At 38.9% G+C, this 72,089-nt stretch overlaps 1 long non-coding RNA gene across 1 annotated transcript; it reads left to right on the forward strand.

Annotated features, from left to right (window-relative positions):
- The first annotated feature begins 2,150 nt into the window (after window positions 1-2,150).
- Window positions 2,151-29,718, forward strand: LOC103279460 (uncharacterized). The gene is made up of 5 exons (XR_010006145.1): window positions 2,151-2,864; window positions 6,151-6,310; window positions 25,805-26,001; window positions 26,854-26,938; window positions 29,513-29,718. It is a non-coding gene; the product is annotated as an uncharacterized LOC103279460 (long non-coding RNA).
- Window positions 29,719-72,089: the final 42,371 nt, after the last annotated feature.

Here is a 72,089-nt window from a genome sequence, read left to right on the forward strand (position 1 = left end):
ATCAAGAATAGGTCTCTTCAGCTACCTACGGACACACCCCCAAGACACCAGAAACAGAGTACCATCATCCTTGGCCTACGAGGGATCGCCTAAGAAGAAGTAGTAGGTGGGGCTTCTAATAATGGGTATGAGCCATAGGTCAAGTTCTTGTAACACTTTGAACAAAAAAAGATAAATCATGTGTAAGATCGACTGTATTGCTGGTATCATCTGTTCTTCAACCTTTATTATGCAGAGCCATCTGAATGAAGTTGACAAACCACAGTGAAAGAACTTACTGTCTATATTTTTGCTCAATCTATTCCTTGATGGAACTAATTTTGCAGGCTCTCTTTCATTCATGTGTAAAAACAATACAACTGGTCTGACAGTTCACCTAGCCAAATTCAGATTGCTACCCAAAAGACCATGTGAGACTGAGTTACGGTACAATGTGATGAGAATGGGGGATCCCTGGAAAAAAAGTGAACACAACTTCTGTGACCAATGTTTTTCACCCCCAGAAGGCAGATTATGAACCTAATCCATATACAAGTAATTACTCCCATCTCTTTTTCAAACTTGAATTTGGGAAGCAAGATAAAATGAATAAACATACCACTCAAGTTTAATTGAATTCAATGTAGCAAGCAGTGTGCGTCTGATCAAGCTTTAGCTTCCGTGGCGTTATCCAGTGGTATGCTAAGATTAGTAGTTTGGCGAGAGATTTAGAATTCCCTTCCAAATTGCTATCATCCTTTATTTAGTTCACAGAAATACATTAGAGAATTTTGTCCTTCATCAAAGTACAAATTCTAGGGTTCTAAAGGATGTAGTCACAGCAGTTAAAATGGAATTAGACTGTTAAAATTTTGCAGTGTAGATACAGCAATGAATGCTGAATTTGAAATTGTTTTACTTACACCATCATTTTTCATCCAAATTTTGGGTTCTTAGATAGCAAATAAACTAAAAAAATACCTAAAGAATAAAAACTATCTTTCTACCAGGGAACAAATGATATATTTAGCATAGAATTCTAAATCTCTCACCCTGAGTCCCCTTCGGGGTGAGAAGGGCGGAATATAAATGCTGTAAGTAAGTAAATAAATAAATAAATAAATAAATAGAAGCCCAGCTTCCTATAGTAGTGCACTACAGAATATTTCAGTACTATTCGCTGCTGAAATTGACTGGATGATCTCCTACTGTTAATTGTTAGCATCTTATCCAAAAAACAGTGGGTGGATCCCTGCCGAACACAGATACTCACTTTGTTTGACTTTGTAGCTTTATTTTATGGGAGGCAGGGGGCAACTGCTTGATAAAGAGTTGAACAGATGGATTTCTCCAGATGAAAGATAATACAATAAAATACATAAATCACTTGGAATTTCAATAAGTAACTAGTCTATGAGAGAGGCACAGATTTGATTGTATGTTTCAATATCATAAAAGGGAGGAAGGAAAAATACTTTTAAATCTTTTGGTTTTGATGGAATTGATGGTTATTGCTTTTATAGGTTCTATGCAGTATTATTTGGGAGGATGTTGCACGATACAGTAATTTGTTGGCTTTTAACTATAATTCCTCCTAAGGTTTTTTTTTTAAACTACAGGCATTATTTGATGAAGCTGAATTGTATTAACTACAGGTATGATTTCCTAAAGTTAAGGCTTGAAAGGAATTTTTCTTTCTTTTTAAAAAATATATATTTTAAAGCGATAGTGTTAATTATAAATCAGATTTCATTAAGGCAGTGATGTGGTGAGCTATTATTACTCTTTTTAAAAATAAAGAAGAAAAAGAAGAGGAAAAGAAGAATTTCAACAAGGAGAAATGTAGAATACTTCATTTCAGCAAAAAATTTAAATGCACAAATATAAGATGAATGACACCTGGCTTGACAACAGTCCATGTGAAAGAAATCTTGGAGTCTGAGTAGACAAAAAGTTGAACATGAGCCAACAATGTGATGCAGTAGTTTAAAAAGCCAATAGGATTTTGGGTGGAATCAAAAGAAATATAGTGTCTAGATCAAGGGAAGTAATGATGCCCCTCTATCCAGCTTTGGTTGAACCTCACCTGGAATGTCCAATTCTGGACACCACAATTTAAGAGAGATATTGACAAACTGAAACATATCTAGAGGAGGCTGACTGAAATGTTTAAATATTGCTTTGTTATAAAGATGACTGCAGTGACAGGGCAGGAAGGGCATGGGCATGGGATGCAATTTCCTGCTTCTTAGCGGGGGGTTGGACTGGATGGCTCATGAGGTCTCTTCCAACCCTACTATTCTATGGTAAGTGTTAGATAGGGCTTTCTATTTTCCACTAAGCAACTTTCCTGTCTTCTTTGCTTCAGTACACTTTTCTGCTCTTCTGTTTTAGATTAGAAATGTTTTCCCTCTTTTTTAACATCATAGAAACCTTTTTTGCATTAGATGACTATAAAAGAAGATGATAATATAAGATGTTAAAAAGTCCTTATCTTACACCCATTCTTGGACCTTCCCACTCCCCATACTTTATTAATAAAATTATATTGCATAACAACAACAACAACAATAATAAAAAGTCTGGGGACCGTACCATATGAAGTGCGGCTGGGTTTGTTTGGTCTGCAGAAAAGAACGTTGAGAGGAGTTATTATCGCTAATTTTACATATTTCAGATGATGTCATAAAGAAGAGGGAGCAGGCTTGTTTTCTGCTTCCCTGGAGACTAGCTACCTCATCACAATGGAGTTTTTGACCTTTTTGCTCCTCTTTGGCCGCAAGGGCTGTCTAGTGCCATCACAAGATGCAGGCCATAGCCCTGCCCCATTCATTGCCAAAGTGGTGAGAAAGCACTGCAAAATGCTTCCTCACCATCAACGGAAGGTAAGGTGTCTTTTGGGTAGTTGCGACAGAGCTACCCACAGTTTTGGTCCTTCCCCCTGTCTGATGAGAGAAACAGCAGTGCTCATTGCCACCATTTCCCCTGTCTGATGGGGGCAGGGACAAAGTGCCAACACACCTTTTCCCGATGAGTTCAAATGCAAGAAAGGAGATTCCATCTGAACATTAGGAAGAACTTCCTGACCATGTGATATTCTCAACAGCAGAACTCTCTGCCTCCTTCTTTGGATGCTTTTAAACAGAGGCTGGTTGGCTATCTGTCAGGGGTACTTTGATTGTGCTTTTCCTGCAAGGCAGGGGGTTGGATTGGATGGCCCATGGGGTGTCTTTGAGTCTAGGATTCAAAGATTCCCTTTTCTTTATCATTATTCATCCTAGAATGGAAGTAGCAGATAAGGAAGTGGAAATTCAGCTGGATTGCAAACTGCACCAAAAAGAAAATCAGTATGGTCCACAACTATTGATGTGTGTTTATGCAGGCCCAATGGACCTTTCTTGTCTTTTAATTAATTAATTAATTTTTAAAACGTCAAAGTGGTGCTTTATGTTTGTTAACCTGCCCAGAGTAGGCTTCTTGTGACACTCAGTTCAAAATTCCAAGTTAGGAAGTGGAGGAATCTATAAAATATTTACCTTAACTTCTGCTTTATCGGCAGAGCATGAAATAAAGCAATGTTTTCACTTGTTGGATTGAATCCAGCAGTCAGTGCTCTGTGCATGTCCACTGAAAATTTCTATTAAAAATCTATACACAAAAACTATTTAAACAATTTCCAAATGTAACTACCACTCACAGAACCAAACCAAACATTTACAGCATTTAATTCGGCCACACCAACACCAAGACTATGGAATGACTTCCTGGAAGAACTCTGACAACTAGATCAGCTGTCACAATTTGAGACATAAGTGAAGACTTATCTCTTCCAGCAGGCCTACCAGACAGTTTTAATAACAAATTTTAAACTTGTATCTTATGTCTAATCTTATTTTTGTATATTTTAGTATGCATTTTGTGGGAATATATTTAAAAATTTGTATTTTAAAGAATAATTTTAGGTGAATATGTGTTTGCTGTAACCTGCATCAAGCCGTAGGAGAGGTGGACAAGAAATAATATATATAATAATAATAATAATAATCATCATCATCATCATCATCATTAATCAGTAGGTAGAGGAAGAACCATTATCTGCTTCATATCAGTCATGTTTTCATGCAACTGTCCAGTGCTTGCTTTGAAATGTTGGTATTGGTCTCCCAAGAATTCTTTGTGGCTTAAAAAGTTAAAGGCCTTTTAATAGCCTCGGTGGCGAAGTGTATTAAAGCACTGAGCTGCTGAACTTGCAGACTGAAAGGTCCCAGGTTCAAATCCCGGGAGCGGAATGAGCGCCTACTGTTGCTCCAGCTTCTGCCAACCTAGCAGTTCGAAAACATGCCAATGTGAGTAGATCAATAGGTACCGGTCCAGCAGGAAGATAACGGCACTCCATGCAGTCATGCCGGCCACATGACCTTGGAGGTGTCTACGGACAACGCCGGCTCTTCAGCTTAGAAATGGAGATGAGCACCAACCCTCAGAGTCAGACATGACTGGACTTAATGTCAGGGTAAACCTTTACCTTTACATATGTACATTTTCTCATTCTGTCAAGGTTTTTCTATGGCATTATTTTACCACGATGAAAATGCTTTTCAAGAATTATTACTTATATATGTGCAAATGCATGGGCAATTGATTATTTGTTGCTTAATTTTCACACACAAAAAGAAAAAGAAATGAATAGATTTGACTTGGTTCTATCTTTGGTATTTAACTAACATCTTATACCAATCAATCATTCTTCAGCTAGAAAAATCACTTCTTCCTTTCTCTAGCTTCTTTTTTTTTCAAAGAAGTCTAGCAATTATTTTTCAGGAAGAGAATCCTACATTGCTTCTCAAGGTTGCTGCTGGAGGTGGGCTGTATGACTTCAAGGTCTTGTTCTTTGGAAGAGACTTGATTTGCTTAATGTCAGTTAAGCTAAACCTGGCAGCACTCTTTTTATGAAACGAAATATGACAGCTGATGCATCCTGCTACTTAAAAAGAAAACTGTGTGTTAGAGGGTTTTTTCCCCCTTAAAAAATATCTTGCCATAGAAAATTCAGAAAAAGAGATAATGAAAAAAAATATCATTTGGCTGAAGAATATGGAATTTGTGACACTGAACAGGGAGCAAGTTAATAAAAGGTTTGTATTCATATAAAATGATATGGAGTCATTCTTGCACATCTCAGGAAACTTTCTGGGTTGGAAATTGGTGAGCAAACATCTTGAGATCTTCTCAGAATGTTTTTCTCCTAGTTTAAAAAGTATTGGGACATGTACGAGTAGATGGTTTCTAAGCTGAAAATAGAAACATTTCCTTCCTATAACATTTATATCAGCACCCAAGTTTGATAAACCGAGCTAGGGTAGATATACTTGCTTTGCTTAGTGAAGGGGATACCTTCTGAAGCATAGGAACATTGAATGGGGTGGGACATATGCACAGAATATCAAGAATGGTGACAGTGTTCTAATCCAAAAAGTGGAATTAGATTGTCTCTTTAAAACAAAAACAACAATCTGAATTAGCAACGGGTATCTTTATTACTAATGATCCATTACTTTCAAGTAGTGGATCTTTGTATTTAATCAAAAACATACTTGAAATTTAAACCAGGAATTGAGGAGGAATCTCTATATGATAACATGACATAATTGTAGATTTTTGTAATTATTTGCATCCCTTCAATATCTAGAATAACCAGATAAATTATACTGCTGATTGCCTCTAGCGCTTAAAAAAACCTCTTGTATTATTAATGTTTGCAAAAGCAGCACTGAAGAAAATAAGAAGGAATATATTCTTAATCATTGTTAGCTCAGGAAGCAAAATCAATTACAATAAAAAGTTGTACTTTTTAGACATCCCATGGTTTTATTCAATGGGAAGTAGATGTTGTTTGTAAAATAATTGACTCAACTGATTTTTTTTTTAAAAAAAAATGTGATTTATAAAATAGATATTTTTTTAGTTTGCTTTTGGATTCCTCACAAGTGTTTCTGCTATTAATATTCTTGAATATGGGTGATATGTAATGATTCAACCAGAAATAATTGAATCCTGATTAGCATGCATGATAAAATCCTGATGATTGATTAGTGTGCTATTTTCACAAATAACATGATTGCATTAAATATTATATATACTTATAGAAAATATATTTCCGTTTTGTTTCAGTTATAAAATCATTGGAACGTGCTACATGGGTCCTGAAGTCCAACTCTCTCCTTAATGTAGGATCTCCAGATAAACATCCCCAGCAGATTGTTTTACAGCCTTTTTCTGAAGATGTTCAGAGAAGATCCCACCACCTCTCTAGTTAATTGTTTCTTCAATGGTCAGTGCAGATGTGTCCCAATATTTTTCAATCTGAAATTGGTATATTAGGGGGAAAATAGAGTTAATGATCCAACATTATGGAGACCTATTAGATAATGTTGACTATAGTGCCAGAGATCTGTCCTGAATTGTATGTAAGGATACTTTTGATATGTATGCCTTTGTTATAAAAAATAATGTAGCCTTCTGTGTTTTATAAGTGTTCTCCTGTCTCTTTTAAAAATATCTATAATGGATTTGTATTTATGTTCTGTTTTTAGCCCTTTCTTTATATAGACCAAACCATGTTGGGCTTTTAGACGAATAAACTATTAACAATGAATTAATTCAGCTATTTTGCTTAATGTTGGACCAACTTGTCTCTTATGTATTGGTTGATTGACTGAGTAAGTTTGCATATACCTTCAAGTTATGTGTCAACCTATAGAGATCCCATACATTTCTTAGGGCTTTTAGGTTAGAGTTACTCAAGCTGGATCTACACTGCCTTATAATCCAGATAATCAAATCAGATAATCCACATTATCTGATTTGAACTGTATTATACAAGTGTACGAGCCCCCAGTGGTGCAGTGGGTTAAACTGCTGAGATGCTGAACTTGCTGATCAAAAGGTTCATGGTTTGAATCCAGGGAGAAAGGTGAGCTCCCACTGTTAGCCTCAGCTTCTGCCAACCTACAGTTTGAAAACATGCAAATATGACTAGATCAATAGGTACCGCTTCTGCAGGATGGTAATGATGCTCCATGCAGTCATGCTGATCACATGACCTTGGAGGCGTCTATGGATAATGCCGGCTTTTCAGCTTAGAAATGGAGATGAGCACCACCACCCAGAGTTGGACATGTCTAGACTTAATGTCAAGGAGAAATCTTTACCTTTATTTATACAAGTCTCGATTGCCATATAATCAATTTCAAAGCAGACAATCTAAAGGACCATTTTATATGGCAGTGCAGAAAGGGCCTCAGGCCTTCTCCAGCTCCTTCATCAAAATTATAGCTTACAGAACTTGGTATTGATTGAGAGTTCTCATTCATTTACTAACCAGACCTGACACTTCTCAGATCTGGTGCCTTTAGGCTATTGCCTACATGTTCATTTCACAAAATATTGAATTAGGTTTTACTTAAACATTATGGAATATTTAGAAAAAAAATTATGTTGGTTCACATTAAAAGTATAACCACCATGTGATTTTTCTAATAATGGTTAGTGACCAATGTACAATGGGGGAGGGGGAGCTGTAATACATCACGCTCCTTTATTTGAGGTTTTGTTCAATATATAACCATCAATAACTTACAACTATCTTACACTAATTTAATTTTATAGCAAAAAAATCTGATAGCACTATCTGTTATAGAAATGTTGTAACTATAGATTTTTAAAATCTGGGAAAAGTTCTGTAAGGTATGCATATGTGTGTGTGTGTAGTTTTTAGAATAGATGGAATTCTACCTGAAGTCTGAGTAATACTTTTGACCACATTTAGATTTCTAAAGGACCATTATCAAGTTAGACAAGCATATGGAAAACAATACTGTGTATGTATTAAGTGTTCCTTTTTCCATTAGTCACCATAAGTTGTATCAAATACGTTAAATTCATACTTACAAAACAATATCTGATGCATGGGGATAACCCACACCAAAAACTTAAGAATTGAAACTTTTTCCCCTTTCCCTTCCCCAGTTATCTTCACAGTTTCCCCTATGTTACCCTCTCCTGTTGTTTTTTAAACTTTGTATGTCAGCATCACCCAGATAAAATTCAATAAAAATTAATAAAAAAAAAAGAATTGAAACTTACCCAGTCCTTTCTCATTTGAGTTTTGTAAATCTTGGAAGCTTCCTAAGTCAGTTTTATTTTCAGTGCAAGGAAGAAAAGCAAAGCCAAAAATGCTACCTTTCCTCTTTAAATTAATGGCCTCTTGCCATTAGGAGAGAGAAACGGCAGGGAGAAAGCAGAGTTAGCTGGGAAAGAGATTTAGAAAGCACAGAATTCTGGGAAATATAGTTTGGGAAGGCAAGGAGCCCTATGGCAGAGAATTCAAAAGCTCCTGCCCTAAACTCCATTTCCCAGAATTCTGCTCAGCATCAGAAAGCCCCAATTAAGATAGGGGAGAAATTTCTCTCTCTGCAGCAGCAGTCAGTAAAAGTTTCAATAAAGTGTTGAATCTGCAAAGAGGAGGACTGACTGATACTTCCAGTAAGTAAATCTCTGTGCTGGGCTGGGAAGAAATCCCTACATGGAAGTTCTATTGATGAATATGGGAGACATTCAATGAGATATTCAGTGCTGGCGCTTCTTAAGTTTGTAATGAGTTTTGAAACTTTTTTTATCAACCACACAATTCTAGTATGTATGTGTGTGCATGAGTGTATCATGTTCTTTAATATTCACTATCTGCAGATAAATGAAAATACCCCCACCCACCCCCAAAGCACTACATATAAGGTCCAATTATGGTTTTTCAGAGTTGATGTCATTAATGATGTCTCCCTCCCTCATCTTCAGGAATACCTTACCGTCATCAGATAATACAATATTAAACATTAAAATAAAATAAAAATAAAATAAAATAAAATTCTAGTCAGAATGAACTTGACATGTAGGAATACATGATATATTTTTGTTTGAAGAGTGGTGGAGTTTTCTTCCCAACAAACCCTCTAGTTTCAAATATAATTTGATTTACTCTTGTGTAAACACTGCAATTCCATGCATTCCTATTTGAAAACAAGCCCCAATGAACTCAAAATCTCTGTAAATGAACACAATTTAGCCAGTGTGACAAAGTAGTCTTGAGTATTGGGGAAAAAACGTCTGGGAAATCAGTATTTGAATTCCCAGTAGGAAACCTTGGGTAAGAAACGTATTTAAGGGTAGACATGTTGCTCATTCAGAAAAATCTAGAATCCACAAAAAGATTTGTATCTTTTTTGGATCATCAAAATTCAGAAAACATACATAATGTAAGCTTTAAAAGATTCACTGTCCGCCTTATCAGGCAAAGATGTTAAATAAATCTTACAAAATAAGAATCACAACCCTACATTTTATCTCAGATGTTATTCCTGTTCTCAGTAAAGATTATCTAGATGGATGTCTGTCGATATAGTCAGAAGTCATGCCCTTTCTTCACTAGAGGAAAAAAAGAAGTTACAAAAGACAAGACAAATTATAAAAGATAAGTTATAAACATTCTATTAGCAACAGAAAAACATCTTCTCTTAAGATCTAGGCTGCCTTTCTCCTGCGTCAAGCTAATTGCTCCTTTCTTAGGCAAAATTTGACAATTTTAAAGTTTTAAGATCTACTCTTTTGGCTTAAAATGGAGACAATGGCAAACTTGTTCAGAATAAATAATGCCCAGAAACATCTATGAACCTCATTAGATGCACGGTCCCCTTCATTTCCACACACTTTAAAAACAGTTTAAAGACAGAGTCCTGTAAAGCCCATCATATGATGCAAAACTACTTCCACACATTTCTTATGGGGCTCCATCTTAAAATGTTGTTTAAAGTGTGAAGAAACCGAGGTTTTAGGAGGAGGGTAGCGAACATCTTCCAAGCTCCCAATTCACCCAAAAATGGGTAAAGGTGCTTTTTTAAACATGTTGGATGGGAACTGTCAGATCCCCGTGTTTGCCTGTTTCAGTGACATTAAGAAGTGGGTGTTCCTGTGGGTGGTATCAAAATGAGCCTCGGTGCTCCTTTTTTCACATGAATACATTTAGGTAATTCTTTAAAAATAATTCATTCTTCAAGAATTGTGCAATTTCAATACAGACCTTGTCATCAGAATTGCCGCAGATCACCCCGTGCCACGCATCATCCCAGCTTCCCTGGGTTTTCCAAACTCTGGGGCAACCACCATAGTTTTTTAAATTGACTACCATAAAAACACAATTTCCAGTGGAAGAATGATCATCTTCACAGACAGATCCTTTCGAGAACAGCTTTCACATTTTTTCACATCATCTCAGATAAAACAGTTTTTACCAATGGAGTAAGAACAGCTTCATTTTCATGTCACATGTAGAATAAGCAAGGCAGAACAGCCAATTTTTATATTTGAAAAGATATCACATTGAGGAGAGGGAAAACTCATTTTCTGTTACTCTGGAGCCTAGGACACGGAACTATGGCTTTCAGTTACGGGGGAAAAGATTCCACCTATACATTAGAAAAAAATCACAATGGTAATAACTGTTTGGCAGTGAAATGTGTTCCCCTTGGAGTGTGGCAGTCTCCTTTCCTTTTTAAGCAGAGGCTGGAGGGCCATCTGTTGGGGGTGATTTGTTCCTGCATGACAGGTGTTGGATTGACTATTCCTTGTGGTGTATACCCTCATAACTCATAGTTAGGCATTTTAGGCACTAAGTTAGATGGGGTGATGAGCCGACTCTTTGGAAGGCAAATAAATGTATTCTTTTTTTTAAAAAAAAAAAAAAAGATTGTTTATTGGGCTTTTGATCTTATAGAATAAATTAAGATTACAACGAAAGAGTGAGAACATTTTTGTTGTATAGAAAGTAGGAATACAAAAGAAAAGAGAGACTAAAAAAAGAGAAAAAAGGGGGGGAAAGGAGAAAAAAGATATATACAAGTATATATTTAAAATGGAGATTCTCTCTAACAATAGTGAATTCTAAAAGGGGGGGAAAAGGTTTGTTGACTTCCTTCTTACTTTGATGGTCCTATATTTTAAATCCAGACCATATATTCTTGTTTCAGTTCTGCTTCCCCACTGTCTTCTTCTATTTACTTGAGATTGCATCCTTTCAACAAATGAGGTCTATCTTCATCTGTTTCAGATAATCTTTTACAAGGTCCCAGTTAGTTTCTTTCTTGGGTAAGCCGTGGTTGGACGTTAACCAATATGTAAGATGGTCCATATTCATAATCTCTAGCACTTTGTGTAACCAATCTTCTTTTTTCGGTATTTCTTTTTGTCTCCAGTACCTGGCATAAACTATTCTAGCTGCAGGAGCCAGGAAATTGAATAGAATCTCCTTGTTTTTGTCTTTTTCTATTTCTAGCATCCCTAGTAAGAAATATTCCGGTTCTCTCCGAATTTTCAGTTTGAGTATTTTCTGGATACCTTCATTTATTTCTTTCCAATATTGTTGTGCTTTTGGGCAAGACCACCAAATGTGGAAAAAGGTGCCTGTCAGTTGGCCGCATTTCCAACATTTGTATTCTTAAAGGTAAAGGTTTTCCCTGACATTAAGTCCAGTCGTGCCTGACTCTGGGAGTTGGTCTCATCTCCACTTCTAAGCAGAAGAGCCGACATTGTCAATAGACACCTCCAAGGTCATGTAGCTAGCATGACTGCATGGATGTATCCTTATATGTTGATAAAATAATTATGACCTCAATTTCAATTAATTCAGGCTGTAATATGAACTACTATGAAATGTGTTGAATCTTATCCCCATAGGTTCTTTATCTTGAATATCTCCTTTAAAATTTCGAGTAAAACTCAAGAGTTCATTCCCCATCACAATGATGTGAAAGCCACGGTCTACCAGTGGCTATCCATGCCTATGTGAAAAATCTTTAAAGACAACAATTGTGCCAGTCTTCATATGTTATAAAGAATGAAAGCTGAATCCCTTTTTCAAAATGTTTCAGCACATTAAGAGGTGGCAATCCAATTGCTTCTAGTACTAAGGCAACAAAAGTTTTACAATTGACTTTGTTGTAACTATTGCATTTACTATTTAAACCTTTCTTTTTCCCTATAGGGGGGAAAACACAAATGCAATTTTGAATAAATCATAAGGGAACAGCAAAGCTCCATTAAACACATCTATAGTTTATTTTTATATCAGAATAACATAGGGTCGATTAAACATCACATGAATCTTCTTATTGATTTGTTTCAGACATTGTTTGCTAGCTATCAGCTGTTTTTGGTTGTTTTGATTTGTTTTTCACTATTGAGGTAAAACTCCTTTCTTCAAAAATGTTTTCATTCCGCACAAGTCAAGAAGGTATTTGAACAGTTTTAATAGTTGCACCAGTCAACTGTAATTTTAATTCATTTTGAGTTTCAGTCACAAGAAAGATGAAATGATGCTACACTGCCAAGAACAAAAGGCCTGTGAAGGGGGCAAACAAAAAGTTCCTTTACTTTTTTTTACAATTCAAGGTCTGTAGTTAAGATATCTGCATTGATTTTTTAAAAACATTTGGATGGAAATCTAAGGCTAACTGCATAGTTCTAAAATAGCTGAATATTGTTTTTGGGAAAAAAAATTCCATATATTACTTATAAGATCAAGGATAGAATGATTTGAGCTGAGAAACCTCTCTAATTAAACAAAACAAAACAAAACAAAAGCATTTAAATACTCAGGTGAATAACTCTGAACTATTTGATTTCAAAAGGTAGCAAAATGTCTATTTTGACATAAATGCCATAGTCTGATTAATGGGGTTATTTACATGGACCACAGGCCTATTATATATATTATATATTCGATGTGTCCCCAACTCATTGAAATGCACTTACCATGAGCATTGATTGGACCATTTGTGTGTAATGTGAGCAATGAGCATACCAGCAACTTGCTCTCTGGTGCCATGAAGTAATTATATACGTTGTTGCCTGGAGACAAGCCAATGATAGAAATGGTTTATCCTATATTAAGTCTGAGAATAGTGATGTACAATTCAAACATGATCCAACCAATATATGTGGAAGTATGTAAGATGCTATTATTCATCTTTATCATTCATGCAATGCACTTTTGGAATATATTTTTTTTTTACTAGCAGATTTTTGGTGGAAAATAATGTGCAAAACAATTCATATTTTCCTATAAGATAATCTAATATGAAACCACTTGAACACATTTATTACACAAAAAATACCATGCACATTAGATTCATGTAATATGAAGATCTTAGTACTGAGCCAAAGCAAAAGGGGAAACTACTTAAGGAGCACCTGGAGCTCCTATTTGAGGAACGCCATCTCTAATTTAATGGCCATGGTTTAATGCTATGCGATGCTGGGATTTGTAGTTTGGTGCTGCATCATAATTCTTTGGCAGCCCTGATGATCCCAAATTACAGCCCCCATAACCCCATAGCATTGAGCCAGGGCAGGTAAAGTGGATTCATTCTACAGCATAGATGCACCCCAAGATTTTTTTCCTATATCTGAAAGCTTTGGTACTCAAACACTTTTGTTTTTAAAGAAGGAATCATAAAGCATGCACTGTAATGTATGCTTTTTAAAGCCAAATTACAAAGAGTGCACTTTTTACAGCTGCACATTACATTTGCCAGCAAATATTTTTTTGGTTTCAGGGTTTTGAAAACTGAGGTGCACATTAGTTTTGGATGGTGCATTAGATACTAGTAAATGCAGTTGAGTTTCACTTATCCAACATAAACGGGCCGGCAGAACGTTGGATAAGCGAATATGTTGGATAATAAGGAGGGATTAAGAAAAAGCCTATTAAACATCCAATTAGGTTATGATTTTACAAATTAAGCACCAAAGCATCATGTTATACAACAAATTTGACAGAAAAAGTAGTTTAATATGCAGTAATGCTATGTAATAATTACTGTATTTACGAATTTAGCACTAAAATATCACAATGTATTGAAAACATTGACTACAAAAATGCGTTGGATAATCCAGAACGTTGGATAAGTGAGTGTTGGATAAGTGAGACTCTACTGTATGGATATGTTTGTTCTTCATTTTATTTGTATCTCTCTCCAAAATTACACAAGGTTTTCTGAATATGTTTGTATTTCTAAGACCAATGGTTTCTTCCACCTTGTCACAACATTCATTGGGGCAAAGCATTCTGGGATTATAGTGTCATGTTTCAAAGAGGGGACATTTCATACCAGCCAAAATTTCAATGGCATCCCTAAATGGTAAAGTAGCTGTACAATGCAGGAGATGGAAGCTTAATTTATTATTTCATATGACATTATGAGAGCAATGGGAATGAGATGTGAAATGGTATAGAAGAATTGCCTTGCTATTTCCTTCTGCTAGTTCACCACAATAAATTCATAAAAGTCCAAGACATCTACTTTCCCTTTATCTTTTTTCTTTTTTCCTTTAGGAATGATGATCTGCCCAATAGGAATTGTTCCGTCCCCCAGGACGATGGTTTGCCTTACCTATTGGTCGTTTGTTTGTTTTCCCTCCTTTACATTTTGTTTGAGCCTCTGGCTGCAAAAGCCTAGGAAAAGTGGCTTGGAATCTGCAAGAGCTGGCTGCAGTTTTCTTTGCAGTGATTGGTCAAAGAATGCAACATCTTAGGACCGCCCTTTTTACCAGGGTCTAGTCTCCATTTTGGAGCTTCATTCTGGCTATAGTCTTCCAACGTGCTGGAGCTGTGCAAGGCTAACTGGGACAAATCATCCTCAAAACCAGGCCAATCTAAGCCTATCCAAATTAGATAAGTATTGAATTATATTGATCTGGAATAGGAAATCTAGTTAGAGGAGCAGGGTTATTCTGTCGCTTCTAGAACTAATCTTTGCTGTAAAGATAGGGAAGGAAAGAGTTTCTCCTTCTAATATAGGCAGCGTGATTAGGGTATAGTGGTTTTATAATCACCTTTGCTTTCTGGAACCAGGGATAATTCTGTACCTAAAACCTATAGAAATTTGTTTCATTTTCTGCAACTTTAAGATCTGTGCCAGGTTTACAACCTTGTATGAATAAACATCCTTTTTGAAGTTATCCAGACTCAGTCGTTCAATATCTATAGGACAGCTTATAGGGATTTGCAGTTCGCCCGGATAAAGGACAGCACGTTTCAGTTTTATAGTTTTTTATTGTCCGGCGGACGGCACAGTTTTGAGGACGATCAGCGGTTTTTCCGCTTCAGCTAGCTTGCACGGCCATAGAGACTTTGATTTTGTGGTCTGTTGCAGTGAAAGCTTGCTGCCAGGCCGAAAGGCAAGTGAGAGAGTGGGGCTCCATTTCTTCAGCCTCTGCAGTATCCTGCTCTTCAGCTTGCGTGTGTGCGCGTAGCCCTGCGGCTGTTTCTGCAATTGCACGGCTGTGCAAAACCCAGCAATCTACCCCGAGCTCCTTCGGTGGCAGGCATCGAGCCGCGGAGCTCCAGCAGTAGGTCCTGGGCTTACACGGAGGTGGTGAGTCCAGAAGCGCTCGGCCGGGACGGTCGCCTGGCGGTGGTGACCTGCCTCATCGTCCTGCGGTGGTGACCTGCCTCATCGTCCTGCGGTGGTGACCTGCGTCATCGTCCTGCGGTGGTGACCTGCCTCATCGTCCTGCGGTGGTGACCTGCCTCATCGTCCTGCGGTGGTGACCTGCCTCATCGTCCTGCGGTGGTGACCTGCATCATCGTCCTGCGGTGGTGACCTGCCTCATCGTCCTGCGGTGGTGACCTGCCTCATCGTCCTGCGGTGGTGACCTGCCTCATCGTCCTGCGGTGGTGACCTGCTTCATCGTCCTGCGGTGGTGACCTGCTTCATCGTCCTGCGGTGGTGACCTCCCTTCACAGCGGGGAGGAGGCGTCTTTTCTCTCCTCCTTTCCAAAGCCAGCCTCGGTGCTCCTTCGGCGGCAGGCCTCGAGCCGCAGAGCACGAGGTGCTTGAAAATTTGGCGAAGTCGCCATTTTGGCAGTTTACGTCACTCGGGCAAGGGAGGTATCAAGTGGCAAGTTGCTGTCAGTTGGCATTTTGCAGCTTGCCCACTAAAATCTGGCGCCAAAGGTCACAATCTTTGTAAAGTATAGTTACTTAGTGATATATATTGCTATGGTTAAGTGTTGTGCATTGTATTATATATTGCATTTGCTTTTATTGTAAATTTACTTACTGGTATGTTGTATTTGCTTTTGTTGTAAATTTACTTGCTATTAAGAATACATAATGTCTATGCAATTTCAAGATGATACAGATGGTATACCTCCTTCTGAGGCTGAAAGTAGGAATGAAAGGCCCCAAAGGATAAAGCACCCTTCAGCCAAGATGCTAGCCCATCTAATAGATGAAAAGGAGCTCCTCCATGTGAGGTTAGGTTCGGCATGGGAGCGAATTGTAACATTGATGGACAGAATTGAGAGCTTGGGTATTACAAGGGTGCCATCCATATTACAGACCGACCTTGAAGAGACCTTCGGTCTCTGGAGGGGTTTGGTGTCTAAGATAGTCCAGGTCCTCGAGCGCATTAACGCCAAGGATTCAGAGTTAGAAATAGTGAGTGTCTTAGCTGACACTAATGAGAAAGAAAATAAGGTGAGGGCAATTCTAGATGCCTTGGAATTTAGTTCTCCACCTGTTAATCTAAGGTCTGAGCCAAAAGGAAATCAGTCTTCCTTATGCAGCCATGAGACCAATCTTTTAAAATCACCTGCTGTGGCACTTAGTCTTAAGTCCAACCGCTCTAGCCAGGTATCTAAACTAAGGGAGTGTGCATCATCTAAACATAGCCACTCTAGCAAGTCTGCTGCTGCTGGGAGTGCCATCTCTTCCCTAGCTGCCTTGCACATTAAGGAGGCTGCACGTCTGGAGCTAAAGAGCAAGGTAGCGGGGGCGGAGGCTGATGCTAAGGCAGCTGATCTCACCCTTCCCTTTAAAGAAGAAGAGCAACGACTGCAAAGCAAAATGCAAATAGAACAGGCCCAAAGGCAATGTGAAATAGAAATGCTTAGAATAAAGATGGATGCCGCAGCCAAAAGGGTAAGGGCTGAGACTTTGGCCAAGGCCCTAATTGAGCCACTCACAGAAGAAAATGTAAGCCAGTTACCAATACAGGATCCTTCTGCCAAAGTGTTTGCGCACCTTGGCAGCATGAACAGCCAGTTTTCGGATGAGGAACAGGGAGACTTCTCTCCTTACCCAGAGCAGGGCCCCAAAGTCACTTTTGAGTTTCCTGCAGAGCAGAGCGTCATAGCGGGGAGCTCACCCTTGCTCGAGCTACCTGTGCCTCCTGCTAAAACCCTAGGTCAGTCAATCAGGGCCTCAAGGCCGAGTGCTAGTTGGCCCCTACAGACAGCTGCACAGGGAACCATCGATTCGTCAGTGGTCGATGTCATCCCTCCAAGAGGCCAAAGGTTGACGCAAGGTACACGGTGGGAGTCCACTCCACAACAGCAAACTCCTCAATTGTTCCCTTCGACGCCAGAGTCCCAGCTTGTCTCCATCATCAGAAGCCCCAGAAGAGATCTTAAGGACAAGGGTGTCGAAAAGTTTTCGGACAAGCCTGAGGAATTTCTTCTCTGGAAGGCCACCTTCCAGAGAGCAATCAGAGACTTAAAGTTATTGCCTGAGGAAGAACTGACTCTTCTGGCTGCATGGTTGGGCCCAGCCTCATCCTCACAAGTTAAGAAGATCTACGCAGCCCACGTAGCCGATCCCGACAAAGCCCTGGAAAAGGCCTGGGCCAGGTTGCAGCAGAGGTATGGGGCCAGCACAGAGATTGAAGCATCTCTTATGGACAAGCTCCAAAGGTTCCCAGCTTTAAAACTCAAAGACTTCAAACTCTTGTGGGACCTTAGCGATCTCCTTACGGAATTAGAGTCGGCCAAGGAGAATCCAGAACTGCCCGGTTTGAAGTGCCTCGATCAGCACCTGTCCCAGAGGCAGATCTTGACCAAGCTGCCCTTCACTTTGCAAGAACGCTGGGGACAGGAGGTCTTCAACTACAAGGAGGCCCACTCCCAGGCATACCCTCCATTTTCTCATTTGGTCCAGTTCATCACCAGGGCGGCCAGAGAAAGGAATGATCCGCAGACGGGCCTCCCCACCTTATACCAAGGGACCCATCCAGGGAAGGCATCTGAAGTGGACAAGAAACCACCTAGAGAGGCCAATAGACCTGTCAGCGTAAAGGCAGTCGAAACTCAACACAAGACTGATGAACCCAGGTCGGAGGTAAAAGAGGTGCTCTGCCCCATTCACCAAAAGCCTCACAGTTTGGCCAACTGCCGGGAATTTGGCAAGAAGCCTTATAAAGAAAGACAACAGATTGTACAGAAGCTGGGCATATGTTTTAGGTGCTGTGGAGCAACTCTTCACTTTGCATCCAACTGCAAAGAGGACGTCAAATGCGCAAGGTGTAACAGCCTTAAGCATTGCACCGCGATGCACAACTCTGACGCTGTCTCCCGCGCCAAAGGGGACACGTTTTCCAAAGAAGGATCATCTACTGAAGCCACCAACATGCAGGCCGCGTCACGGATGCAGGAGGATGCTCCATCGGTCGCCTGCACTGAACTATGCTCTGACGTGCACCAGTTCAGAGTCTGCCATCCCATCTGCCTAGCAGATGTATATCCAGCCAGAAGACCTTGGCTTAAAAAGAGACTTTACGTGGCTTTGGATTCACAAAGCGACGCCTCCCTGGCGACTCCAGAGTTTTTCCAACTGTTTGACATAAAAACCCAGACGGTCGACTACACCATGTCCACCTGTGTAGGGAAGAAGAAGTTGCAGGGTCGCATAGCATCCGGCTTTGTTGTTTCCTCTTGCGACCAGAAGAGGCAGTTCAAGTTGCCAGACCTGATTGAGTGTTCCTCCATCCCTCGGAACAAAAAACAAATTGTAACTAGAGAAGTTGTGGAGGCTCATCCACATTTGCGACGATTAAAGAATGCCATACCTGCTTTCCGTCCAGATGTGGACATTGCCCTTCTGCTTGGTGCGGACTGTCCGAACTTGTTCTATGTGAACGACCAAGTTAAGGGACCTCCAGGGGCGCCCATTGCTCAGCTGCTACCACTAGGCTGGACAGTTACAGGCCCAGTGTGCATAAACAAGATGCACCCACCATCGTCGTTGGACTCCAATCAAGCACAGGTGCTTAAAGGTGGACGTCCTACACTTGTGCGCAGTTGCCTAAGTCACATCTCAGTCTACTGCCAAGCAATAACTCCAGAGTATTCCTCCATTTTCAAAGTCTCTGAGAGAGACGAAGCCACAGCGCTCTCGAAAGATGAGCAAAGGTTTTCGGACATTATGAATGCTCAAGTCTCACGAAGTGCAGAGGTGAAAGCCTGCAAATCAACCACAGAAATCAAGATGGGCCAAAGATCTTGCCTGGAACCACACCGTTTTGAACGTTTTTCGGAGTGGCACAGTCTTCTTAGAGCAGTAGCTAGGCTTATACATCGTTTAGCTTGCAAAGATAGTGAGCCTTTACAGGTCCAGGATATGATAAAGGCTAAGAGCGTCATATTCAAGTCAGTGCAGAGATCTGCTTTCAAGCAGGAAATAGCTAGGCTAGAGCAAGGGCTCAACATCCCTAATCAAAGTCTTCTAAATGAGTTAAACCCATTTCTAGACAAGGAGGGTATTTTGAGAGTTGGAGGAAGGTTAGCCAAAGCTAAACTCAAGGCGTGCATAAAAAACCCCATCATCATACCCCCTAATAGTCACACTGCATTGCTGCTCGTTCGGCATCACCATGAAAGGATCCATCATCAGGGTAGAACTCTAACTGAGGCAGCCCTTAGAAATGAAGGTCTGTGGGTAGTTAATGCCAAAAGGTTGGTCAACAGTTGTATTTTCAAATGTGTCAAATGTCGGCGACTCAGACGAAACTGTCAAAGTCAGTTGATGGCAGAACTACCTCAGGATAGGACTTTGACAGACCCACCCTTTTCCCATGTGGGAATCGATGTGTTTGGTCCTTGGGAGGTTGTCACTAGGAAAACCAGGGGTGGTGTTGTAAATAACAAGAGGTGGGCAGTTTTGTTTACTTGTTTAGTAATACGAGCTGTCCATATAGAAGTCATAGAAGGGATGGACACTTCATCATTTTTAAACGCATTAAAAAGGTTCATAGCCCTCAGAGGGCCAATTAAGTCAATTCGGTCGGACTGTGGCACCAATTTTGTAGGTGCGACCAAAGAACTCAATTGTGTGTCTAGGTTTGGGAGAGACCCAAAGGTTCAGAACTTTACGAATACTGAACAAATTATGTGGACTTTCAATGTTCCTCACGCCTCCCATATGGGTGGTGTTTGGGAGAGGATGATTGGTATTAGTCGCAAAATCCTTAATGCCATGTTTTTGAGTCATAGGTCATTGACGCATGATGTTTTGGTGACACTTATGGCGGAAGTTACCGCAATTATCAACAACCGGCCGCTGGTTCCCCTTACCAGTGACCCTGAGAACTTACAACCACTGACTCCTGCACTTATTTTGACACAAAAGGTGCCAGGATGGAAGGACGTCATGTTGCCAGTTCCGGACGGAACTCACCGTGCCCTGTGGAAACAGGTGCAGTCCTTGGCCAACCACTTTTGGAAAAGGTGGAAAGCTGAGTACTTAAGCCAGCTTCAAGCTAGAAGAATCTGACAAAGCCCACAGGACAACATTGAGGTTAACAACGTTGTGTTGTTAAAGGACAAAGACTTGCCCCGCCATGCGTGGCCCATGGGCATTGTATTAAAGACCTTTCCTTGCCCGGACGGTAAGGTCAGGAAAGTTCAATTAAAGACTTGCAACAGAGGCAAAGTGTCCATTTTGGACAGACCAATTAGTGACCTCGTGTTGCTTATTGGAGATGTTTAAAGTTCTAGTGTTTGTATTGTTGTGTATACAAAGGTGTTTGTATGTTTTTGATTGGTAAATTCCCACATCCTGGGAATTTAGCGGGGAGTGTTCCGTCCCCCAGGACGATGGTTTGCCTTACCTATTGGTCGTTTGTTTGTTTTCCCTCCTTTACATTTTGTTTGAGCCTCTGGCTGCAAAAGCCTAGGAAAAGTGGCTTGGAATCTGCAAGAGCTGGCTGCAGTTTTCTTTGCAGTGATTGGTCAAAGAATGCAACATCTTAGGACCGCCCTTTTTACCAGGGTCTAGTCTCCATTTTGGAGCTTCATTCTGGCTATAGTCTTCCAACGTGCTGGAGCTGTGCAAGGCTAACTGGGACAAATCATCCTCAAAACCAGGCCAATCTAAGCCTATCCAAATTAGATAAGTATTGAATTATATTGATCTGGAATAGGAAATCTAGTTAGAGGAGCAGGGTTATTCTGTCGCTTCTAGAACTAATCTTTGCTGTAAAGATAGGGAAGGAAAGAGTTTCTCCTTCTAATATAGGCAGCGTGATTAGGGTATAGTGGTTTTATAATCACCTTTGCTTTCTGGAACCAGGGATAATTCTGTACCTAAAACCTATAGAAATTTGTTTCATTTTCTGCAACTTTAAGATCTGTGCCAGGTTTACAACCTTGTATGAATAAACATCCTTTTTGAAGTTATCCAGACTCAGTCGTTCAATATCTATAGGACAGCTTATAGGGATTTGCAGTTCGCCCGGATAAAGGACAGCACGTTTCAGTTTTATAGTTTTTTATTGTCCGGCGGACGGCACAGGAATTCTTTCTACATGGTTCCTATACTGTTGGGTGCAATTCAAGAAACATTTTTTTGCTGGGCACTGCTCCTTCACTGTAAATTAAGACAGAATGTGAATTTCTGCCAGGAGCAATTGGGCTGGAACTTATTTGGCATGTTTAGCATACATACAGAATAAAAGAAAATGTCTGAAAGTGAATGTGCAGACTGTTCGAGTTAATAAAGATCAAAACTGAGTCTTTTAATATTTTAATATGGAGCAAAATTGTTTTCAAAGCCTAATTTCAAAACATACAAATATGTCAATAGTTCTTGGAACACTGTGAACTGTTCTTTATTAGAAAGGGCTATATTCTAAATAAGCCCAAAATGGTTCGAGTCCAGGCTATTTCTCAAATTGTATCTCCCTATACAGACCATCTTGCGTACTGCGATCAGCGAAGAAGGCCCTGCTTCCTGTCTCATCCCCATCACAAGTGTGGTTGGTGGGAATGAGAGAGAGGGTCTTCTCCATGATCACTCCCCATCTCTCAAACCCCTTTCCCAAATAGATAAAGATTGCCCCTACCCTCCTCTCCTTCGAAAAACTTCTAGAAACGCACTTATGTACTTTAGTGTACGGAGAGGAGGAGGACTAGCACAATAATCCCACTGGAACGCTGGCTAATTTTATTCGCCTTCTCTCGCTGCTACAGTTTATATATAATAATAATAATAATAATAATAATAATAATAATAATAATAATAACAACAACAACAACAACAACAACAACAACAACACCAACGAGAAGGAAAAGCTTTAAGGGGGAGGAGGGAGGGGGAAAGAAACACAGAGCTCCTCAGTATGCCTAAGGGCTCTGCAGAGCCCCCTTCAAGATGCGCTGGGCATAGATGCACCCCAAGGTTTTCATTTCTATTACAATATAAGCTTTGGTGTTCTAAATTACAAAGAGTGTACTTTTTGGCACTATACATTACATTCATCAGGAAATCCTCGTTTATGTTTGTTGAGGTGCAGTTAGATATAGTGGTGCAGTTTACTCAAGTAAATATGGTATCTGTTATTTCCTACTGACTGTCAGACCCCTGGCAGCAGGGCACCAAGAACCATACACGGAGGCCAATCTCTATCTAATATCTTTATTAAGGAAATGTATAAAAGCAGTAAAAACAAGTGAAGAATATAGTTCAGAAGCAGACCTTTCAAATAAGGTCAAATATAGTCCAAAAATGTATTGTCCAATAAATGATATTAGAGTTCAAAGTTTTTATCCAATACCGAAACACACACTATTGCCAAGCAATAGTGTGGGGAAATGTCTGAGTCTTAGGAGTCCAAGGTAGCTTGACAACAAGGCTGGAAACAAGGCTGGATACAAGGCAAACAGTGATTCTTAGAACAAGGTCCGTGGTTAAAAGCAAGGCGAGACAAGTCTTGAATACTTAATCCGGGAAGCAAGGAACTGGGGTTATGAAGTCCACACACGATCTTACTCCTGAAGCTGCTCCGTTGACTCCGCAAAGATTCTCCCGCATCAAGCACCTATATTGGGGTCTCATTTTCCCACCAACAATCTCTTTCCCTAGAGAACGAGAAGCGAAACCCAACTCTATCCAGATGCAAGACTCCTTAGAATTTCCCAAGGGAAGCAGGCCTAATCAGCCTGTTGTTTGGCAGCAATCCGTAAACTCCTGCGATTTTGTTCTCTGACTCCTCTGTCTCTAGAGTAAGATTCCCTTCTGGGAAACGGAGGCGAGGAATGCCCAAGGTCTGTTTTACTGAATTCTTGGTTACAAACATCAACATCCGGCAGGTGAAAAGATTCCGGCTCTTGTTGAACCGGCGAAAACCCCATGTTTTCGTCTTCATCTGCCACGATGGCACTAGGAACAGGACTACAAGACCCATGAGGCATCACACTGACACAACATGGAGCAAGCCTAAATCTTTCTTAAAGGAGATTACTTCAGATAAAGTTTTAAATTTCACATAATCCGGCTCCTCATTTTCTTAGCTGAAGATTTTCACTGCTCACACAAACGAATGCTGTTCACAGGCATGTTAGAGCACAATTGTCTGCTGAAGAAGTATGCGTCTATATTCAATTTGCCTAGTGGAAGAATTCAAAAGGTAGATTAGTTTAAAGGTTGGACTGAGTACATCTGGTGCATTATCCATCAATTTTGGGTTCCTAGTAGTGACTGCTAACATCTAAGATGATGAATTAACATATGCCATTCAAGCTGTTTCTTCACTTCAAGCCTCATTGACTTCAACCTATTCACTGTAAAAAAGACACACACACACAATTAAAAAGAGATCTCAGCCATGCAAAAAATAAAAATAAAAAACTAACCAAAAAGTAAAGAAACTCTCCTGAAGATTTCTTATTAAAGATGTATGAACACAGCATAATGTGTGTGTGTGTGTGTGTGTGTTTTTAAAAAAATGGCCTGAATTTTTTAAAGTTTAAAAATTAAACTAACAGACCCTATACAGTGTTCCCTCACTACTTTGCAGTTCACTTTTCATGGATTCACTGTTTTGCGGTTTTTCAATAAACTCTAAAAGACTATTATAAATTATAAAAATTACAATTTACAGCCTAAAGAAGAGAGGAAGGAGAAGCCAAAGGGAGAGAAAAGGAGCTCAAGCAGCAACGGGGGGAGAAGGAGGCGATTTATCAACACATGATTGGTTGATAAAGACTTAAAATAGTGTATAACTACTAAAATAATGTATAAATATTAAAATAAATATAGTGTCCCTACTTCGCAGATTTTCACTTATTTCAGGTGGTCCTGGAACCTAACCCCAGCGATAAGTGAGGGAACACTGTACACATGAAAACTCTCCTCTAAAGAATTGTGTTCAGGATTTCTGACTGAGGTTGAACACTATGAGTCAGAGACAGATAATTAATTATCGAGGTTAAGTGTGATTGAATCAATGTGACAAATTAGTCATTACTTAAGTCCCACTGAAATAAATTTGTTTCAGGTAAGGAAATTGGAATCTAAATTGATGTGTGTATAACACATACACAAGGTGAGAGGACATATGTAAAAGACACTTTAGCAATGGCAGCAGGCTAGCTACTTAGTTCCTTTTCCATCACATGTATATCTGCACATATTTAATGTATTTCTGAATTACCAAAATAATTATAATAATGACATTGATGCACAGCTAGAGTATTTTTCATAATTATCTTCCTATGTTGGGCAGTTAATAATAAAGCAGCCTCCTTATTTAGTTTGATTATAAAATGTATAACAACAAAAATAATTGAGTCCCCTCAGGTGAGAAAGGCAGGATAAAAATGTTGTAAATAAATAAGAATTACAGTTTATGAATAGTGTACATCCATACTTTTGAGCATCACATGAAACTCACTATACATGATCAGCGCAGAATGACAGTTGTTTTTCATCAATGAATCCCATGTGATCCTGATTCAAAAGAGCAAAATCACATGTACATGGTCATTATTTGCTTCCATGGTGGCACAGAAAAGCATGAAAATCCTCACAGAAAAAAAGTTGGGTTTCTCTTGTTTCCACTTCCTAAACACAGCAACTGGTTAAAAACATAGGATTATTCATTAAGTTTGGAGAGTCTCCATGACTTACTCTCACACACCTTGGGATGTCTGCTACACCGAGGAAGACGATGAGTGAGGTGGAGGGAGGGGGGAGAGAGAGATCTTAGTCTTTTGCTGTCACATACCGCATGGTAGAGACTGCAGACATTCCATCTTCCAGAAAGTGTTGTGCAATAGAGAGAGCAATTTTGTCTTAATTCCCATAGGAACTGCTCTATAGCAACACAACAGCCTGAAGCACTGGAAACCTTCTGGATTCAAAATCCATCTTTTAGGTCAAATTGGAACGCTTCAATTTTAAGTGGCAGATGCTGACTGAAAGAGCAGATATAGGAATTATGGCTGGAGGATGGGAAAACACAATAATTGACTCGACCACTTTAGCTTGTTTTGCTTACAGCACTTTTTCATCCCTTGGTACCTGTGCCAAGAAACATCCATTGTAGACAAAAACAATCTGTCAAGAAAAAGCACCCTTGTTAAATTTTTACTCCTTGGGTCCATTGTTACTGGAAGCACTCACTCTTTAAACACTTTTACCATTATTTTTTCACCTAGGTTCTTTCAACCGTAACTAGGATTGTACAACTGTAGAGCTGTCTGCATTTGTCTTGAGCACTGAGAACATAAATCAAAGCACCACCAGTCTTTGGCAGTCAATAAAGGAGAAAACACTGTCTGAATCCAAACAGTCTTCTTTAACAAACTCTGAGACTGATGATTGATAAAGAAGTCCTGTAATTTTGGCCACTTTGGTAAGCTACTTCTCTAGTTGTCACCAGGTTTACTCAAAAGCAAAATCTGAGATGGATTGGGAAGATCCTACAAGACATTTTTGGAAGCTCTGGAAAAACTTGCTAAGCCTAGATAGTTTTTGCATTAGACATTCTATGTTTCTAAGATGTGATCACTTTTTTCAAGGTGCATTTTAAAGGTTTCAGAGGAAATAAATTAGAATAGCAAGTGAAAAATTAGCTTTCTTAGGAATTGCTTCTAAGCTGAAACATCAAATGTATTTCAAAGGGGCCATCATTATTTTATTAAGGGTAGAAAACTACTTTTCATTGCTAGGATATATGAAAAGCAAGGTGACAAACTCCAGTGACAGAATTTGACTGGTATTAACAATACACATTATTGGAATGTATTGATTTTGAGTCAAATTATCTTTAAACGGGAGCCATATTTACAAGGTCATTTATGATTATTTTTTTTCACCTTGGGGCAAAGTCAGAAGACACCAGTTGGTTTATAATAAACAATTGGTAATAATCATCATTGTTGTCATCATGCCCATAAAGTTCCTTCAAAGCCCCTAGGCTTTTGCCCCCTGATCACTGATTAACAAGGTAGAAATTATGTCTAGGGGCTTGATAAGACAATGGATGAATATAATTCTTGTGGGTGACTCAGTTTACTGCTAACAACCCAATACCATGCCAAACAGATAAAATACCTGGGTTAAAATGGTTGAAAGGGCAAAGTGTTCATATTGAAGCTAAGATCTTGTTTCCTAGGCTGTATGTAACTGTTAGCTGTAGTTTGAGAATTGCTGTTTTAAAATTTAGCAAAATTAAGGTTTTGTTTATTTGTTTGCTTTCTTTCAGGTTGAAGTAGAGGCCACAAAGATTTCCTGCAGTGATCAAAGAGGAATTCACAAAACCCTGCCTCATGATCCTTATGTTTCTTTAGGTAATAGGGATATTAAGATATCTCTAAGTTTTAACTGGGATCAAAATCTTCACACATTTCACCTTCACATGCAGAATCAATATAGTTTATAGTTTGTTACATTCTGTGCTAGAAAGATTTTTTCAATTTCTTTATTATTACTCTAAAATATTTTGCATATAGCAAAAGCTACACAGCACAGAAGGCAAAACAAAGCACCCCTCCCACACCATAGTTATGTCTAAAAGATTTCCAAAATGTTTTTGCAGATTAAGAGTGAAGATAGCTGTTGATCATTTGCATAAAATGGAGAATGGTGGACAGCAGTACATTTGTTTCAAGGCAAGGTTCACTTTTATTTAGTGAGATATTGCTTCAGTTAGTAGAGTTTCAATGTCCTGAAAAGTTAATATTTGTTACTAATGTATTATTACTACACTTTTTTGCAGCAAGGGAGAGAAAGTGGCAGCATTGGTTTTTCTGTCTCACATTCCAAAATGATTTGTCTTTGTACATCAACTTGTTTTGATGCAAGATACTAGCTACCTCTCCAATCAAATTTTGAAATAGCTTATGCTGTTTCTGGTTTGTTTAAACAACATGGTTAACACTACATGAAATTATGTGCTTGTTGTCAAGGAAAGATTCCCCCTCCCCCAGGGCAAAATATTATATTGGTACAGTTGGCACTGCAGTGTGGAGTTCCGCAGGTGGCGAGTGCCCTTAAAATTTAAAAGATATACTTATATGGACATACTGCAGTCTGGAGGAGCCGAGCAGCAGCTACCAATGCCCAGGAAACTAATCAAACCCCATACTATTAGCTAAATTGTCTCTAATCCCTTAATAGACTAAGTTACCCTAAGCTCTTGCTTTTCTGTCTCTCCTTTAGTCTTCCTGAGTCCTTCTCCCTGCACTTCCACATCCTTCAGCCAAGCTTCAAATCACCCAGGCCACATGGCCCATGGCCCTCCACAGCCCCCAAAACAGGGCTCAGTCTTCTCCCCTTCTCTAGTGCAACCCCTCACTAGTTGCTCCAGACCACCTTGCTACCTTCCAGCCACCTTGGAAAGCCAATATACACAAGAATAATATGTTTCTTTATTTCTTTCCTTTGCCATTTTCTCCCATCTCACTTCTCCTCAAATCACCTAACCATTGGCCCACTAACCCAGTTATGCACTAACCCAAACTGTGAATCCCAAGATATACTGTTCCTCTCAGTTTCCGGGGTTTATACAATTCATTCCTTTCTTGCCCCTGAACTCTGTCAACCACCTCCCACCTCCATAGGTTTCCCAGTTCTCCAAGGAGCCTCAATATCCACCTAGCTCTACCTTTTCTCTTTTTGACATATATACTGTGGGTGCCACAGTTCAGGCTCGGTAGGGTGTCCTCCTTTGCATGCAGCCCTCTACAAGTCCCATAATTTGTATTGGCACTAACCCCCATGGATACCAAATCATGCTGGCATAACCCTGGTATCTGCAGATTTCTCCTGTTTGTTTCCACTTCCCCATGGGTCTCAAGCAACCTATCCATTGGGTTCCCTCGCTATCCACAGGCTCTTTTGTTATGTGTTTTTAGATTTCTTCCCCATGAGTGCCCACAGTCTCTGTGAGAAGTCAGGTCCTCCTTGATATCCATGTGTCCCCTGTGTATGTGCCCCCTCACCCCATGGATACTGAGTCTCCACTAACCATGGCCCCCTTAAGTGTGTTTTATCAATCTTTCTAAATCCTATGTCTTAATATAAAACTTTGGAGACTGAAGCCACTCAGAAAGATCTTGGTGACCTTTCATCAGCATTCCTTGACCTGGAAACTGCTACCAGCCATTTTTCCAGTCATCATCTATTAAAAATGGCCCCAATTACCCATCATCTGTGACCCATGCCACTGGCTGTGTAAAGACAACAGGCATTGGATTTCGACCACCTATTTATTGTGCAACCACATGGACATATGAATGACTCATCACCTGGCATGACAGTTCCTGATGGGGAGATCATGCCATTTTCCACAATGACATTTTCCCTTTCCCAGAAATGGACTTACGATCCTATCATTATGAACAATATTTAGTGTTTGGAAATACAAAAGAACACTGGTGCAGAGTCATCAGCCCGCAAGGTCCAGATTCATGATAAAAATCTTCACAACAATAGTCCCCATTGTTTGTCTCTGAGTTGGGACAAGATAATCCATTCATAACCTACTTCAACACCTTTGTGTCCTGGGCTCTCTCTCACCACTTCAGCCATTGGATAGAGGAAATTCTACATTGGAGGTGAGGAGCTCTTTCCCATTGGAAGGTGGGTGCCACAGTTCAAGCTCAGTAGGGTGTCCTCCTTGACATAATCTGGGCTCAGTCAATCACAACAAAGTCGGGTCCAGCTGGGCAGGACTGGGAAATTCAAAATGAAGTGTATAAAAATGTTTGTTTTTCACTGTAATGATATCTCAGCTTGCTTTGGTGGATAACTACGAGCTGGCATCACTTTCAGCATCCCTTTCAGCTATTAAAATACCTTGGTGGCTTTTTCTTCTACTTGGTGAGATTTATTTTGGAATATTGGCCTCTTTGTCTTGCCAGGCACATGGACTAACAGGATGACTGCCCCAGTAACTGCATACCAGAAATCGGTAACTGCGCTTCAGATTTCGGTATCCGCAACTCGGCTCTCACTATCCGTGGCTGTTTTAAATTGCTCTATGTCAAGCTGATAAGGATTTTAAAATAACAAATAATAGGACTTAACTCGTTGAAGAATAATTATAAACATATGAAAATTCATTGAACTTCTCCAGAGTAAATGTTGTTGGTGTTTGCAGTATTTGTAGTATTATGTTTTGGCTTTGTTTGTTGTTAATGATGACAAAATATTTTTGTTGCCTTGGGGCATTTCTTGACAATCTCCAGTACAAGCTGCAACTTTGGGGGGGGGGGGAGGACTTATATGAAAAATATCCTGAAAAATCGTTCTTGGGCTTATTTTCCAGTTAGGTCTTATTTTCAGAGAAATGAAATATATAGCAGTATATTAGCACTATGTATATACAACCCATAACAAAGAGAGTTCATCCTCCTAGGCTAAAAAGGATTCCACTACTGTAAAAAAGGATGCCCTGGTGGCGAAGTGCGTTAAAGCACTGAGCTGGAGACTGAAAGGTCCGAGGTTCAAATCCCGGGAACAACGTGAGCGGCCGCTGTTAGCTCCAGCTCCTGCCAACCTAGCAGTTCGAAAACATGCCAATGTGAGTAGATCAATAGGTACCACTCTGGCGGGAAGGTAATGGCGCTCTATGCAGTCACGCCGGCCACATGAGCTTGGAGGGGTCTACGGACAACGCCGGCTCTTCAGCTTAGAAATGGAGATGAGCACCAACACCAGAGTCAGACATGACTGGACTTAACGTCAGGGGAAACCTTTACCTTTACTACTGGAAAAAGGGAGACTTTGTTCACCCATACATTGCTATAGAGGCTTCATTACACCCTCCATCCCCACCCCCAAAATGGAAAAAAGTACTCACAAGGAATGTGTTTAGGTAGAGATGACTATTGGCAAAATATGTCAAAAAGCAAAACACTGTTTTGCCTATATCTTTACATCAAAATGGAAGAGCACTCAACCATACTATTTGTTTGTGTAACTTAGCAATATCTATTTTGACTGTCAATACTAGCTGTTTAGAATTTTAGGAAGAGGTCTTTCATATTAGTGGCCACTTGATCCTTTTGAAATCATGCCAGGGATTGAACCTATGACATTGTGCAAATAAAACATATGTTCTTTCATTTATCATCTTAACACCAAGTCTGATAGCAAATCAGGCAACACTTTTATTGGAAACTTAAAGGCAGGATAAGAATGAGCATGGGAAAATTCTAGCCTGGCAATAATTAAATAGCTGCTTTTGTGGAGAAAATGCCGCAAACATATTTGATGGTCTGCATAAGAAACATCTGCATAAGAAACAAAGAATTTTTACCCATTCCTTTCATGTACTGATAGCAGTTATCACATGTTCATCCAGTTGTTTGGAACTAAAGCTTCACTGATCACTGCTTGAACCATCTCACTAAGGATTAGTCAGATATTCAATAGGAAGAGAACACTGCAGATTGTACATTTCTCAATCACCATGTGAATTAGCTGTTTAAATCCTCAAATAGTCAGCTGTAAAAAGCCAAGTTGTAGTTTAAAATGTGCAATTTTTGTTGCTGCTGCTCTGCTTTGTTTTCCCCTCAGAAAAGATAATTGCTTTCAAAGCAATTATTAAATTATTGCAGTGTTACTACACACAAAAAACAATTAACTTGCAAGGAAAGTTAGCAAAAGGAAAAAAAAAGTCAATTGGTTCTCTAATTGCACTGCTGGTAATGCCTGCTATATGTTGACTGCCTAGCCTGAAGTCTTGGAACAGAGTTAAACTACTGCCAAGCTCATCCACAAGAGACAGATAATGGAACAACCTCCATGGAGGTTATTTTACAAAATAGCAAGGAAAACCAGGACTTTAACAAGAGCAACATTACCAGAAGGGTGCAGAAGAGTATAGTGTCCAAATGTTTGCAATGCAATTCATGCTTTGCATTTAAAATGTTATCTTTCAGATTTTCTCTAATCGTGCGGTCATATTGCACTTGTCAGGATGCCCACAAGCAACCCAATATAGCCACAGGAAAACCTTTTTGTTCTTTATATTACTGACTGTTTTAGAAACAAAAAGCTTTTCCAAGCAGTTGAAAATGACTTGGTGATCTACCATTAGGTCTTTATGTACCTTCTGCCCTCTGTGTTTAGTGAAGCTCAGGGTAGATAGGCCTCAGAGATGTCGATTCTTCAGCACAAAAAGCCTTTCTTATCAGAAATTGAAGTAGCACAGTGAAAGAAGAAACCAGACAATGAAAATATGGAACAAAGGGCCATTTATTGACCTATTTAAACTGCAATCCTCTGCAGTAAAAACTAACCTGGAAGGAGCAACAAAGAAATAGGTCATGATGGAGAATGAGGTTTCACCCAATGACTACCTCCTTGTTTGCCTCTGGATGAACAGCTGACCCCAGGGGCAGTCCATGTAATGGCTTGGTGGTGGATGCATAGGTGGCTGTGGAGACCTATTCTTGACCTGCATGTTCTTCCACAGTGAGGACATTAGTTTCCAGATGGAAGGTGGCCCTAGTCAGTGTTGGTTTGATGTACTTTCCTCTTGGCATGTTTCTCCCTTAAGCCCTCCATTCGTGCCTCTTTGAATTCTGCAGAACTGCTGGTCACAGCTGACCTCCAGTTAGCGCGCTCAAGAACCAGGGCTTCCCAGTTCTTGGTGTCTGTGCCACATTTTTAAAAGTTGGCTTTAAGCCCATCTTTAAATCTCTCTTCCTGTCCACCAACATTACATTTCCTGTTCTTGAGTTGGGAGTATAGCAACTGCTTTGGGAGAAGGTGATGGGGCATTCGGACAATGTGGCCAGTCCAGCAGAGTTCATGGCATAGGAGCATCATGTCAATGCTGGTGGTCTTTGCTTCTTCCAGCACGCTGACATTTATCTGCCTGTCTTCCCAAGAGAAAGAGTAGGTTTCAGATATATGTGATTTTACAATGCTTGTGGGTAGGCAATATTAGTGGTGGTTCCATTGTCTATGCAGATATGAAGATTGTCTGATTTGGCAACTCTGGAAAATGGAATATATTACTGTTCATGTGATAAGCAATCCATATACTGATGTAAACCATAGAATTGCCTCTGAGTGTAAACATATATAGATGGATGGATGGATATAGATCTCTTTCTCTCCCCTACTCTTGGGGAGAATGACAGGGGGTGTGGCTTCCTCAATGGCTATGCCCTCATGTTATTTTTCTGCTTGGGAGGCCAAAGGCCCATCCCAGGAAGTGACCCCAATGCCTCCTCCTCCCTATTATTAAAAATCTGGCTACCATTATTAAAATGCTCTAAAATAAAAACAGTAAATAAAGTTTCTTTATATCTCACAACCTCTGAGGATGCTTGCCATAGATGTGGGCTAAACGTCAGGAGATAATACTTCTGGAACATGGCCATACAGCCCAGAAAACATACAACAACCCAATAAATAAAGAACACCACTCAGAAAACAGGAATTCAAGACATGAAACAATCAGGGCCTGCTAACACCTCCCAACAAAGGATTCTCCCAAACAGGAAGAAGCCAGGCATTGAAGCTGCAAGGCTATTCAATGCTAATCAAGCTGGCCAATTGCAACATTCATACTTTCTCCCACCCTGGACCTTCCACAGAGATATAAAGAGAAGACTCCCATAGGATGGTAAAACATCCAGGCATCCTGTGGGCAACATCCTTACAGATGGCCAATTCTCTCACACCAGAAGTGACTTGCAGTTTCTCAAGTCGCTCCTGGCACAGAAAAAAATAAAATAAAAATATTATTATAATATAATAATATAATGTGCTGCAGGATGTCCCGCAACAACAACAAAAATGGCAGCTTAATAAATCTTTTTCCATGTTTTTATGATAGTACCCTAAGAAATAATGACATTGATAAGCCTAGGAGCAAAAATCACAATGTTACATATTTATTATTATTTATTTACAGTATTTATATTCTGCCCTTCTCACTCCGAAGGGTACTCAGGGTGGATCACATTATACACACATAGGGCAAACATTCAATGCCCATAAACACATCAAACAGAGACCGAGACAGACAGACACAGAGGCAATTTAACCTTCTCCTGAGGGGATCTTCGATTCTGGCCACAGGGGGGAGCAGCTACTTCATCATCCACTCTGATGGCACTTCCTCATTCCAGGTCGTAAATTAGTTAAACTTGCCTCCCCACTTTTTTATATAAGTGGTACCTTATTTCCTACTTGATAGATGCAACTATCTTTCGGGTTGCCAGGTCAGCAACGAGCAGGGGCTATTTTTTATTTTTAATTGACGGGTGCTCACCCCGCCACGGGCTGGCCTCGAACTCATGACCTCATGGTCAGAGTGATTTATTGCAGCTGCTCAACAGCCTGCGCCACAGCCCGGCCCCATAGTGTAATATATTATAATATGATAATAAGATATAATAATAATGTAATAGAATTATAATAATATAATTATACTATAATACAGTTATAATATGATATTATAATATAATAAGTATAATAAAATATAATAATGTAATACAATTATAATAATATAGTGGTATCTCTTACTCACCTCGCTGCGGCCCACAAAAGGATTTTCACTCTCAGTATCCCTCCTTTCTCTGACTAGGCCACAGAGCCTTGGCTTCCCATAACTCGCCAAGCCAAACTGAGTGGCGAGGAGGCGGGCCTAGCCATCCCTTGCGGCCCTGCCCCCATGGTTGCTAAAGGGAGGAGACTGCTTGGCTCTTGCTAATGCCACTTCTAAGAGAGGAGCCATCTGCTTTGTTGATTGCTAAGGGAGGAGGGGACTGATTGGCTGTTGCTAAGGGGCATAGTTTTATCCTTTTCAGGTGTGACAGGTTTGTGATAATTGGTATTTGAATACCTTAAAACACTTATCAGTTCAAAGGTGTTGCACCTCAGGTTAGCTTCACCTTGCTAAAGACACCAAGCCACATACAGGAAGTAGTCTTTTGTAGTTTATTTAGAATAGGCAAAAGATAGTTCATAAAAGGGAAAAAGTTCAGTTCCAAAAGATAGGCTGTAAGCAATAAGTCCATAGAAACATAGAGCATAAAACAAGGTCCTTTTCATGGAAGCCAAAAGTCCTAACAAACAGAATATATCCACAAGATATTACAAGAGAGAAAACTTGGCACAGGAAAGCAGACTTGCTTCTATATCAAGCGATGGAGTTGCCTTGACAGAGAGCTCTCTGCGAGCAGACTGTTTTAAAAGCATGACATAAAGGCATTCCTTTGCCCTTTGAACTCTCGTTTATTGGCTATGTGAAGGCTTCTCCGCAACCCTCTAAATTCCAGTCTCGTAGCCCAATTGAGATCCTCAGATTCAAGGCCACTGAGCTCATTATCAGGCAGCAAAGCACTATCCTCTCTTTCTACTCCCTGCACCTTAAATTCCTCATTAGAAACAACATCATGATTTATTCCCATGGGAACAACTCCCTGCTCTTCATTTTCCACAGCTGGAATGCTCCTATAATTCCCAGCATCAGAGTCATCCTCAAATTCATCCTGAATCTCATCATTATGCACATATAACCCAAAATCTTGATCAGAGTCATGCAAAGGCACATCAGAATCACACAAAGGCAAAGGCTGAGCCACAACAAAAGGGTTCGTTGTGTACAAATTTCATAGCAATTGGTGTAGTAGTTTGGGAGATATGAGGTCCTCACAAATGGACATTACATTTTTATTTACATAGATTGGGTATTCTGTCATTTCAAAGCAAGGATATTGTATACTTCAGTTTACTTTCTCTATGTAGTTATAAAGCAAAATAGTGGTGTCAAATTTGGAATGCTACCTCACCCTTTTTCCTATGACAATAGACAGGTAGCATTGAGAGAAAATTAAAATTTCCTGGCATGATAAACCAGCAGGAGAAACATGAGGTGGAGGAAATACTTTTATCCTAATACAAACAGCTTCAGTAATAAGTAGACAAAAGAGGGAAAGCATCCTAAAAACTACTGGGATAATAAATTCTTTATCTGAATTTCTCTAATTTATTCAAGTTCCCCACATGAATAAGGTAGAAAAATGGTTTTGTAACTCTTTTGTAGTTCTATTATTCAATAAATAAAGCTAAATGCTTACTTCTGTGCTGTGTTTTATATAGTGAAGAGTGAAAATTGAGATTTCCTGTTGTCAACATTAGTTACATGAAACTAACACTGGTCTTTATTATGACTGGCATTTTGAATTTGCTAATTTTTCTGAAGTATGTTTGTGGAAAGCAGGGACATGTTCTCAGTTTTCAATTCTGAGTAGGGTATCATTCTTTATGTTTCTTTTTTTAAAAGGTGTTTATCTTTTAAATTGTTATCATTCCACATTAAAAATCAGAATAGCAAAGGAACATAGACACTTGCCCGGGAGTACTCCTTAGCTATGACATACTTTCCCTCAAACTGGGGGAAATTGAAAGAATTAAAATTTAAGATAAGGGATGTTAGCCTTCTCTCCTTACCATTTTTTGGAGGATGATAGTTTTTATTGGCATAATGCATGAAAAGTAATAGGTAAGATAAGAGACCTTGTTATAGATGCAAGGAGATTAGACTTTGGGGAAGAAATACTAAAATATATAAAATTGAGTTTTGTTCAGGATGGCTTCTTCAAGATGGATAAATGCAAACTGGAACATATTACAAGATAAAAATAATGTGTGAATGTCATAAAAGAACAGGCTGAAAGATCTGAGCTGAATTTAAAAAAACACACAAAGGGACACAATTACACATAAGAACAGAAAGAATGATAAAGTTACAAATGATAAGGTCTATGTATTTCTTCCCTTAATTCACTGTGGCTAGAAATTAGAAAAGAAAGTAATATATTTGACTTTTTAGAGCTATTGGATCTCTACATTGAATCTCTGGAACAATGGTGGATTCAAAGAACCTGAATAGCTTCCAAGCGAATCAAACTAAAGTAGTGAATTGGATAGGACAAAGACAGGAGGATAGGAAAAGATTGCAACCAACTGTGCAAAAATGGATAAGCTTTGTATGCATCAGCAGTTTATAAAAGTATGGACTGCTTTTATAGAGAGTCAAGGGTCTTGCCCTATCCAGCAAGTGCTATCTTTATCACAGTTTCTTCACACCACTTTCAAAAGATATTTATAAACAGACTGAATCTAAACATTTACCACCCTTTTCCTAAAATTGACCAATGTGTCCTGGCGTTTGTGGACTTGAAAAAGATACAACCAATCTGTGACAAGACTTAAAAAAGAAAGAAAGAAAGAAATGAAATAATTCTGGAGTGTAAAGGTAAAGGTAAAGGTTTCCCCTGACATTAAGTCCAGTTGTGTCTGACTCTGGGGGTTGGTGCTCATCTCCATTTCTAAGCTGAAGAGCTGGCGTTGTCCGTAGACACCTCCAAGGTCATGCGGTCAGCATGACTGCATGGAGCACCGTTACCTTCCCGCCGGAGCGGTACCTATTGATCTACTCACATTGGCATGGTTTCAAACTGCTAGGTTGGCAGAAGCTGGTGCAACAGCGGGCGCTCACTCCGCTCCCGGGATTTGAACCTGGGACCTTTCGGTCTGCAAGTTCAGCAGCTCAGTGCTTTAACACACTTTGCCACCGGGGTTCCATAATTCTGGAGTATCGTCCAGGAAAGCCACCATAAGTCTTTTCAACAGAAAAGAGGAAACCATGAAAATGAACAAAATCTGGTTACCAGTATTAAAAAAAACTCTAAAATCAGAATAGTACATAAAGAGCAACACTCAAAAAGCAGGGGAATTCCAGACAAGAATCAATCAGAGCCAGCTAACACCTCCCAAGAAAAGATTCCCCCAGGCAGCTACCAGCCAGGCCTTGAAACTGCAAGGCCATTAAATACTAATGAAGGTGGCAAATGGGAACATTTGCCCATACCTCAAGCAGACAAGAGTTCCTTCTCCCACCCTGGACCTTCCACAGATATATAAACCTCACTTACTTAGTTTTTTCCAGTATACTTCACAACCTCTGAGGGTGCCTGCCATAGATGTGGGCAAAATGTCAGGAGAGAATGCTTCTGGAACATGGCTATACAGCCTGGAAAACCCACAGCAACCCAGTCTCCATAGTGATCCTGCCTCCCTTACCCTTTTTTGTCTGTAAAGGGTTAAAAATGACTGTTTACCAAATATGAAGGCATTAAAGGTTTTGTTTTGCTTCTGAAGGATGCACTGAGCTCTGATTGAAGGAATTCCTAGAAGCCTCCATGTTCAGTAAGCAGCTTGAAAAAACAAAAACAAAAAAAAAAACCCCGCTTTACATCCAGGAAACGGGATGAGGAAGGGCAGGGGGTCAGTGTCCATATCCCACCCCCGTGTCAAATGCTTCTTTGGCATAGGAGGGAATGTGGTCACTCCCTTTCCAATAAAGCAAAGTTTTGTCCCTCTGGGTGGTCAACAACTGTGCAGTGAACTGGATGTTTAAACTCCAGTTCCCTACACATTTTCTGCAGAGTAAAAGTGCTCCATCTGATCACATGTAAACCTCTGGAACAAGGTTGAGGCCAGTGTGGAGCTTATATGCACTGACGGTCTGGTCAAACTTGATTTCAGCATCCACAATAGCTGCAGCATCACCACTATGAAGGATTCAGGTTTATTTTTTCAACTCCACCTGCTGCTACAATGCACTTATGCAGATCGTTGGAGTGCCTATTCTTTAACAGGTTTCACAATGTGATGTGTTTTACACCTACATTCACTAATGCATATTATGAGAACTATTTCAGAGTATCCCATGATTTTTTTCATCCCATTTGAACACTGTTTTTTAGATGCCTGCAATTCCTGTTAAGTGGTAACTGTACATGTGTCCCAAAAGAAGAGAAGTTTTCATTCCATTGACAACCAACAACAGATATTCATTTTGTTCTGTGAAGTGTGTGTAATCTTAACTAGAATTTAAAGAGACGAAGTAGGGTTGCAAAACATATCTGAATATGGCCTTTTCCCCTAAACTGTGGTCACAGCCAACCATAAAGTTTGTTTGGATTTGGACACAATTAATAAATTAGATTATCCAGAAATGCTGAAGTTGAAGAAAGGCAGAGAAAGTGAATCCTGAGACTAAGGCCCCTTCTAAACTGCCATATAATCCAATTCAAAGCAGATAATCTGGATTGTATATGGCAGTGTAGAAGAAGTCTAAACCATGTTTAATAAAGTGAGGGGCCATGGTGCATTTGTGGTTCTTAGGGCACATCTACACTGACCATTTAATGCAGTTCAAACTGGTACTGAAGAAAGTGTTTTTGCTATACAGAAGATTACATAGGAAATCCTGGAATCAATCTGAGGGCCCTTCCACACAGCCATATAACCTAGAATATCAAGGCAGATAATCCACCCTCCCCTAATATCTGCAAACCTTCACATCCTCCTTTTTCTATGTTTTTAAATGCTTTTAACACTTTCATGTCTTTCCTTTATGCTCTATTTCCCTCCCCACGAGCAGACAGGGTCTCTACGAGACCAGGTCCTACTGACTGCCTATGCATCCCTTGTGTATATGCCCCAGACCCCAGTGGATACTGAGTCCCTGCAGAGTCAGGTCCCCTGCTCTATTCGTGGGAGCCTATCACATATTTTATTAATATTTCTGTATTTTATATGCCAATATGAAAACTTTTGGAGATTAAAGCCATCAGAGTCAACTTGGTGACTTTTGAACAGCATTCCACTGACTTGAGAATTCCTTCCAGCCGCCTTCACAGTCATAATTTCTTGACAAAGGACTCAATCACCCAACATCGCTGACTCATAACCCCTGACTATACAAAGACAACAGGCATCGGAGCAAGGCCACCTGTTTATTGTACAGCCACATGAATATAAAAATCACTCATCACCTAAAGGCGTGACAGTTCTCGGGGTGGAAAGTATCATGTCTTGTTTCCCATAGTGCTGTTTCCCTTTTCCCATTGATGGATTCCTAATCCCATCATCACGACCAATAACTTTGTTGGACATACAAAGGACACTGGTGCGGAGTCATCAGCCCACAGTGACAGGGTTCATGATAACAATCTTCAGGACAATGGAATCTCATGGATTTTTCAATCCCCCTTGTTCCTTCCTAGTGGAACAATGTAATTCACTCATATGCAATTTCAGCACCTTTGTCTCCTGACTCCTCTGCCCCACTCCTGACTCCTCTGCTTCAGCCATTGGACAGGGACAAATTTACATCCGAGGTGAGGAGTGGAGTCTCCCTGATGTCATCAGGGCTCAGCCAATCACAGCAGAGCTGAAACAGCAGGAAATGTAAATTTGTATAAAAATGTCTGCTTTTCTCTGTAATGTATCTCAGCTTACATTCACAGATTACTGCATGCTGACATCACTTTCAGCTGATTGAATGTAATTATCTCGGTGGCTTCTTCTTCTACTTGGTAAGATTTATTCTGGAATTTTGGTTTCTTTGCTCGCCAAGCACACAGACTCAAACTGGCTTAGTACCGTTGTTGTTTACCTCTTAACAGACTTGGTATCCATGCCTCGGGTTCTGGTATCCACGGACTGGATCTCACTATCCACCATTTTAAATTGCTCTTAGGTTCAGATGCTGATTACACAGGCTACAGAACATTTTCCTTTGTGCACTTCTGAGATAATTTGTTTACTGTCTACTGCAATTTGAATCTGCCTTTGAACTGCATTAAATGGTTAGAATGGCTTTAACTTAAGTTCGTGTGACTCTTGGTAATTTGAAGTTTACCATCCTCTCACTTCACATCTCTCAGGAGAGACAGAAAAAAAGCCCAGTTTTGCTACTTTCCATGCCCAGAATACTGAAACTGAATATTCTAATATAGTTCCTTGTATAGTATTGTTGTATTACTGACTTTATAATGCATAGTTTGGGAGAAATACATTGGAAAACACATTTTTAAAGATAATATAATTATAAAAGCACATATCTAATCCATATCTAAAAGTAAAATACAACTTTTAAGGGTTTTTTGGAGGGAAAACACATTTGGATTTTCTTTCACCTGTGAAAATGTGCACATAAGACAAATAAATAAAACCAGGTTAAAGTGACTATGATTGAAAACATGTCAACTGATAAAAGGTAGAAATAGATTGATTCACTCATTTCAACCAATAGTGAAAATTGTTTTTGAGGGATTTATTTTCAATGCAGATGTGTATAAATGATGTAGGAAAAAGCAAGCAGACAAATCAGTTGAAAGAGAGGCAACTGTGAATGTATTGCACATTGCAAAACATGCTTAAAGTATTTCCTAGACATTGACATGACTAGGTGTTATGGGTTTTTAATCACCAAGGATGGGAAGAAATCGATGTGAAGAAATTCAAAAGCACCCCTTAAGAAAGCTAACAAATATAAGTCATTCGTGGAAGCTGAATGAGAAACGGAGGATGAATAAGAAACTTCAAATTCAAGAGGAACTTTCAACAATTTACTAGCAGGAATTTTTACAATGACCGTTCCTTCATATCCTCAATCCCACTTCAGTTTAATCAATCACAAATAGTTGTCCTTGAGTATGTGCTGTTGTTGTGAGTCTATATGATAGATAGTTACAGGAATTGTTCCCTTTCTCACATCTTATGTGAGAAAGCTCAAATCATATTTCTTTCAAAGATTTGTGGAGGTGCAAGTCCAAGCACTGCAAATTAAAGGTCAATCTATTGAATTCTGTTTTGATGGGCTTCCTTTGTTCCAGCAATCAGAAACATGTACTTAAAAATATGTTCAGTGAAAAAGGCAATTATACATGGTACTTGAAAACTGTACAGTGAACTGACCAAAAGCTTCATAGTGAATTGGACAGTATTTGTTATGATCACATTTTCAAAGCTGTTGGACTTTCTATGTACCATGCCCATACTAGAACATAACAAACCATTTATCACATAACTTTCTGACATTTATTCTTCTACCTCCTTCTCCTCTCCCTCCCTCTCCCCTCCTCACCTCCTCAGTATCTTCCTTTTCTTCTTCCTTTCCTTCCAAAGACTTGATGTAGGTTACAACATAATTAAAACACACTAGACTAAAACATAACAATATTAAAACACATGGGACCTCATCACATGGAGGTCCTTGATGTAGGGAATCCAGAGAGCAGTAGGGCAAATTGCAAGGCAGTGGGACGAATTCATCACCCAGCTCCCCACATTGCCTGCATCACCTGCTTCCCATCACCTGTTGGAAAGCGTATTTTCTTGGTGTGCTCCTGCGTTGTCCCCATAATTTCTAATTTGAACACAGGTAGTCTCCCATGTTCAGAATTCCCTGTCATATAACACTTCACTGACACAGCCATCACAATGCCCCGTTGGAAATAGCCAGGTGTCATGTGATGAGATCCAGTAGGCTCTATGCTGGCTGCATTGGCAGTTTTCTACAATGGGAAAATATCCAGTTGTGATGAGGTCCATATATACAAGACATTAAAATCATTAAAAACCGCAAAAATTCAATTACAACTGAGTGTGCAGGGAACACCTACAAAGTACAGGATGCACCTGTAATGAATGCGTTTTGATATCACTGTAATTGTCATGGCTCAATTCAATGGCATCTTGAGAATTGCAGTTTGGTGATGTACCACCACTTCTTAGCAGAGAAGACTAAAAACTTTGTAAAACTACAACTGTCATGATTCCATTGAGTCATGACAGCTAAAGTGGTATCAAACTGCATTCAGTTTACATTGTAGATTTGCCCTAAGTTTTCCACAAGGTTTTCTGATTTTACCATTTTTTTTAGTTTGAAACATTTGTATTCTAATTAAAGAACCCATGCAATAGGAAATAATTTGTATTCTAAACATTATTGCTGAAAGCAAAAGTAAATGGGATTTTTATTGTCCTAGGATCATGTCCAAACTTTTGCTGGTGGCGTGATATTTTGCCATGGGATTTAATTGGAATTAATTCATTCCTATTCTGAGGCCTTGCAAACTTCCCATAGATGAGAGGATCACAAAGAGCTTTTCATGTGACAGAAGAACAGATGAACTTGTATGATATTCTGAAAATGACATTCTGTTTGGAACATCACTATATATCAAAGCCAGACAAATGCATCATCCTAAATTTGTCCCAAATTCAAATTTAAAAATTGAAATTCTTTGAATCAAATGTATGAATAAATTATGAATTTTGTTTGTGTAGCCCTAAAATCAAAGCAAATTTATATATCAGTTCTGATATCCTTTCCAAAACAAGAAGTGTATTTTATTTGCACTGTATTGACAACAATGTAGTATCATTTGATAATCTAGAGTTGGCCAAAGTTTCCTGCAGATGGACAAAAATCAAATGTCCAAATGCAGTCAAATTGTTTACTACTCTGCAAGCCTTCTATGCGTTATGTGAATGGAGCACTGGATGATCAATCACATGTGAATTAACAGATGAGAGTGTGCTTGAATGTTTTTTTGGAAGTAGCATTTTATTGTATACATATATAAACACACACACATATAATACATAATACACATATGTATACACACATATGGGAGAGAGGGGGAGATAAAGAGAAGGTTGTATAGGCTTTCCACTTCTTTAAAAAACAAAGCAACTAAGAGAGTAAACGAATCAATAGGAGGAAAGAGGGTAGAAAACAAGATATGAATGAAATAAAATTCTGTGAGAAATGTAAATAAAAGCAAATATGTATTACCATTCTGTCTTTTTACTTATATAAAAACATGTATTCCCCTTGCCTCGCCATATTCAAGGAATATGCACCTCATAAATACAGTAGAGTCTCGGTTATCCAACATAAATGGGCGGGCAGAATGTAGGATACGTGAAACTGTTGGATAATAGGGATAGGCCTCCCCTCGCTCACCCGCCCTCCCTCACTTGCTCACTCACCGGGCCAGGTCCTGGTTCTGCCGCGGCTGCCACCACCACCTTTGCCACTCAGACCCAGCCCGGTGATGAGTGAGCAAGCAAGACAAAGGCAGCAGTGGCAGAAGAAGCAGGAGCCTGGCTGCTGCTGTTGCCTTTACAGCCTCCCTCCCTCCCTCCCTCTCTCACTGGCTGGGTCTTAGCAAGGAGGAGGGAGAGGGGAAAAGAAGGCAGGTGAGTGAGTGAGAGAAGGAGGGAGGGCAGGTTGCAAAGGGGACAGCGGCAGCAGAAAGAGGAGCCTGGAAGAGGCGGCCAGGCTCCTGCTGTCACCTTTGTCACCTGCCTGCCTCCCTCTCTCTCTCTCTCTCTCTCTCACTCACTCACCCACCCATCCAACCTCTTTTTCCCTCTTCCTCCTCCTTGCTAAGATCTGTCAGATGATACGGAGTGTCGGATGAGCAGAAGTCGGATAACCGAGACTCTACTCTATGAAAAATTGCAGGGAATAATGTAATTTTAGGGATAATTTCTAACCAAAATTTTTATTTGCTGAGGAAGAGTTTTGTCTGACAGAGCTAAATATTAACCAAAATGTAAGAAAACCAGGTGGGGTAATATTTTGCAAATTTTGTCAGAATTTCTAAAAAAAAAAAAAAACATCTTGTCCAATACTACAATATTTTCCAATGGACCACATATTTTGAAGTATAAAGAAACCAAAAGTACATCATATTTCCATATTTACAGGTTTAACACTTGTAGATTTGATAAATATGATCTTTCTGGGAGTCTCTAGATAATTTAGTGTGATTCCATGTCAACTTCCACCAGAATCTGAGCATAGTGTTGCATTGGAGAAGCTAGAGATTTCTAGATAGGTGTTCTCTGAGGTGAAAAGGGGATGTTTTTGTTTTAATAGGTATTTGTTGTTTTCTCACTTTTCCAGGGCTTCTGTGCCCCTAACCACAGCAAACATGGAGGGATCATTCTACTTTCAAATATTAAAACTGAGATGTTTGTCCATAATAAATTTTCAGAATACATTTTCAAAATTCCTGACCTAAATAGATGTTTCAAAGTTATCAAAATTGTTTCTTCTGACAGCATAAGATTCCCAAATTGTCTTTGTTAAAATGTTACACTGAAATCTATTTCAGACCGAGCTTACTTTTAGTTTGGCACTCTACAGAAAAGTCATTAGTGCAGGAATTCTTTACAATAATTAATAAATATTCTATAACAAATACCGAATAGTATTTCTACTTTTATGGATAGACTTTCCCATGCTTGCATCCAGTGGTTATTTTAATTGTACTTTGACAAGGACAAACCTGCATCTCACTCTTAAAATACTTTAATTGAACTGGATTTAAATAGAGTTCGGAATCACTCAAAGTCCACTTCAAATACAAATACTTGAGCAGATCATGAGCAAAGCCAATTAAATGTTTTGTCATGCCATTGTTCCAAAGAGCTGATAACCTTGAAAAATAAACCAGCAGGAGAAAGCAAAGTGAAAGCTTATTCTTCAGTTAATGGAAAAATGGAATGCTCTTTACATTATCTTTTGAGGTCACTCACTCGATGTGGAATGTTGTCCAAAAAATGTAATATTATTCAGTTGTGACAGGTAAAATACTACTATATTTGTTGTAAAAGGACATTAGAAAAAACAAGTCTCTCAGATATTCTCTTGTGAAGACCAGTGTGCATCAAAATATACACCACAACTAAGGCCCTTTCCACACTGTTGTTATATCCCAGGATCTGATCCCAGGGTATCTGCTTGGAACTGGATTATATGAGTCTCCACTGCCATATAATCTGGGATAATAAAATAATCTGGGATCAGATCCTGGGATATAACAACAGTGTAAAAGGGGCTTTAAGGTCCAAGGGTAATTTGTAGGCATGGGAGAATTAATCAGAATCATTGTTAATCATAATAAATTGTATCAATTTTGTGTTCCGAACATGGTTCTGAGGTGGTTTGGTGCTTCTGAATTGACCTTCCGATTCGAAGCATTGGAGCCCATCCTCAGAATACCTTGGTATATGTGAGAAAGTGTTTTCAACCAATCTCCTGCATCGGGCTTAAGATCCCCATAGAAACCAAGCCTGGAGTGTTAGCATCGGGGCATAAGAGCCCCATAGAAACCAAGCCTGGAGCGTTTTCTCTCCTGGCTAGCACTGGGACATTTTGAGACAGCATGGTGTAGTGTACTGGTTTGAAAGTTGGACTACGATTGTGGCTTGATTCCCCACTCAGCCATGGAAACCCACTGGGTGATCTTGGGCAAGTCACTTACTCTCAGTCCCATAAAACCCAATCAAACAGGAAATAACACTTTCAAACCAGGAACAGATTTCCTTATTCAGAGGCTGATGGCCATCTGTTAGGAGTGATTTGATGGTGTGCTATGATTTCTGTTCCTGGTTGATAAATGTCATTTCCGAATTGGTTCTGTCATAAAAACATGGCCAAACTTGATTACATCGTCCTATAAAAATAGCACATTATGGTTTGTTAAGTCTCTCTCCACCAATTTAACAAAGTTTCACCTACAAAAACAAAGTTTCTGAAGTAGAACAATGACTTTCAAAGTAAAGACAACCAAATGAAACAGGAAATAACACTTTCAAACCAGGAACAGATTTTTGTTATTATTAAAAAAAATTAATAAAAACTTTGAAAATTTTCCAAAAATCTGGGGATAAGTCAAACGTTCTTAGGTTTGGTGAGCTAACAGTGGTAAATGTGTTCTACCACTGTATCAGGTTTCATTAGGATAGCTCAAAAATGAGGGAGAGAGAAGCCCAAGTTTCCCCATTGACAATAATGTTTTCCTCATGAGCATGCACATCCACCATTATTAACAAGGTACATATGAAGATTCTGAAGTTTCAGAAAGTTTTGAACTTTTTGCCTTCAGAAATTCAGAAATCACTTTAGAAATGAAGCGCCAGCACCCCCTACTTTCAAAGAGAGTTTAGAACCATTTTTTTTCCTGGATCGCAGATGCCTAGTAATTTGTATTTGTGTATTTAAATGAAAAGTGTTCTAAAGTTTCCTCTGATGCTTGCACACATGATTTCTACTGTTGTGGTAATACTTCATCTTTGCTGTGTAAAGAACATAAAATCTTCTTGATGGTGAATTTTCACACAGTCCAGAATACTGGGAAAAGCTAATTTTTCCAATTATATTGGTGGGTCTTTACAATCATGCAAGGTGAAGGATATCCTCAGAAGTCATGGAAGAAAGTAATCAGTAGTGATGCTAGAGATGGTGGGGCTAGTGTTCTTCACCTCCTCGTGTATTTTAACTTCTTTACTTACCTAGAATCTTTCACACTAGACAAATACTCACTCATTTTTAATTGCCTTTTTTGTGTCCTATGAAATTCTCACATTTCCACATTGTTAAGGAACTATTCTGGCTGAGAAATCTAAATGATCCTATTTAAACCGAAAATCTCAGGATTCCTTATGATGTTAGCATTGCTGTCAAAGTTGAATCATAATGCCATAACTAACAACTATAAAACAAGCACAGAACTTAATGCAAAGTAGATTACTGGAAGCAAACTAAATGTAAGACACATCCTAGGGACCCAGAATTGACAGGAGACACCTGACCTAATAGCTCCCACTACTCATTTTAACAAAGGAAGAATTGCTAATTCACAAAGGAGCAACCTTCAGAATTTTTCTAATACCTAATTAGATAATTTCAGTGAATACTGGCTTGGCTCTTTCTTTTTTATTATATCAGGGGAAATAACTATTGAAATAATGGAGAAAGTGCAAAAAGCGAATTTGAACCACCTGCTCCTGTTTGGAACTGGAAATGTTTAGTTTTCATGGCATCACTTTGGTGTAGATGTCATGTTTCATTTCCCCTGTTTGCAATGGCTGATTAGAAGAGGAAAGGATCAAAATACAAGAGCTTTGCTTTGGGATATCTCCTTTAATATTACAACAGATGCCATCAATCCACTCCTTTTTTAATGAGTTGCTGTGTGCATCCCTATGAATTAATTGCCTCCTGACAAACATTAGACTGCTGCTTATTATGGTCTTTTTTGGACATTAAATGCTAAGTATTAATAATTCTTTGGCAACAAATAATTATAATACCATCAATTATATACTTTTTACTTTTGAGGTGATATATTGAACCATATCTCTGTTTGTAAACAAGAATAGTTCCACTTCATGGGCTTGGTTTTCAAAAATGTCATGTTAAAATGAAAAATGAAAGAATAATTAGATGTATGCTCTCCCAGGCAATATGTGACTTTTGTTTGTTGTCTCCTATCTAATTTATTTAAAAGTTCAAGATGAATGAATACTTTAGATTGTTTTCTAAAGGTATTTTGCATTTGTTTGTATGTTAATTCATAGAGTCATATATTACCAAATTTAATTAGAAAGGAGAAAACTATCAAAAGATATAAGGCGGATAAAGAGGAAATCAAAATCAGTCTTTATGTAGATGATGCCATCATAATTTTAAGCGAGGTGAAGGAACCGTTAAACTGAATAGTGAAAATAATTAAGGATTTCGGGGAAATTTTGGGGCTCACCATTAACTTTGGGAAATCAGAAAATCTCCATAATCTAACATGGAAAGAACCAAAAACTGCCCAAAACATCATAGGTGTGATATTGGGGAGAAAGATGCTAAAATATCTAGGGGTAGAATTTTTTAAAAAAAACCAAAAACAAAATTATTCAAACAAACTTCAATCATTTATGGAAAAACAAAAGGAAATCACAACACTTGGGGGGGAAAATGTCAGGATATCACTACAAGACTAACATTTACAATATGAAGTTTTTACCTAAATTTCTATACTTATTTCAAACTCTGCTGGTAAATATCCTTGCCAATCTATTTAGGAAGTGGGACAGCTCTATCAAAAAATGGGTAGTGGAAGAAAATAAAAATAGAATCTCTAATTTTACATTTTATGGCACCCTGTGAGGCATGTTAATTTGCTAAATTAATAGAAATGAAAATGAAGGGGACAACAATGGATGAAATTAGAGAAAGAACTAAATGACTTGAAAAAGGGTTCATTTATGGGAGAAAAAAATGATAAAAAGAGCTTTAAAAGGTAAGGGCTGGGCCCCTCCTCTTAACATTGTACATTCGGAAAAAATGGCAAAATAAATTACAAATAAACAAAATAGTTCTCTTTCCATTAGAAACCCTGGAAAATAAAGACAAAACATTTAGGAGCTTGATTAATATTATGAAAGGAAACAGAGTGGATAAGAAAGGAAATGAAAAAGAAAGAAGCAATGGATGTCTCCATTAGATAGAATCATTACCTGGAAAATAGAAAAAGAGAAAGGAATTATTAGGGGAATCTATAAGCAATTAACAGCCTTATCCTAAAAGACAAAATATACCTTAGTAGAGGCTTGGAAACAAGATACAAATTTTAACGAGAATCTAGTCAGGTCCTGGATTGACAAAATCCCAAAAAAAAAAAAATTAAGCACCTAAGGATCAAAGAAACACAACAGAAAATAATTTCAAAATGGTATATGAGCCACTTACAATTGGCACACATTATGGAAAACATCTCTAATAAATGCTGGAATAAGTGTGGGGAAATTGGTACATTTACAGAATTTTGAATCAGGCTATCTAAACAATCAAATCAATGTATTAAAACAAGCTGACCCAGATTTTGGGATGGGGGTGTGTGGAAATAGGGGTGGTGAGGCAAGGGGATTTAAGGGGAAACTAACTGATCTGTATTGAAATACAAAATGAACATGTAACTTAGACACAAAAACTGTAAATAGTCATCTATATTAATTTATAGAATGTCAAGGTTTTTACTGTAATGCATTATCTGTGTGATTTTCAGAAATAAAACCATTAAAAATCATAGTCGTAGAATCATATATATTAAAATGGGTGGATATATATTTAAGCATGTGTGATGAATAAAAAAATATTTCAAAAGTAATTACAAAAATAGGGAGCTCTGGTGTTTTATTTATTAAATGTTTCTAAAGTATGGTTAGTGAAAATGTTGTTAATATAGTAAGAGTTATAAAATTTTATTACTTTTTGTGATAGTAATCATGCATAATTATCAATTGGGGAAACTACAGAGGCTCCTTTCTCCATCATTTTATGGCTATTGGCATGAAACTTGCTACAATGGTAGAACAAATTTGCCACTTTTAGCCCATCAAGTTTCGGAACCTTTTCCCTTATCCATGGATTTTTGTGGAATTTTCAAAGTTTTTATAAACAATGTTTTTTAAAAAAGCAATCTTCTTTATTTTTTAATACAATGACAAAATATACCAGGGGATCATTCCCCCCAATTTTCAGAGATATTCATACGGCTACTGATTTTAGGGATTTTTTTTAAAAAAAAATTGACAAAAATGTTTTTTAAAAAACCACTACAGCTATCTCATTGAACATCTTGCATATTAACCAATAGAAACCAATATTAACCAATTCTACATTTTCATAAAATCCTAGAGTTGGAGGGGACTCCCAAGGGCCATCTAATCCAACCTTCTTCTTCCAAGCAGATGGGCACTATCAAAACTCTCCTGACGGATGATCATCCATCCTCTAAACTAATGTTCTCTCTATTGGGTTGAAAGGTACCCCAAGGGCCAACCATTTAGGGATTTCTTCCCATCCCAGCCCAGAGATTTATTTACTAGAAGTAGCAGTCAGTCCTCTCCTTTACAGTTTCAACAATTTCTTGGAACTCTGGCTGGCGAATCTCTCCCCTATCCTAATTCAGGCTTTCTGATGCTGAGCAGAATTCTGGGAAATGTAGTTTTGGGCAGGGCCTTTTGAATTATCTGGCATACAGCTCGATGCCTTCCCAAACTACATTTCCCAGAATTCTGTGCTTTGTTTTCCAGTGAACTCTGTTTTCTCCCCGCAGCTTGTTTCTCCTAATGGCGAGAGGCTATAAATTTAAAGAGGAAAGGCAGCCTATTTGACTTTGAAAATAGACTGACTTTAGGAGGCTTCCGAGATTTACAAAATGCAAACAAAAAGGATTGGGCAAGTTTTGATTCTTAAGTTATTGGCGTGAGCCACATGTCGGATATCACCTTGTAAGTACAAATTTAATGAATTTGATCTGACGTACAAGGACTAACAATAAAAAAGGAACATCCCTAATATATATATATATATATATATATATATATATATATATATATATATAGAGAGAGAGAGAGAGAGAGAGAGAGAGAGAGAGAGAGAGAGAGAGCTCACAAATACCTAATCTTTCTTTTGTCTACTAAGACGAGTTTACAGCATCTAAAACAGTACCACCTTTTAAAAATAATCCCACTAATGCAGTAAGTTATTATCAACTTAGAACTCAGCTTACCATATTCCACCCAAAAAGCTTGGCTAAAATATGTTCATTATTCATTATTTGGGGAAAATTTTAATAGACTTTTTGTACTCAGGAATTTTATATTCGTTCATAGCTTTTTCTTGATACCACCACAATAATGATGAGTCATATTGTACCTTATATAGGAGAGAATTATACAATATTGGTACTATCATTAAAAACAGAAGTTCCCATACTCCACAATGAATGGCTACTAGCATAAAAAAAGACATGATATACATATAAGTCCCATCTACGCTCCCCCAATTCAAACCTGCGACCTTTTGGTCCAGAAGTTTAGTAGCTCAGCGCTTTAACACGCTGCGCCATCAGGGGATATTATTTGTTAAAGGTTGTGAATATACAATATTTCTAATTTTTTTTTTGTCTGTTGGAAGCAAGTATGAATGCTGCAATTAGGCAAAATGATTAGCATGTAATGGCCTTGCAGCTTTAAAGCTTGGCTTGAGTGCATTTTTGTTGGGAGGTGCTAACTGGCCCTGATTGTTTCCTGTGTGGAATTCCCCTGTTTTCAGAGTGTTGTTCTTTATTTAGTGTTCTGATTTTAGAGATTGTATTGTTATGTTTTATTATACCACAGTAATTTTTATATATTCTGATTTTAATGTTTTTGAATACTTGGAGCCAGATTGTATTCATTTTTCACGGATCACAGCAACACAATAATAATAATAATAATAATAATAATAATAATAATAATAATAATAATAATAATAATAATGACTTTGGTAATACACACTGCTTTACTCCCTTCTCAGCTTCCTTTCTGGAAGAATCCTTTCTTGGGAGGTGTTAGCTGGCCCTGATTGTTTTCTTTGTAGAATTCCCAATTTCCCTGCTTTCAGAGTGTTGATCTTTATTTACTGTCCTGGTTTTAGAGATTATATTGTTCTGTATTATTGTACCACAGTAATTATTTCACATTAGAGTAGAATCTCAGTTATCCAATATTCGCTTATCCAATGTTCTGGATTATCCAACACAGTCTGCCTTTTAGTAGTCAATGTTTTTGTAGACAGTGTTTTAAGTTCATTGTGATATTTTCGTGGTAAATGTGTAAATATAGTAATTACTACATAGCATTAGTGCGCATGGAATGACTTTTTCTGTCAAATTTGTTGTATAACATGATGTTTGGTGCTTAATTTGTATAATGATTACCTAATTTGGTGTTTAATCGGCTTTTCATGAATCTCTTCTTATTATCCAACATATTCACTTATCTAACGTTCTGCCAGCCTGTTTATGTTGGATAAGTGAGAGTGTACTGTATATTTATAATCTTATATTATCTGCTTAGAACTGGATTATATGAGGCCCCTTCTACACAGCTGGATAAAATGCACATTGAAGTGAATTATATAGCAGTGTGGAGTCAAGATAATCCAGTTCAAAGCAGATAATATAAGATTATAAATGGATTATATAGCTGTGTGGAAGGGCCTTGAGTCTACACTGCCACATAATCCAGTTAAAATCAGATAATCTGCATTTTATAGGCCTAAGTGAGGTCTAACTCTGCCTGTCCCCTGGACTGAGTGGGTTGCTAGGAGACCAAGTGGGCGGAGCTTAGCCTTCTAATTGGCAGCAATTGGATAAAAACAATTATTCCTCTCCCTCTAATTAGGACTTTATTTTTCTTTTCTTTTTGTTGTATCAACCTAGAGGCGTGGATGATGGGTTGTGTTGTCAAATTTCGAGGTTGGGGGGCCTTTAGTTTTGTTGTTTTGTTGGTCGCCAGGATTCCATCACTCTTTTATGTATATAGATTATGTGATTGTATTTTATTGTGTATTTCTGGGCTTGGTCCCCATGTGAGCTGCCCCGAGTCCCTTCAGGGAGATGGAGTGGGATATAAGAATAAAGTTATTATTATTTTTATGAAACAAAATTAATCAGTACAACCAGAAATATGTTGATATACCATCGGTAGATGGGACTCCCAGGTCAGAAGATGGTCAAAATGCTGTGGGTGAGGAACAGATGATAAGTTCAACTAGCCCCAGATGTGATGACACAGTTAGCTCAAAGACGAAAGGAAGGCTAACAGCCAATGGTGCTGGAGGTGAACGACAAATCTGATGTTCTAAAGATCAACACACTATAGGAACCTGGAATGTAAGATCTATGAGCCAGGGCAAATTGTACGTGGTTATTGATGAGATTTCAAGATTTGGGGTCAGTGAACTGAAATGGACTGGAATGGGCCACTTCACAACAGATGATCATCAGATCTACTACTATGGACAAGAGAAACATCAAAGAAATGTAGTAGCCTTCATAATTAACAATAAAGTCGCTAAAGAGGTGTTTGGATGCAATCCAAAAAATGATAGAATGATCTCAATCCAAGTTCAAGGTAAGCCATTTAACATCATCGTGATCCAAATATACTCCCCAACACAGCTGCTTTCAATAGTGAGCACATCACATACAAGACAGGGGACATTTAAAGTAAAGCCGTATTACAGAAAACATGTGAACTCAAGTTTGTCATTGAGTCCAAAGGGAAACACAGTGTGTAACTTAAAGATCCAGAAGGCCTCTCTTTGTAGTAGGTATCTCTTCATGTCTATATGGGTCTTCGTATGAATCTTTTCTAAAACGCAAAATTTAAAGCTAGAGAATGTATGTGCTTTTTCCACAATGTGTGAGTATAGAGTGGAGTCAGTGGCTTTTTTTAAAGCAGGAGCGATGTTCAAAAATTCTAGTTTTTAGAGGTCTAGTAATAATTCCAATATATAGAAGGTTACAAGGGCATTGAATAACATATATAACCTTGTCTGTTGTGCAAGTAGTGAAACTATTCAGTGGTATTGTAATATGTAATGTGGGGTGTGAAAACTGTTTAGTTTTAAGTGACTGGTAGCAACTCTCGCAATGTCCACATTTGGTATGTCCTCTAAGGTTCCCTTGGTTAATGGTCATTGGCATGTTGAAGTCTGACCTAATTATAATGTCTCTTAAGTTTCTAGAGCATTTGTGTGCTACCATAGGAGAATATAGGCAGCCTGGGATGTCCTGAATCATATGCCAATGTTTTTGATTATTTTGTGAATATCTGAGGAGAGTTGTGTTAGAGTGAGAGGCCAAATTATCCATTTGTGTGGTTTTTTTGGTTAAGTCTCTCAAAAGGTGATCCCTATCTATGTAGTGGACTTTTCTGATGGCTGTGTTGATTATGTTAGATGTCTTTCCTTAAATTGTTTCTTTGTATTTCTAGCACGAAGATTACTGTGGATAAAGACTGCATCCAGGAAATCAGAAGATGTTTATTTCTTGGGAGGAGAGCAATGACCATGGTTAAAGCAATGGTATTCCCCATAGTAACCTATGGATGTGAGAGCTGAACCATAAAGAAGGCTGAGCGAAGGAAGATAGACGCTTTTGAATTGTGATGTTGGAGGAAAATTCTGAGATTGACTGCAAGGAAATCAAACCAGTCCATACTCCAGGAAATAATGCCCGATTGCTCACTGGATGGAAGGATATTATAGGCAAAAATGACATACTTTGGCCACATAATGAGAAGACAGGAAAGAGAAAGATACTGTGGGAAATGGAGGGAAAAAGGAAGAGGGGTTCACCCAGGGCAAGATGGATGGATGTTATCCTTGAAGTGACTGGCTTGTACTTGAAGGAGCTAGGGGTGGCGACAGGGACCTCTGGCATGGGCTGATCCATGAGGACACAAAGAATCAGAAGCAACTGAACAAATAAACAACAAAACATAGGGTTCTCAAAGTCAATGTCAGTTAAACTGTCATGAATAGGTCCCATTATATATATGAGATGGTGGTAGTGGTGGTGGTAATTTGCTCAGGACTGCAAATCACTGAAGCTTGCAGAAGTGCAATACTGAGGCTCACCATGCCACTAATCTGCCACTATCTCTAACTGTGCTCATGTTGCAGGATAGCAGCATCACGAGAAAAAGTCCTTTGCATCACTTCTTGGACTTTTGACTTTTGACAATAAAGCCTTTTGAAGAAATTTTCAGAGGACCATTAGTAGACTTTTATGTTGAAAGAAGGGCTGAAAATTCCATTCACTCCAATCATTCCATACAATCTCAGAGGTAACAATGAATTAAAAATAGGTAACATTGTCAATACTGCAAAAAATCTCAAGTAAAAATATGTAATCAGTTGACAGACATATGAATGGTAAAATGAGATCATGTGTAAAATGTGTGAGACACATGCATGCATGCACACACACACACACACACACACACATATAGCACATGCAATCGATAAAAAAAATTCAAAAGTCATTACAAAACTGGGGATGCCAGCATTTTGTTTCTAAAGTGTTTCTAAAGTATAGTTAGTAAAAATTTCATTACTATAACAAGAATAACAAAAATTCATTACTTTTTTGTTAAGTAATTGAGCAAGTGGAGAAATTTCAGAGGCTTATTTCTCCCTCATTTTAATAGTTATTAGTGTATGTCAGCCTGTTCAATCTGTGTCTGTTTCTTCTGTACAACCTGAGGCTGACATTCATGCAGAAAATGATGCTTCACTTGAGGAATGTGGGCCGGAGTTAAGTCTCAATGAGAGGCCTGAGCAGGCGGACTTAAGTGTAGATGAGACAGGTTCAGATGATCTTTCAGCGAATTCTGTAGGGCTACACTCTGGCAAGCGATTCAGAGGCTGGTTGTCCAGCTGGCAGCGAGGAGATAACCTTGAACCTTGAAGACAGTTTCGCAGCAAAGATAGGGAAATCTCAGAAAAACTCAGATGGTCTGCTCATTTACAATTGAAAAGAAATAATAAGCCAGCTGTCTCACAAGGAAGAAAAAGTGGATTTTATCATGGCTGGGGATTTTGCGGAGGGCTTTTATTGAATCATGTTGCTTTCATTTCTCAGTTGAGGCAACTTTGCCTTAACCCAAGGTTTATGTTTTCCCAGTGCTCCCTGTTTCCATGGATTTATGGTGTTCCAGTTGGCCTTTGGGATTTTATGTTGGCTTTCTGGATTATTTTATCCAATTTTTGCCAATAGTCTTGTTTTGCTATGTTTCCTGTTTTTACCTGCCTTGCTCCATAGAATTTCTACAGCTTGATGTTATGGATTTAAACTGAAACATTAAAGACATTCTTTCCTCATTTTTTGGATTGTACTTCTTACTATGTCCTGCTTGGCTTTTTAATATATTCTACAATAAACTGCTTGCTGTATAGTCAGTTGGTGTGTTGCTTACAGTCAAAGGGATTTCTGCCTTGGGGTGCAAAAGTTATCATGAAGAAACTTGCTATAATTGTACCACACATTTTCCACTGTTAGCCAACCAAATTTTAGAATGTTACACTTGTCCACTAATTGGCTGCTGCTGCTCTCATTGGGGCTTTATGATGCTGAGCACAGAATTCTGGAAAATGTAGTTTAAGACAGGGCCTTTTAAATTCTCTGCCCCAGGGGGCCTTACCTTCCCAAACTACATTTCCCAGAATACTGTGTTCTCAGTCTCCTAGTCTTGTCCTCAGCTAGTCTTTCTGCTAGTCTTGTCCTCAGCTGCCCTTCCTTATGGAGACCAGAATAAAGGCTCTAGAGAGTCCACTTCCCCGGAGGGTGGGGGGAGTGTTATAGTGTGGATATGGGAAATCATTGATATCTAATCCATGTGTAATGTTTGTGTAAGAAGCCATTGAAATCCACAAGCATGTGGACAACTTCAACAGAAAGGAGGAAACCATGAAAATGAACAAAATCTGGCTACCAGTATTAAAAAAAACTCTAAAATCAAAACAGTAGATGGGAACCAATACTCTGAGGGCAGAGGAGCCCCAAGGACGGCTAATGACTGAACAAAGGATGCCTCCCAGGCTAGAGACAAAATCTTTCCAATGCTAATTAGGGTAATTAACTGAAACATTAATGCTGGCTTCCCAGTGACAAAGGACTCTTGCCACATTCTGGGCTCTCCACAGATATATATATATTTCCTTCCCTTGCCTAGTTTATCCATACCTCACAACCTCTGAGGATGCCTGCCATAGATGTGGGCGAAATGTCAGGAGAGAATACTTCTGGAACATGGCCACACAGCCCGAAAGACATACAACAACCCTGTGATCCCGGCCATGAAAGCGTTCGACAACACATGTAATGTTTTTGTTTGTATTTGTTCAGCCTTCAAATACAGCCATAACTATGGATAGAGTTAAAGGTATTCAATAAGTATAGCTTTCCAAGTCTAAGATCACATAAAATTAGGAATGCTGCTTGAGGTCTCAAAAGTTGCTCAGCTGCATGCATGCTCAGCCATGTGCTTACATTGTGTCTGCAAAATGGAACAATCATTCTGTGTTACAGGTTATACTCAATAAATATGATTTGCAAGTAAACATTTAGGTAGAGAGCTACCTCTTGCTGGTGTCTCAACATTGTAATGGGTGTTGTGCAGGACAGGAAGATGCCTGGCCATGTTGGGGAATAAAAAGTTCATTTTAAAATGCAAACTTGAATTTTCCTTCAAAAATCCTCCCTGCTGACAAGGGAATTATCTCATGGTGGTATTCTGGAGAGCCATCAGTGTTTAGCTATCTTATTTATTGCTATGGAATTGAAACTTTACCAAACTGGGTCAGATATTCCCTCATTGTTACATCTTCTCCACAAATTAAAAAGCAAAAGTTCTCTAACCCTAGCTATATTTTAAATTAGTAACAGACATTATTCATTTAAAACAAACATAAACCCTGCACTGTCCTGGAAGTTGAAAGAAGATTTTAATAGTTTGCTCCTAGCCATTCTTAACATTAAATGCCAGCATTTTGATTAAACCTTAATGCTTTTTTATTTTTAAGGGGTTCAATATCTTCCATCTAATTCAAGGTTAGCTACATCAGATGTACACACGCATTAGAGCTGCCAGGTTAGAAATGTGATGTGACTCCGGATTGAGATGCAGGACACGGTACCACAACATGTCATGACATCTGGCAAAGGCATTTCCCCTTATTTTTCCACCTCAAACTTTCAGCTATAGCTGTTTCCTCCTATCTTGAATCTTGCATCCCCAATGGAGAGTGTCAAAGTAATATAGAAATATAAAGTTCTGATATTTTTACCAACATCTCTGTGCCTCCTCCTTCCCTCCCTCTTCACCAAGGAAGCAAGAGCTGTGTTAGGAGGGAAAGGCTGAAAAAACAAGGTTGAAAAGTCAGGGAATAGTTACAGCTCCACTGTGTTTGTGAATAACAAAAACAATCCCTCTACTAGGAACCTTCTCAACACATTAAGATGTCTGGTAAGCAACCTAACTTTTTACACTTTGATATGACATTGCTCTAAATGAAGCAAAGGCCCCAGACCCCAACATACCCCAGACTTTGCAGGAGATTCCAAGCTATCATACAGTTTTGTGGCCATCTGGAAGGCTGGATTAGATCCATGCAACCTGATCTGTTAATCACATGGACAGTGCTGCTATTACCCTTTTCCTTTGCTGATCAGTGCAGGGAAAGAATGGGTCATCCACGTATCACCAGTGCTGACCCCGCAGGTTATGGAGCTCTCTGTGAATACCTGACTATCATGCTCATGGTTACTGAGGTCCAAATAGATCTCATATGTGAACTGTAAGAAAAAGGTAGAGTGACTTCTTTATAAATAAACAAAATGGAAGGGGCCATTCTGCCCCTTCCTTGCTGGTCATGGAAGTCATGACCTCAGCAGATATTATTGGGACTGCTTGTGGTGACAGAGGGTAAGGGAATGGCTCATTGGTGTTTATGTGGTCTCAGCCCACATGGACCACAATACAGTGTCACAGAGAATTCAGCTTGGTGTGTACATATCATGGTCAAAGTTTTGTTTTGTTTTTTCGTGTCAGGAGCAACTGGAGTTGTTTCTGGAGTGAGAGAATTGGCCGTCTGCAAGGACATTGCCCAATGGATGCCCGGATGCTTTGATGTTTTTACCATCCTTGTGGGAGGATTTTCTCATGTCCCCACATAGAGCTGGAGCTGATAGAGGGAGCTCATCCGCACTCTCCCCGGGGTGGGATTCGAACCTGGCAGCCTTCAGGTCAGCAACCCAACCTTCAAGTCACGAGGCTTTTATCCCCTAGGCCACTGGAGGCTCCCATGGTCAATGTTGAGTTGATCTGAAGCATAATGCTATGGGCTGATCCTGGATTAAACTACTAGTATAGATATGGTCCATATATGTTTGGGCTTAAAGACCTTCCTCTAATCTGGGCACCCTCACTCTCAGGATTCTGTATGCTATAACATTTGGTGGCATGGAATTCTACCTATTTGAGTTAAAGGGAGTGGAAAAAGAAAAGGGGCGGGGAAAGTAAATAAAATGTGTGGGATAGTGTGTCTCCTCTGAATGAATGCCTGGAATAGTAATGGGCTGGATGAGAAAAACAGATTGAAACTGAATTCAGCCACAACAAAAGTGATTGTCATCAAGGGTCCTAGGTCAATTAATTCTGGATACGGTTATACTCCTCCTGAAACACTGTGTCCACAGCTTGGGAGTACTCCTGTCTACAAATGGCAGCCCAGGCAGATGGGATGGTAAGGAGTGCTTATTATCAGCTTCGACTGATATGCCAGCTGTCCCCCTTCTTAGATTCGGAGGAGCTAAAGATGGTAGTTCATGCACTGAGAACTTCAAGGTTGGACTTTTGCAATGTGCCTTACATCTGGCTACTTATTATCACTTTGTGGAGAGAAAAAGTGGAGTATAAATAAACATAATAAACATAATAGAAAGCTAAACACAACAACAACAACAACAACAACAACAACAACAACAACAACAACAACAACACCAAGTTTGGAAATGCCAGTTGGTTCAAAATACGGCAGGCAGATTTGTTTCAGGAACATCGAGTGAGCATATTATACATATACTAAAGTCACCATTGGTTGCTAATTAGTTTCTGGGCAAAGCACAAAGTGTTGGTTTTCAACTTTAAAGTCCTACATGTTTAGGTCCAGGTTACCTACACACAAAAATTATTATTATTATTATTATTATTATTATTATTATTATTATTATTATTATTATTATTTTATTGTATGACACAGCAGACAAGATAGACATGCTGATTTCATATCACAAAATCACAAGTCGAACACATCCCAAGCGTTTAGGACTGTGTGATGTATTTTCGGATGATGCGTGCAGATCCCAGCAGGGTGGCCTTTTGCAGTTGACAGATCGTAATTTTGTCAATGTCTATTGTTTCCAAATGCCGGCTGAGATCTTTTGGCACGGCACCCAGTGTGACCATCACCACCAGGACCACCTGCACTGGTTTCTGCCAGAGTCTTTGAAGTTCAATCTTGAGGTCCTGATAGCGGCTGAGTTTTTCTTGTTGTTTTTCGTCAATGCGATTGTCCCCTGGTATGGCAACATCAATGTTCCAAACCTTTTTCTTTTCCACCACTGTGATGTCTGGTGTGTTGTGTTCTAGAACTTTGTCAGTCTGGATTTGGAAGTCCCACAGTATCTTTGCATGCTCATTTTCCAATACTTTTGCAGGTTTGTGATCCCACCAGTTCTTTACTGCTGGGAGGTGGTATTTGACGCATAAGTTCCAATGGATCATTTGGGCCACATAGTTGTGCCTCTGTTTGTAGTCTGTCTGTGCGATTTTCTTACAGCAGCTGAGGATATGATCAATGGGTTTGTCGATTTCCTTGCACAGTCTGCATTTTGGGTCATCAGCTGATTTTTTGATTTCCCCCCCCCCCCGGCAGGTACCACCTTGTTGTGGTGGGGGGGGGGCTTAACCACTCCAATGATTACTGAGGGCTGTGCTGGCGGTAGTGTAACTACCAGCAGGTCCAACCAAGCCAGAGAGGCCTTAGCTGAGGAGTGGAACCAAGTGCACCTAACCTATTAGCATTATGGAGAATCAAACCAAAACAAAGTCTATACTGGCTCGGTTGTCGCCCAGGATAAAAAGGACTGCGGTGGATGCTGCTGATTCTGGACATCCATCGACAATGAGCTATGGAATCAAATACAAATGAACAGTCACAGAAGCGGCAAAAATATACAATGCCAGAAAACCGCACAATTATTATTATTATTATTATTATTATTATTATTATTATTATTATTTAGCTATGTTGTTACCTGCCTTGTTTCTAGTTTGCAGGGAAAGATTAGATAAATACCACTATACAGATAAAAAAATATAAACAACCCATGTAACTTAGTTCTTTAATGTAACTTAGTTCTACATTATTGAGAAAAAGTAGTAATTACTAGTAAATCTTTATTTGCTACTAGGTATTCCCAAGGTATGGCATATCCATATCTACTATCTAGACACAGGAGAGATGGGGAAAGAAGCAAAGAAATAAAAGGGTGGATGCAAAATTATCTTAAAATATGGGGAAGAGTGTGTTTTATCCTGTTACAAAATCTGTTTTATCCTACTATAGCCTAAAGGCCTTTGAGTGTCCTGAAAATGAAATAACTACCTGACTTTTCGAAAGGTTCACATGCAAAGCATATTGCTGATGTTTTAAAGAAGAATTCTCTAAAGGAGAATTGCATTGTCTCCTGGGAAACAGACTTCTACAAAATACATATTATATCTCACCTATTTTTCTTGTCACTTGTGTTCTCATGAGTGCAGAAGTATAATGATTTCTATTTGGAAGAGCACTAGAAATCTCTGAGTACAAATGTATCTGGGTTTCTTGCCTCCTTTTTGTTTTAGAGAAGCCTTCTGTGGTGTTTTCAACTTCTGAAGGACAGCATATTTACTGTTTTTGGAACATAATTTATCTCACTCAATTTAAAGACAATCCACTGACTAAAAATGAAGACTCATTCTTACAGGAGGTGAATATAAAGTACTGCTGCTTATAAGAAAATAGTCGCAAAAGAATAGCAAATGACTAACCCCACACTTTTTGAGGACAGTTGGTTCAATTTTTCCCCACCTCTTGCTGGCCTTGCCTTCCTTCATTGCCCATGCTGGTGAGGGATGCTGAGAATGAGAAATCAAAAACCTTGACACATGCAAATACCCCCCCTCCCATTTCTACATACTTTAAAAAGGGGGGGGGGGGCTGGAACTGGTTAGACAGTGTCTTCTCAACTCTTGATACACATGGAAATGGATGAAAGTGGGGGGAAAACGTGTAGTGGGATCTGTTAAATTTGCCCATGTTGAATCGCTTCAGTGATGTAGAGTAATGGGCATTTCTACCAAGCATTGGCATTTCTCTCCCAAAATCCTGCTTCATGAGCTTGCTATGGTATTTTAAAAATTAATTTAATAGCTAGGAATACCGCAATTTCTAAATATCACCACTTTGTTTTTCCTGACATTTCTCCTACATAGTAACACCGGCTTTCAAAATTGTACCACTACTAGCTTTTTAACTTCACTTTCCCTTTTTATTTTGTATCTACTACAGTATCTTCTAGTGCCCAGTAGGTTTAAGACTTCCAAAATTGAGAGCAAAGAGAGTGGAGGGGAAAGTAAAGGAGCCCAGAGAAGTGGTGTCTGCCTGAAGAATGATGCTTTCTGTCTCCTCTATGGACAATTGAGCCAGAGGTGGGAGGAGGTGATTTTGCGTGATGGGGTTAAGCAAATTCTCCATCTTTTTAAAAAGATTGAATCCCATACAAAAAAGACAATTCTACATGAAAAGAAAACTATTTTCCCCACTTTTCTCCCATTTCCCCCAGCTAGAAATCCAACAAAGTAGTCTGTGTTCAATATAGACACTTTCTCAAAGAGGAAAGGAAGCTGCTAAAAACTCAGCACCTGATCAGTCTAAGGGGGCCCTAACTGCTGCTGCTCAGTCGTTTAGTCGTCTCCGACTCTTCGTGACCTCATGGACCAATCCATGCCAGAGCTCCCTGTCAGCCGTGGCCGCCCCCAGTTTCTTCAAGGTCAAGCCAGTCACTTCAAGTATACCGTCCATCCATCTTGCCCTTGGTCGGTCTCTCTTCCTTTTCTTTCCATTTTCCCCAGCATTGTGATCTTTTCCAAGCTTTCCTGTCTCCTCATGATGTGGCCAAAATACTTCAGCTTTGCCTCTAATATCCTTCCCTCTAGTGAGCAGCCAGGCATTATTTCCTGGAGGATGAACTGGTTGGATCTCCTTGCGGTCCAAGGCACTCTCAGGATTTTCCTCCAGCACCAGAGTTCAAAAGCATCTATCTTTCTTCGCTCAGCCTTCCTTATGGTCCAGCTCTCGCATCCATATGGGGAATACCATTGCTTTGACTATGCAGACCTTCGTTGCCAGTGTGATGTCTCTGCTCTTCACTATTTTGTCAAGGTTGGCCATTGCTCTCCTCCCAAGAAGTAAACGTCTTCTGATTTCCTGGCTGAACTCTGCATCTGCAGTGATCTTCGCGCCTAGAAATATAAAGTCTGTCACTGCCTCCACATTTTCTCCCTCTATTTGCCAGTTATCAATAGCTGTAGTTGCCATGATCTTGGTTTTCCTGACATTTCCTGACTCTTTGGTTCTTTTTCCTTCTGTGGACATCTGCCCGTGCTGGAGAGTCTGTGGAATATGCCCCATTGCTGTGGTACTTCTACCTTTTGCTTCAGATTTTCTAATCTTGGAATTTCCACTTCCCCCCTCTCTATATGTTGTCGAAGGCTTTCATGGCTGGAATCACAGGGCTATTGTGTGTTTTGCTAATGAATACAAAAATGAGACAATTTCTTTTTTTCAGACAGGGAGTGGGGGTGAGGAGGGTAGTGTTCAAAGGATAATTCCAATTTTACTTTTAAAATTAAGTTTGCCTTTTTTCAAGATGGCCAGAAATCCAAGAAATCACTCAATACCTATGCTATGTATGCTATGTTTTAATTGCTGATTTTACTTGACTGCTGTATCATTGTTTTTAGCCTTAGATACTCGTAACTGTTATATTTTGTTTTTGTTCTGTGCTTGGCCCCATGTTAGCTGTCTTGAGTCCCTTCGGGGAGATGGTGGCGGGATAGAAAAATAAAGTATCATCATTATTATTATTATTATTATTATTAATAAGACTTTGGCAGGAAGCATTTCTCTGCCTAAAAGCTTGCTTGCAAATCATATACCAGTATATCAAACACATGTCTCCACATTAATGAAGAAGGTTGCAATTTATACTAGAAGGAAACTCTAGTACTTATGCAGTATTGACTGAAATTCTTTGGGTCTCATTTCAGAGAGAGAAATTGAATGACAACGATGATGATGATAATAATTGTGGTTCAGTGCCCTTGCTATGGCAGAGAGACTGCCCATTACCAAATCACAATTGTGTTGATTTCTTTGATTCTAAGAACCTCAGCAGTGGATAAAGTACTCCATATTTTCAACTACTCTGATTTCACAGGGATGGTCATGGCTAATCATTACTTGTCTCACATTTTTTCCCATTTACCTCCTTTGTACTCAGCTTACTTTCATTTCTGTAAACTGAATTCAAAGTGCAAAAGAAGTTTGCATTCAATGGACTTGGGGTTGGAGCGAGGAAAGATGGTGCCATTCTCAGTAAGCTCAGACCAGAGCTATCTGCTGTAAACTTTCACATTTTGTATGCTCCTTCTTATTTGGGCCAGGCTGTGGTGCAGGCTGGTGTCAGGACCCAGGCTGCAGAGCACCAATAACCTTACACAGAGGCCAGAATCTATCTAATATCTTTATTATAGAAATATATAAAGTCAATAAAAACAAGTGAAGAATAAAGTTCAGAAGCAGACCTTTCGGATGAGGTCAAATATAGTCCAGAAATGTATTGTCCAATATAAGATATTAGAGTCCAAAGTTATAATCCACTTGACCGAAACACACACGTTGCCAAGCAATAGTGTGGGGAATGACAGAGTCTTTAAGGTCCAATGTAGCTTGACAACAAGGCTGGAAAATAAATTTGATTCTTGGCTAGATCAAAGACTTGAAACGAGGCAAACATGAAACATGAACAGAGTCCAAGGAAGTCTGTGAAACAAGGCAAGGCTGGAAACTTGATCCGGGAAACAAGGAACTGGGGTTACGAAGTCCACACACGATCTCTCTCCTCAAGCTGAACAATTGACTCCGCAAGGTTCCCCTTGCGACCAGCACCTATATTGGGTCTCGTTTTCCCGCCAACAGAACACTTTCCCTAGAGAACGAGAAGCGAAACCCAACTCTGTCCAGATGCATGACTCCTTAGAATTTCCCAAGGGAAGCAGACCTAATCATCTAGTTGTTTGGCAGCGATTCTCAGGCTCCGGCGATTAGCCTCTCTGGCTCCTCTATCTCTATTATAATTGTCCCTCCGGGAAAACGGGGGGGGGGGGAATTCTGCCCAAGGCCTGTTTGGCTACATTCTTGAGGACAAACATCCTCCAGGTGGAGAGGCTCTGATTCTGGCTGAAACGGCTGAAATCCCATGTTTTCCTCTTCGTCTGCCACAATAGTACTAGGAACAGGACTACAAGGCCCATGAGTCATCACAGCTGGTAAACAGCTGCTGCAATAAATCACTCTGACCATGAGGTCATGAGTTCGAGGCCAGCCTGTGGCGGGGTGAGCACCCATCAATTAAAAATAAAATATAGCCCCTGCTCGTTGCTGACCTAGCAACCCAAAAGATAGTTCCATCTATCAAGTAGGAAATAAGGTACCACTTATAAAAAGTGGGGAGGCAAGTTTAACTAATTTACAACGTTGGAATGAGGAAGTGAGAAAGTGCCATCAGAGTGGATGATGAAGCAGCTGCTCCCCCTGTGGCCAGAATTGAACATCCCCTCAGGAGAAGGTTAAATTGCCTCTGCAACTGTCTGTCTGTTGTCTCTGTCTGATGTGTTTATGGGCATTGAATGTTTGCCCTATATGTACATAATGTGATCCACCCTGAATCCCCTTTGGGGTGAGAAGGGCGGAATATAAATACTGTAAATAAATTAATTAATAACCTTTGCTATCTTGAACTCTCTGATTTGGCTTGACCCTGCATGTTCTGATTTTCATAATTGCTGACAATATAACTTCTGGATTTCTCTCACACACTCTGTTAGGGCCATTAATAAAAAGAGAATTTGATTGTTGTCTGTATGTGGCTTTACAACCTAGGCATCCATATGCAATGGTGAAGTAATATGGGCATCATTCATATTCCTTTTGGAGGCTTGGGTTTTTTTCTTTATTTGCTTTACAAATTTCCTTGCCATTTTGTAGAGAATGTGCAGAAATGAACAAAGAGAGAGAAGGAAACTGGATGTATGAAGGGAAGAGAAAAACCTAGGAAAGGGGAAAATTGGGCTAAAGAAGACTTAGAAGAGAAGAGGCAAAGAAAAGAGATGATGTGTTCCATTGTAGTCATTCTTGTGCTGTCTGTTATAATTACAGTCTGCAGTTAATGTCAAAGGAAGTAGGAACCAACCATTTTTAAAATAGTAGATGCCATTTGAACTGCCCAGATTCCCATGGGAAATTAAAACAGCAGCCACTCAAATTCTACACTAACAAATTTTTGCTCTACCTCTGAAAGATGAACAAAACAAACCTACCAATTTTCATGTGTGCAAAATGACGATGGCCCTTGTCAGTTTGGTCCTGTCATTGTCCCTGTCCAGATGACAGCAGAGTGAGATGTGATAGAAGAACTTATCAACCTTTCCCATACAATACAGAGTACTCATCTGTTTGTGAAAAAAGATCCTTCAGCACAGTACTTGGATCTGCCAATAGGGGATGTAAGTGGGTTTTGTGCAGCCATTATCACTACTTCGCATAATGTTCACAGCAGCTGTAAGTGGTTTGTGAATCACAGTGCTAACAATGCAGCTAATAATACAGTTTTGTATTTTGTCACTTTATGTCCTCATTGTAGAGCAGATGGAATGTTATCATTTCATAATGAATACTTTGTAAGGTTTAATGTTTCATAATGGAGGATTGGGCATGCACTGAAATTACCATCAATCAATGGAAGAAAATGGCTTTTGTGAGAAGTTTATGCTTCTTCGTTATGGAAACATTTGAGTAATAAAGACTCATTGCCCCATTTTCATTCAAATGCACTTGATATCCTCTTAGCAAACAATATTCTTCTTCTTTGAGTAACAGGTTAGAGAATATAGTTCAAGGCAAAATAAGTCTTTATATTTTTGAAATGTGATGTTGACATTTGTTCTGTTTACTAGAAATGTTTCTTTATACAATTCACCTCTTAATCACCAGGAGAAACGGCAGCATTGAAGCAACTCTTGACAACCTAAAGTGTACCCGTTGTTTCATCAATGTTTGTTTGACAGGGTAGATAGTCATAGTTATATAGCCTCTAGTCCTTGAAGAATAAACTAAGAATATGTAGGGCATGATCCAAAAAGACCCTATCAATTTTTAAGATTGTTCTGTACATTCAAAAGAAATTATGAGTTTTATATTCTGTCAACAACTAAGGATGTAAAAAAAATGTCAATCTGGATTAAATTGTTTTTTCCCTCTGAACCCCATTTGCATTTTCTTCTGGTACTTGATCTGTATTGACTTAAACTGTACTTTCTCAGAAAAATATGCCTGTACCTTGGTACACACTTTTCCTGAAGTTTGCACCTTTAACATTTGTTTAAATTCATTCAGTTTTGTATGCTATTTTAGGTAAAGGTAAAGGTTTCTCCTGACATTAAGTCCAGTCGTGTCTGACTTTGGGGGTTGGTGCTCATCTCAATTTCTAAGCCAAAGAGCCGGCATTGTCTATAGACACCTCCAAGGTCACGTGGCCGGCATGACTGCATGGAGCGCTGTTAACTTCCCGCCGTAGCAGTACCTATTGATCTACTCACATTTGCATGTTTTTGAACTGCTAGTTTGGCAGAAGCTGGAGCTAACAGAGGACGCTCACTCTGCTCCCCGGGTTTGAACCTGGGACCTTTCAGTTTGCAAGTTCAGCAGCTCAGTGCTTTAACACACTGAGCCACCAGAGTTTTGTATGCTATTTTACAATTGACCAAATTATGTTTCTCTGGATATTTCTTTAAAAACAAACAAACAAACACCAAACCATGATAATCATGATTTCCACCAATGACAGGAACCAGGAAATATATATTTGTTTCTGCTAATAGTCTAACAGACAATGAAAATAATAATGTATGGATATTGTGAAATTATTTTCCATCCCTAGTACCCTGTTTCCCCGAAAATAAGACATCCCCGAAAAATAAGACCCAGTAGAAGTTTTGCTGAATTGCTAAATATAAGGCCTCCCCTGAAAGTAAGGCCTAGCAAAGTTTTTGTTTGGAAGCATGCCCAGCACCTGACAAACAGAACACCAGAGAATGCAGGATTGGTAAATGTACATACCAGTTGTACATGGAAATAATGGTAGTAACAAGAAATTCTTGATATGACTCACAGTTTGTCTGGTTATGTTGGTTTGTGATGACAACTACTGTACAGTATAGATTAAATGTTCATTTTTTTGTTCAACAATAAATGTGAATTCTTCTTCATGGAAAAATAAGACATCCCCTGAAAATAAGACCTAGCACATCTTTGGGAGCAAAAATTAATATAAGACACTGTCTTATTTTCGGGGAAACACAGTAGTAGCTCCTCATGCCATGTATTTTGGATGACTAATCATTAAAGGAAGTTTTCCAGAGAGATGGAAATGGCTGTTGACTGAAGGTAGATTTCTCATGGCACTTGAGTCTATGGCATATGGTTTAAACAAATATTGTTTAAGTATTTGTGTAAGGTACCTTGTGCAATCCAGGGCAAATAAAAACCAATTAAAATACATTTTTTAAAAAAATATAAAAACTGTCTACACTGGCGAAAAATCATACCAAAACATGCACATGTTTATATACAGGAAGGTGTGTGAGTGTGTGTAAATTATCAACCAAATGTTGAAATAAAAAGGAATGAGAATGCACCAAATATGAAACTTGCAGGTTTTCTAACCTTTGTCTGCTTCTGTGATTCATCCAGACTGGCAGTACTTCATATTGCTTCATGATGCTTCTTGTTGTTTCTAGTCCCTTCCCTGATCAAACATTCTCATGACCTTTCTTTAAAACTTCAGTATTGCAGATTATTCACATCTGTGACTGACACCAAGGGAAGGGCTAATTCAGAAGGCCAGAGTGAGGACTAATGCCAATGGTAAGTCTCTTTCCAATTAGTTAACAAAATTGCTGGAAGCTTGGGATTCATGCACCTGTTACCAATTTAAATTCAAACATGAATGTTCTATTTGTAAGGTATTCCAATACTTTCGGCATTGTGCAAAATAAAGTTCAGTAGGCTCTAAAAATCAGTCAGAGAAGAAAGTACATGGAGTCCTTCTGCAATTAGGCCCCCCTGTGCCTAACCAAAGGATTTCATTTTGTGGGCTTCATTAGTAACTGAGTTGATGAAATGTGACATTTGTCTTCATTTGGCTTTCTGTCAATTTATTGTATGGATTTTTTTTTACTAACAATATTTGTAGGTTTTTCATTTTAATGAGTTGTTTTATATAGCCTGGGCTCTTCCTATATGGTGCTCAGTGTTATGTTCTGCCTTTGAAAGTTTAGTACTTTTCTTAAGTTTAAGGCAGGGCAGAGTGGGAATCATTTTATTGTTCTTTTCCTTTTATCCAAGCTGAGACAAAAGCAAGCAAGAATGTATTTCATTAGTCAAAAAGTTCATTCACTCACACATAGCGAAAGAGAGGGCCCTAGTACTAATTTGGTTTTCTGGGGTATCAAAATCAATGTTAATGCTCAGCATTGTAGACTTCTTGTGATAAAATTTGATGTCTGCATTCTTGGGATTTAACAAGGCTACCCTTCAAGAGTTTTTAATTGACCATTCGAACTTTTCTTGTGGGGTTGTAGTCTATGTAAAGTCTTTTTGCCGTCTTTCTCTTTGTGATGCTATTTATGATGTAAGTCAATCAACCAAGGAGCCCTGGTGGTGAAGTGTGTTAAAGCACTGAGCTGCTGAACTTGCAGACCAAAAGGTCCCAGGTTCAAATCCCGGGAGCAGAGTGAGCGCCCGCTGTTAGCTCCAGCTTCTGCCAACCTAGCAGTTCAAAAACATGCCAATGTGAGTAGATCAATAGGTACCGTTCTGGCAGGAAGGTAACAGTGCTCCATCCAGTCATGCCGTCCACATGACCTTGGAGGTGTCTACGGACAACGCTGGCTCTTTGGCTTAGAAATTGAGATGAGTACCAACCCCCAGAGTCAGACATGACTGGACTTAACGTCAGGGGAAACCTTTACTTTTTACAATCAAACAATAGAATCCTGCTTACTAGGGGAATTAAGGAGTTTTTTGTCTCCTCCTTTTGGAGGGGTTATTTACATCTTTATGATGCATTGCAGGTGTCCTCTGACACAGCTGAGTCCATAGGTTTTGTCAGCAGTCAAACCCTCTGTCCACTTCTGGTGTGATAACATGGTGGCAGCTGAGGTTATCAGATCTATGTCCTCCAGGTCCCTTAAGATTTGAGCATTTGATCTGCAGCATCTGCATTATAATATTTTATTTTTATGTTTATTCGAGTCAAACTGATGAACACGTCAATTGAATTTTTATATATAGGATAACTTTGTTGGGAAAAATAAAATTCTGAAAGTTTTGTTATGCTATATTGAGCCTAAATGACTCCATCTTACATTGACACTCTTGGGGAATTACCATAATTTCTGTTGTGTGCTGGACTCTGTTTTTGTTACTGCTGTTCTATACAGTAGAGTCTCACTTATCCAACATAAACAGGCTGGCAGAACGTTGAATAAGTGAATATGTTGGATAATAAGGAGGGATTAAGGAAAAGCCTATTAAACATCAAATTAGGTTATGATTTTACAAATTAAGCACCAAAACATCATGTTATACAACAAATTTGACAGAAAAAGTAGTTCAATACACAGTAATGCTACGTAGTAATTACTGTATTTACAAATTTAGCACCAAAATATCACGATGTATTGAAAACATTGACTACAAAAATGTGTTGGATAATCCAGAACATTGGATAAGTAAGACTCTACTGTATTTATAAAAGTGCTGCAACTGCAATATCTTGTACCCAAATGTTGAATGTAATTAGGACATTTAGTATGGTCATGTAGACAAAAGATAAGGATTACCATATGTATGTCTACCATATATGCATTAGAAGTGAAAAATAACTTTTGCTCATTTATTCTTTGACTTTCTTTATGTAACTCTGAAAAGTTCTATAAATTGCTGATGCTTTGAATAATGTTATTTTGACTTGACTAGTATTGTGAGTAGGTTGGACTAAAAGCAGTATTGGCTCTTAGTGGATCATTTAGCTAAAGATTCCGTTGTTGTTTTTCTTCTTGTTGTTAATGTTCAGGGCTCATTCCAGCTCTTATTCCATCAGTGAGCTGGTATCTCAATCTTACCCAATAATCTTATCAAGAACTGCAAAAACTCACTATTTGGAACATGTCAAATTTTGCAGTTTTATGTCACCAATCCTCAGATCATTGCATAAAATTTGCATCGCTTATGGTTCAAAATTCCTGGCAGAAATACTTGGCACACTTGAAACCAAACATCAACCTCATTATTATCATCATAAAAGCTGAAAGCCTATGGTGAGAATTGAGTAGTGAGCCTTTGTCTAAAATAGTCCTACCCAATAATCTTCAGGACTGGTGTTCTTGGGAATTATAAGCATAATGATAGAAGAAGTCAATGATTCTATCACAGAACTGTATTTCCTAATGTGAAGATTCACACCTTTTCCAACCAGTATGGAGAATATGTTCCTTGTGTTCATATTGACTTTGAAACAAGGAGATCCACTAAAATCATAGCTGTCACAAGCCTAGAGTTTGAACAATAATGGAAGCATTTCCAGCTTTATCTCTGCTTAGCAGCTGGCTTCTCCAGAAAACATTAAAATGAGCTTTGGTAATATCCAGCCTACTACTACCTCATGCTCTGATCTTATAGCCTTTCCATAATATTTTTTCATCACAGATGATCAGTGCTTTATAAAATGTGGTGCAATAATGCTTTCTACTTCCTCTCAGATCTCTTTCCAAATGTGCATATATATTAAACCTGATATGAATGCAAGCAGCAAAACACTTGATTTTTTCCCTTTTTTAAAACAGAGACCATCTGATTATTATTATGTGCATTGCCGCATCCCAATATTCTTTGTTCTTTGTTCTATTGTAGTATTTTATTTTATTGCTTTAAAACTGTGTGTAAATATTATTTGGGCAATGTTTAAACTCAAC

This window comes from Anolis carolinensis, chromosome 4 (genome assembly GCF_035594765.1).
Source record: "Anolis carolinensis isolate JA03-04 chromosome 4, rAnoCar3.1.pri, whole genome shotgun sequence".
NCBI classification, from domain to species: Eukaryota; Metazoa; Chordata; class Lepidosauria; order Squamata; family Dactyloidae; genus Anolis; species Anolis carolinensis.